The 72089-nt window shown below is 36.2% G+C and overlaps 6 protein-coding genes and 1 pseudogene across 7 annotated transcripts; 4 read left to right on the top strand and 3 right to left on the bottom strand.

Moving 5' to 3' along the window:
* Positions 1-1577: 1577 nt before the first annotated feature.
* On the top strand, positions 1578-2528 carry OR51F2 (olfactory receptor family 51 subfamily F member 2; the record flags this gene model as incomplete). The annotated part of the gene is made up of 1 exon (XM_081063478.1): positions 1578-2528. One exon carries the CDS (start codon positions 1578-1580, stop codon positions 2526-2528), a length of 951 nt encoding a protein of 316 aa, XP_080919604.1.
* A 4441-nt stretch (positions 2529-6969) lies between these two features.
* On the bottom strand, positions 6970-7941 carry OR51S1 (olfactory receptor family 51 subfamily S member 1; the record flags this gene model as incomplete). The annotated part of the gene is made up of 1 exon (XM_081063457.1): positions 6970-7941. One exon carries the CDS (start codon positions 7939-7941, stop codon positions 6970-6972), a length of 972 nt encoding a protein of 323 aa, XP_080919583.1.
* Positions 7942-30001: 22060 nt separating this feature from the next.
* Positions 30002-30958, top strand: LOC308503804 (olfactory receptor 51H1-like; the record flags this gene model as incomplete). Its single annotated transcript, XM_081063468.1, has 1 exon — positions 30002-30958. One exon carries the CDS (start codon positions 30002-30004, stop codon positions 30956-30958), a length of 957 nt encoding a protein of 318 aa, XP_080919594.1.
* Positions 30959-36218: 5260 nt separating this feature from the next.
* On the bottom strand, positions 36219-37169 carry LOC308503811 (olfactory receptor 51H1-like; the record flags this gene model as incomplete). Its single annotated transcript, XM_081063476.1, has 1 exon — positions 36219-37169. One exon carries the CDS (start codon positions 37167-37169, stop codon positions 36219-36221), a length of 951 nt encoding a protein of 316 aa, XP_080919602.1.
* Positions 37170-38930: 1761 nt separating this feature from the next.
* LOC308503421 (olfactory receptor 51H1-like) lies at positions 38931-42924 on the top strand (annotated as a pseudogene). Its single transcript has 2 exons — positions 38931-38959; positions 42029-42924. The product of its transcript is annotated as an olfactory receptor 51H1-like (transcript).
* An 8644-nt stretch (positions 42925-51568) lies between these two features.
* OR51T1 (olfactory receptor family 51 subfamily T member 1) lies at positions 51569-52564 on the top strand (the record flags this gene model as incomplete). Its single annotated transcript, XM_081063529.1, has 1 exon — positions 51569-52564. The coding sequence occupies exon 1, from the start codon at positions 51581-51583 to the stop codon at positions 52562-52564; it is 984 nt and encodes a 327-aa protein (XP_080919655.1). The 5' UTR covers positions 51569-51580.
* Positions 52565-59627: 7063 nt separating this feature from the next.
* Positions 59628-60563, bottom strand: LOC308503845 (olfactory receptor 51A7-like; the record flags this gene model as incomplete). Its single annotated transcript, XM_081063515.1, has 1 exon — positions 59628-60563. The coding sequence occupies one exon, from the start codon at positions 60561-60563 to the stop codon at positions 59628-59630; it is 936 nt and encodes a 311-aa protein (XP_080919641.1).
* Positions 60564-72089: the final 11526 nt, after the last annotated feature.

The raw sequence follows: 72089 nt of genomic DNA, 5'->3' as shown, positions 1-72089 counted from the left end.
GTTTCAACAGCGTAATCTAAACATTGGATAAATGAATCACTAAAATGAGTCAACCAAATCCAGCAGTTCTATTTTGATGTTGTTTTCATGTAGGTGGGTGTGACTTTGCCACCTGCTTCCCTGGGCCCTTTGTATATAGAGACTATCAATGAGATTCATTTTCCGAAAAGCCTAAAGTGCTTCATGTTTGCACAATTCTTATGGAATTAACGTAGGAACTTAGAACTCTACTCCAAAGATGCCACGTTGACCATAATGTGTCTCTGAAAACACACATCTGAAAAAGGTTTGTCAGGGACACTTGTCAGACTGGTGTAGAGATTCCTCCAATGCATTCCTCAGCCTTATTGAATGAAGGCATTGAGGTCATATATGAAGATTCCAACTCCTGCTCTTCTACTGCCTAACTGCATAATTTAGGGCAAGTTACTTAATCACTTTAAACATCAATTTTCCTGTATGTACATTAGGGATAACAATTTTTGTACTTCACTTGACAGTTACGATTATTGGATAAGATTATGGATATGAAAATGATTGCATCTGGCACATGGTATTTGTCCAAGAAAAGCTGGTTATTAAAGTTCTTTGTGTTTCAGCAGTAGCCTGTGCTATTATTTATCAAAATATAGTGCTTACTGCACTGTATTAAAATAATTGCAAGGTTTGCCTTTCTCCCTCCTTTCAATTTCTTCTCCCCCTCAGTTTCTCTCTCCCTTCCTTACTTCCTTCCTTCCTTCCTTCCTTCCTTCCTTCCTTCCTTCCTTCCTTCCTCCTTTCCTTCTTCCGTCTCCCATCTCTCTAAATTTTTCTTTTTTTTTCTTTCTCTTTCTTTCCTCCATCTTTGTTATATATGTGGTTTCTTTAAAAAACTAGGCAGTGCTTTATAACGATAACCTTGGGGGATTATTTAATTGTTGAGTAATAATTTCCTCATATGAAAAAGTGCATATACTACTACCTACCTCCTAGAGATGACATATGGATAAAATTATACAATGAATATAAATAACAATAATGCAGGGAACTCTCAAATATGGGAGTTATACTTACTTTTCTTAGGATGGTTCTTTGGGCCAGTCTGTTATCATATATATGTAAACATGTGTGTCTTGGGGATATCTTTGGCAGTCTTCTAGACATATCTCAAGAAAACCTAATAATATACACATTTCAAATGAGACTTGATTTTTTCTGGGATCAGGATCAATAATTTATTTTCAAAAAATACTGAATGCTAGATTTCTCATTATATTGTTTAGGTATTCTACTAGGAACTTTTATTGATAAGTTAATTGTAATGTTTATTGCCACCAAAGAGAATTACAGACTTAAGAAACTTGATGTGGAATAATTCAGGGAACCCTCTCTTCTCAAAAAATGAGAATTACTGAGAGGTCAGGAGAGAAGACTGTAGTTCTAGAAAATTCAGAAAATACTAAAGCTCTTGGAGAAATAGCAATAGTAATTCAGTGAATCTCAGAGTGCCAGAAAGATGTTCTAAGTGATAAGCTATATATATTCATTATGTGTCATATTCAATTATTCAAATATTCTTGTTGTCTCAGTCCCTCATTATGTTGGAGCTCAATAATACCAATGATCAGCTTCTGACATTCCTCCTGACGGGTATCCCAGGCCTGGAAGCAGCCCAGGTGTGGATCTCCATTCCTATTTGTCTCCTATATGTCACTGCCCTGTCTGGGAATAGCATGATCCTGTTTATGGTCATCCATGAGCAGAGCCTCCATGAGACCATGTATTATTTCCTTTCTATGCTGTCAGCCACAGACCTGAGCTTATCCCTGTGCACACTTGCCACTACTCTTGGTGTGTTCTGGTTTGAAGCCCGAGAGATCAACTTAAATGCTTGCATTACCCAGATGTTCTTTCTCCATGCACTTACTTTCATGGAGTCTGGGGTTCTGCTGGCCATGGCCTTTGATCGTTTTGTGGCCATCTGTGACCCACTGAGATACACCACCATCCTCACCGATGCCAGGATTGCCCAGATTGGGGTGAGCATATTGATAAGGAATGTTGCTGTCATGCTGCCGGTTGTGCTCTTTGTCAAGAGGCTGTCCTTCTGCAATTCTATGGTCCTTTCACATTCTTACTGCTACCATGTTGATCTCATTCAACTTTCATGCACAGACAACAGAATCAACAGCATCCTTGGTCTGTTTGCACTCTTCTTCACAACAGGATTTGACTGTCCTTGCATCTTGTTCTCCTATGTTCTGATCATCCAATCTGTCCTCAACATTGCTTCCTCAGAGGGACGGCAGAAAGCCTTCAATACTTGCATATCCCACATCAGTGCTGTTGCCATCTTCTACATCCCTCTCATCAGCTTGTCTCTTGTCCATCGCTATGGACATTCAGCACCTCCATTTGTCCACACCATCATGGCCAATGTCTTCCTGCTCATCCCTCCTGTGCTCAACCCTATCATCTACAGTGTGAAGACTAAACAGATTCGAAAGGTTATTGTCAAGATCTTAATTCAGAAGCAGCTCCAAATCTAATCATTAATTATCTCAGAGTAGAGATAAAGCCATTTATGAATGAGTGCTTTGATAGTATGGGGTAATTGTCCCCAGAGTGCCTCGATATGGCTCCAACAGTTGAAACTATGCAACTTGTCGGTTATATGATATTTGCTTAGTTAATTTCTTTCTCAGTAAGTCCATATTAATATCACATTAATTACGATTTTTTCAAAACAAAGTGAGATAATGTATCTAAACAACTACTGATATTTGCAAGCAGTATGAGACCCCAATAAATTATTCATACTCTACAAACAATTCTAAAAGTCCAGAATTAATGTAGGAAATTTATTAAAAAGCTGGTTATGCTTTTCTGAATAATATACAAAAAGCACCTCAATTAATTGGATTTTTTTCTTAAAACCCTCGATTCTCTGCATGCTTCAAATATAGCCATCCCATCTTAGAGTGAATCCTAAAATACACATCAGAGTAATGCTACACTGGATCTTATGTAGTAGAGTTATTTTGCCCTTTATCATGTGTAGGGGCATATTCAATGTAAATACAAAATGCCATATCAAGTGCTCAGAATCAGTTACTTCTACTGTTAGCTGAACATTAAAAATTAAGATAAACTTTGTCCAGAATTCCATTGATCATCTTACCTCAATAATCTCATACTTTAACCAAAATAGAGCATGATGGTATGTTTGGTTGCCCATTATCAGTGAGAGATTATATCCTATATCTTTTTTTTTTTAAGAATGTGAAAAGTCAAAGTTAACAGTTTATAGGTCTGTTTTCTTCAATGTTCTGCCTGACCTAATTTGTTGACTGCAGCCATCACCTCCAGCACATCCCATCTTGTCTTAATGTGAAGACAGAGTAACAAGTGTTGACTCACCAACATTGACTCATTTATTTGTTCTTATTTTGTTTCCGGCCTCAGATATTTCGCTAGATCTTATTTTGTATTCTCTACCTGAAAAACATATTCTCTCTGATAACACGCTGCCAGAATTATACCTTTTATTTATTTCCAATCTTTAAAGTTTAGGGATGAATATAAATTGATATTCTCTTCTGAACTTGAGGATTCAAGATACCAAGAATGCTTGTGACCCTGGGCTTTACCTTCTGCTCTGTGAGATGAATTGCCTTTAGTGACCAATAAATGTGAAATGACTGCATGTAGAACAATGAAGAAATGAGAAGTCAATGATACATTTGAGAACTTGTGACCTATCTAAATCCATTCACATTAAAAATAAAATTAGACTTTGTGATGACCAAACAGAACATATCTGCTAGCAGAACTCCATATAAAGTCTGTGATAGCCTTAGATAGTGTCTACTATGGCATATTTTTGGAGCCACAGCTGGATACAGGCTGACTTACTAATGTCTGAGATTGGCTCTCCCCAAAGCCTGCACATGATGTGGGAGCAGTATCACAAGCATTAAATCTATGACTGTGAATGAGAGCTGCTTTCTGCATTTCCTTAGGAGAGCCCTTACTGACAGACAGTGATGAACAAGTAGGGTCACTGTTCCCAGGGGCTAGGTGTCTATTAATTCTCAGGAGGATGTGCCTGTGCTAGAGAAAAGGATGAGAGTATAAATGAAGGTATGGATTTCCAACAGGGTGCTGGATCAGAGAAGCTGCAGAATCTGAATTATCCGAAACTTTTCTACTCTTGCTCTGAGATAAGAAAACCAGGAACCTGTTAGGTGTCCTAGAGACTCAAACTAAATTTCCCTTAGATAATTTTATGTTTCCCAATGAAAATCTGTCCTTTGTAGAGATCAACCCTGTGCCTTTCAGAAGGATGGAGGCAATATGGGTTGTACAGCCTAAGGGATCTAGCTATGTTTGAGACAACACTGATGGTTGAAAATATGAGTGTCTATTTATAGGATGGAGTACATGTATAGGATGGAGTACATCTTTGTATTGCATGAACACAGTTGGAAAAAAACAATGTTGTCAATAGTTGTCATTTCTTTAGTTATCTGAGTTAGGTTGGGAGCTTGTTAAGAAAGACCCCAGCCATGGAATTTTGGAAATGGGCCATTTTGTGGGGCCTCATTGAACAAGAATGGACATTATGTTATTACTTTTCTCCCTCTGTCTGAAACCCACTTCCCAGACAATAGAACACTGTCAGTAGAATGATTGAGGCTTTTCTGGTCTAGAGCTGTTAAAAAAGGAGAGTTACCCAAAATATCGGTGATACCAGCACCAAGAGTGTGAGAAGGATCAAGTCTAAATACCAGAGATAATCTGAATTGGTCACCAATCAAATGGATAGACACAGAGAAGCCAAGAGCAATTGGAAAGGAATCTATGAACAGGGAGAGAAGAGCAAGGGCTGTGGCCATTCTGAGTAGGATTAGTAGCAATTACATGAAAATGGTGTAAGTGCTTTAAGCACGACAAATGACAACTGTGGTGTGTGAAATCCATTGAGGAATAAAAATAGACTTGAAAAATATAAAGATCTTATATGAACATAATGAGAAGCATATTTAAATCTACTCCATATGTTTTATATAGAAAAGTTACACTATTTCTTGACACCTAAGGATGAACTATACTTAATTTAACCAACAACTGAAGTTATTTGTGTTAAGTAAATACAACTAAGAATTTCTGTTTGTTGTTGACATTATTATCTACCAGGGACATATAAACAAGAGACCTTTTTATGATGTTTCCTCTCAATACCTCAGAAGTTGACATTTCCACATTCCTGTTGATTGGGATCCCAGGGCTTGAGCACATGTACGTTTGGATCTCCATCCCTATCTGCCTCATGTATCTCCTGGCCATCCTGGGCTACTGCACCATTTTATTTGTCATCAGGACAGAGCTTTCCCTTCAGGAGCCTCTCCATGCTGGCCATCTCTCACCTGGGTCTGTCTTTCTCCTCTCTTCCCACCATGCTGAGGATCTCCTTGTTCAATGCCACGGGGATTTCTGCAGATGCCTGCTTTGCCCAGGAATGTTTTATCCACAGATTCACCGACATGGAGTCCTCAGTGCTCCTCATCATGTCATTTTTATTTATAATAGCAATAAAACCATACATTTAAGAACTACATGGAAATTAATTTAATTAAAGCTAATAATTTTATTGAAAGATACAAAACAGATATTACTAAGTGAAACATTTTTCATATATTATTGGATGTGAAAAATTATTATTATAATGTTGATTCTCTTACATTTAATCTGTAAAAACAATGTAACTCCTTTTAGAATTTCAAAGCCCTTATTTGTTTTGTGAGAGGGGGATCACTTTATATCACATATTAACAAACTCACAGTATGAGGCTACTCTAATGGATCAGTGGTATATGATTATATATATGACACATATATATCAAAATCCATAAAGTATCTATAAAGCAATGTACACCCACATATGTATATATGTGTATTTAAAGATGACACACATAGTATTTTATTTTGGTGAGAAAAAGAGGACATATTTAATAGATTTTACCACCAGTTCATATTCACCTTGATTAATATAAGCTTGGACTTATGAAACACAAATGTTTAAAATTAAAACTATTACAATTTTAGAATAAAAGCACGAGACTGTATGTAGAACATAGGAGTCAAAGATACTTTTTAAAAAGCAACATATGAAACACGAAAATGATAAAGGAAAATAAAGGTGGATATGATTACATAAAAGTATATTTGCTTGCTTGAATAAGGCCAAATATAAATACTGTATTGATAGAGGCATAAAACTTGGATCTTTTGCAAATTTATATTTAAAACATAAACAATACAATAAAACTAGATGAAGTTTATTTGAAGAGGCTATTCATAGAAGCGGTAACAAAATAATCAATACATGTGTGAAACACATTTGTTCTTACTATTAGGGAAATTCAACATATAGTTAAATATGGTAATTCTCACTAACAAAATTGATGAAAATTTAAGAACAGTGGTAACAGTGAGTTTTAAGGGATATGCAAGAAAAAGGCACACTCCTACATAAGTGAGAAATATGAATTGATGTGGCCTTTGGGGAAAGGCATCAACCAATAAATGCTGAAATTAAAAATGTAGAACCCTTTGCAATCAGCAGCTGATGGTCTGGAGATCAGTCTTATAGAAATAAAAGCATAAGTGGACATGAAGAGCTGCATAAAAATGTTTATTACAGCGTTGTTTAGAGTGGTGTAAAACACATACTTGGATGGCTGTAACAAGACCATGCCATTGATCTGTAGTATAACAGTGGGTAGACGACTGCCATTTTCTGAGGTTTGTAAGCTTTCATCAATATACTCAGACACATGCACACGTCTAGGAACAGGCATATGCATCCATGTGTACGTGCTTCTGTGCACCTGAATGACCATTTCATGTATGGTGAACTGAGTTCTCAGGCATAGAAAACTTTGTATCAGTTAGCCTTGAGCCAACAAATGTGGAGAGGCATCTTCCTCATTGAGCACAACCCACCTTTTTGGGCTGCAACCTCTTGAGTATTCTCTCTCTAATCTCCTTCATCTTGACACTATAGAGAATAGGGTTTATCAATGGAGGAAACAGGAAGTGGACATAGGAGAGAAGAGTATGGGCAGCCTGAGGGATTGGCGCCCTAAGATGGTCAATGAGTGCCAGGAGGATCATGGGCACATAGAAGAAGAGCACAGCAGAGAGGTGGGCAGCACAGGTTTGGCCAGCCTTCCAGCGATTCTCACTGGATCCCAAACCTCGCAATACCCTGCCAATTAGACCATAGGAGAAGAAAATAACCAAGGGGTCCAATACCATAGCTGACAGGACCACACAAAGGCTATAGATGGCACCCCAAGCTCCTGGACAGGCCAATCGGGTCATATCTGGATGCAAGCAATAAGAATGGGTCAGGACCTGTGGGTGGCAGTAGGGCATGTGGGCCAGTAGAAATGGCAGGGGCAGATGGAGACCCAGGCTTCGGAAAGCAATGGCCAGGCTGATCTTATTGATGACATCTTTGGTAAGGAGTGTTGGGTAGTGGAGAGGGCGGCAGATAGCCAGTGCCCGATCTAAGGCCATGGTGAGTAAGACAGAAGACTCCATGATGGAAAAGAAATGGACAAAGAACATCTGTAGGAGGCAGGCGGAGGCAGGGACAGCATGAGCATCAGCAAGGGCAAGACCCAGCAGAGTGGGCATCAGGGCTGTGGGCAGGCCAACATCAGACACACTAAGCATGGAGAGGAAGAAGTACATTGGGCGGTGCAGAGTGGGCTCCAGGACAATGATCCAGAGGATAGTACCATTGCCCAAAACAGAGAGAATGTAGACAGTGAGGAGGAGTATTGTCCACCAGGAGGGTACAGCTGACAGGCCTGGCAGACCCACCAACAGGAAGGTGGGGGCCATTGAAGTGCTGCTATTGGGGGATGCCTGGGTGAGGAATGTTGACATAGTTCAGAATCCCACTTAGAACTCTGGAACCTGAAAACTGATTAGAAAGATTTACTTAATCTTATGACATACTTGCATCATGTTTTCTAAAACAGCTTGCATTTTCCCTCCTCTGCTCTACCTTGCCCCCCACAGATGTACACATACACATACACATACACATTCTCTACCCCCATACACATACATTCTAATATTTATGCCACAGTCATATCTTACTTTGGAGTTTTTCTATAGCTGTCCCTAAAGCTCTGTTTTTCTCTTTAAATTGTTTTTCCGTATTCATTTAATCCTGCCTTTCCATGTAACTATTTCCTAATATCTCTCTCTTTCTTAATGTAAACACCTGGGAGAGGATTTATACTCCTATATGTACTTTTTCTTTCCCTTTTCTTTTTTTAAAAATTAAAGTTTATTGGGGTGACAATTGTTAGTAATGTTACATAGATTTCAGGTGTACAATTCTGTATTACATCGTCTATAAATCCCATTGTGTGTTCACAACCCAGAGTCTACTTTTTCTTCTCCCAATCCCAGGCCTTCTGAATTCTGTGCTGCTTTAACACACTCACATTTCAGTTCACTTTAAAGTTTCTCCTTAAGGTCACCAATTAGCCATTTATTACTAAATCAAGAAACACTCATTTTCTTAAATGGATTTAACTCTCAGAATTTAACTTCTTAGTTTGCCTTGCTGTGCCCCATCCAATTTATACATTGGTGTTTTTGAGGGATCTTTATTTGGCTCTCTTCTTTTTCCTTAGTAGTCTTATATACTCTCATGACTTCGATGAAACTCCATGAACTGATGAATCATTAATATATCCCCCGGATTATTCTATACTCATCTCCTCCTGGAAATCTCTACATGGATGTTCCATGTATTTTAAATTCAAATAATCCCAAACAGATCTTAACAGATGCATCTTAAAACCTTTTCCAGACTCCTCAGTTAAGAGAGAGTGGTGGGAAAATTACAAAAATGACCAAAAAAAAAAAAAAAAAAAAGGAGAGAAGCATATTTTGATTCCCTAAGTCAGTTGGTGGCATTACTACTCACCAATTTCCCAAAATAAAAGCCTCACAGTGAAAACTCTTCATAAAACAGAAATATAAAGGAACTTCCTCAACCTGATAAAGAGTACCTCTGAATAAACCTAACATCATATTTGACTGTCAGATTTAGAGTGAGAAAAAGTTATCTGCTTTTGCCACTTCTATTGAACATTGTATTAAAAATTCTAGCTAATCCGTTAAAGAAGACAAATTATAATGTCTGCTTTGAAAAGGAAGTCATAAAATGATCTTATTCACAGATGAAATGACCCTATTTGTAGAAAATTGTAAGAAAACCATCAAAAAACTACTGAAACTAATCAATGAGTTTAACAAGGTCACTGGATACAAAGTCAAGACACAACTATCAAGTGTATGTATATATAATAGCAATGAACAACCTGAAAACAAACCAGGAAAACTATTTTATTAAAAACTATTAGATTGGTGCAAAAGTAAGTGTGGTTTTTGCAATTATTCTTAACCTTTTAAACCACAATTACTTTTGCACCAACGTAATAGAATCAAAAATTTAAAAATAGGAATATTTTTAGCAAAAAATACACTATTTGTACATTGAAAACTACAAAAACAATGCTGAGAAAAATTAAAGAATCTGTAAGTAAATGGAGAGCTTTCCATATTTGTAGATTAAAGACTCAGTATAGTCAATATAGTGAAAATACTCATAAACATGAAATCTTTAAATATCTCCCTGTCATTCCCAAATTTATCTTTAGTTTCAACAATAACACCAACAAAAGGCCAAAGTCCTTTTTGTAGAAATTGTTTTTAAGCTTATCCTAAAATTTATATGGAAATGTTTTGGAACTAGAATACCCAAAATGATTTTGAAAACGAGAAAAAAAAGTTGGGAAAGTTATACTACCTAACTTCATAAACTTGCTATAAAACAACACTAGTCAAGATAGGGCATAAAAGCAAATATATAGACTAGGGGAACAGAACAGAAATCTTGCAATGAACTCCTGCATATGTGGGCAATTGATCTTCAACAAGAGTGCTGATGTACAGTGAGTAAAAGAAAGTCTCTTTACCAAATGGTGTTGGGAAAACTGGATATCTACATGCAAAATAATTAAATTGTAAACATTGCACAATACATAAAATCACCTCAACATGGACTAAATATTTAAACATAAGACCTGGAACTATAGAAGAAAACATAGGGGGAAGTTTCATGACATTAGAATTAGCAATGATTTCTTGTATATGACACCGAAAGCACAAGTAATAAAAGCAAAATTAGACAAATGGGACTACATCAAATTTAAAACTTCTGTACAGCAAAGGAAATAATCAACAGTGTGAAAGATAACCTACTGAATAGGAACAAAAATTTGCAAACTATATCTGATAGGGGATTAATATTCAAAGCATATAATGATCTTCTATAATTCAAAAGCAAACAAGCAAACAAACAAACAAAACTCACTCAATTTTAAAAAGGCAAAGAAACTGAATAGAAGAAGAAACTGAAAGAAGACTTACAAATATATTCAACATCATGAATTATCAGGGAAATACAAATGGAAACCATAATTAGATATCATCTCACACCTATTATGATGGATATTATCAAAAACATAAAAGGTAAGAATTAATGAGGATGTGGTTAAATTGGAACTCTTGTTCGTTCCCATTGTTGGTGGGAATGTAAAATGGTGCAGCCACTATGGAAAACAGTATAATGGTTGCTCAAAATATTAAAAATAGAATTATCCTATGATGCAGTAACCCCACTTCTGAGTCTATATCCAAAGGAATTGAAATCAGGATCTTGAAGGATATCTGCACTCCCATGTTCACTGCAGCATTAGTCACAATAGCCAAGATATATAAATAATTTAATCAATGGATAAATGGGTAAAATAAATATGTATATACATACAATGGAATGTTACTCAGCCTTAAAAATGAAGGCAATCCTGCCATATGCTACACCACGGATGTATCTGGAGGACAAACTGCTAAGTGAAATAAGGCTGTCACAGAAAGACAAATACTGCATGATTCCACTTACATGAGATATGTAAATAGTCAAAAGCATAGAACAAGAGAGGAGAATGATGGTTTCTAGGGTTTAGGAGGAGGGAGAAATGGGCAATTGCTGTTTAGTGAGTATGAAGTTTCAGTTATGTAAGATGAAAAAGTTCTAGAGCTCTTCTGTACAACACTGTGCTTATAGTTTACAACTTAAACATTTGTTAAGAGGTTAGAGCTCATGTTAAATGTTCTTACAATAAAAAAATTCACAGCAAAAATAAAATGTCATAGCAATGGCATCATATATAAAGTTAAAAGACAAGGAAAAGATGAGACAGTGTCTCAGAATGGGACAATCTTTGCAACTTACATTACTGAAAAAAGTTTAAATCTAGAATATTTAAAGAATTACAAATAAATAAGATATGGGCAATCTAATATTAAATCAGGCAAAATATGAACAGTGATTTATATAAGAATAAATCCAGATGCTAAACAAATAAATAAAAAATCCATCTCAGTAATTACTTTAAGAATACATATTTAAAAAAAATTGATAAAACGTTTCCTACCCATCATGTGGAATAAAAAATCACAAAATTTGATAAAATTATATGCTGGAAAAGATATTAAAGCATGATTTTTAATCAAGGCTATCAATATTATAAAATTATGTAGACCTTAGGGAAAGAATTTGGAACATCTCATTAAAATAAGAAATTTACTTGATTTGACAATTCTAGTTCTTGATATAGCTCTCACAGAGAAAGACTTCCACATGCATAAAAAGGCGTTAAATATTTTTGCAAGAGGAAAAAAGTAGAGTTCTTCATAATTCTCATATTAATTCTGGTAATTAATCAGAGAGATGGTCGTGATGCTTGAGTTTCAACAGCTAAGAATGAAGATATTTTGTTGAGCTGAAAAATAAAACGCATAGTATTCATGCATTGTGGTATCATGTGAGTATATGTTTTAAAAGGCTCCTCAAGTTTCTATCTCCCTGATAGCTATATTTGTACATAAGTATCTAGAATTAATCTGGAGGGATTTGCATGAAATTTATTTCATTGAAGTCATAATGACTGGGGGAGGGGACTAACATTGAATTGTGGATAGGACTCAACGGTGACTTTGACCTTAACTCTAATACTTTATTTTTTTCTTAAAAAGGTATATTTTCATATGAAATGAGTAACTATCAATTAATCAGTAAACTCCATTGTCTCATCTGAAATTTTTCTTCCGTTTCTAATTCTTTTCCTCGTCAATGGTGCTTTGGTTTTTGCTGAAGCTTTTGTTTGCATTATCCCAATTGGCTTCTCTGCTGCTAATTCAACCTCCATACAGATCCCACAGTTATTTCCAATTTGCAATCTGATAATGTGGCTGTGGCGTCTTCCCTTTTTTAAACCCATCTGATTTTCCTCTGTTAAAATAAGGGCCACACCTTTATTTGTCATAGAAACCCTTTCACCATCTGGCCTCAGACAATCTTTACTGCTTAACCCCTTTTTTATTTCTGCTTCCATCTTAGCCTTCCAGAACTACTGGGCTTCTTCAGCTATGTTATTGATTTTTACACTTTCAAAGAATACATTTTATAAGTGGAATTTCCTTTTCTCTCTCTGTGTCATCATACCTCAGCTAGGACATTGTTCCTCTTCCTGAACCACTGCTGACCACCTCTCCTCAAACAGGTCCTTTGTAGATTATTTACCCTCTCCTGTCACAGTATGGAACATTCTCTAACATAGTTCCTGTCGTTCTCAATTATTAATGTTTCTATGTCTTCCTCCTCAATAGATTGTGACTTCCTCAGGACATGGTTCTTCATTTTATTTATTGTTGTGAATCCAGTTTCTGGTTTATATGAAGCCTCAAATAAATGTGCTTCATAAATCTTTTACACTTCTATTTTGTGCTTTTGCAATTCTATTTCTCCAAATTTTCTTCTGGATATGGTCCCTCTTTTTGAAATGCTCACTTAATTTTATTATTCCATAACTATCACATTTCTCAAAACATTCCCATCCACCCCTCATGTAAATCCTCCAAAATGTTTCTTTCTTCAGGGGAGTCCTTTCTTTCCCAACATATGTTTTTGGTCTCCACTCTCGCCTCCTCTGACTCTTGAATTCTCTGCTTCTCTTCCTGAAATGTACCCTAGATTGAGCTCCTTCTGAGTGTCTAGGCTTGCAATATGGAGAACAGAGAAGTTCCTCATATATACTATGCATTTAAGGAACATTCCTGCTCATCAAAAATGGGTCAGGTAGTGGATATGCTTGATTATGGGTAAAACAGAAAGAGGTTTGGGATAGGTGCTTGTTGAGCAAAGCCTTTGAGGCTTTTGTGGGGATATTTAAGTTATCACATGGGAACTTTCATGATAGATTCACTCTTTCCCAGATTTTTGAAAGCCCTCTCCTACACAAGTAAATTATATAATCTGCCATTTACACTATTCTCACACACAAAATGATAGATTTTATAATCATTACCCATGTCCACACATAATATAGACATATGCATACACACGCGCGCGCGCGCACACACACACACACACACACACACACACTTGTCCACATTGGTACACAGAAACACACTCTGACACATTCGTAAGAAAGGTTTATATTCATGGACAGAAATGTTTTTGAGGCAGACGCATATCAAATTAATAGGTACTCAAACAAAAACTGTAATCCATACTCATGCATGCTTTCAAGGATACAGAAACGTACAAATGCTCATTTCCTAAGATAGAAGCACTTCTGTATATGAACTGATATATATGCATGTACTCACATGAAGAAGCATGTGAAAACAAAAGCACCTGCATGTGCACATATGTGTTATTTCAAACACACACACACACACACACAGACACACACACACACACACCTCCAAAATCGTGAATGGCAAATGTTCTTAACCAATCTTTTGCCACCTCACACAATCACAGGCAGGTAAAGTCAAAGATTCAATCATTTTTCTAAAACACACATCAGCAGGCAATGAGTAGTAACTTATTCCTTCATATACACAAATATTCATCAGATGTTCACAAACATCCCTTCAATAGTCAATACATACACATATATACATCAGAAGTGCAGGGAATCATGAACATGCACCTTACAATCACTTCTCACGTCACTCAGGCCCCCCTTCTTATTTTCCTTCAAATATCCAATAGGTTGCTACAAAGACAAATAAGCTTCCTTATTCTCAAACTGAAATGCTGCTTTCTACAGATTTAATTCTATAATTCAAAACGAAAAGTTGGGGACATTATCACCAAAAGACATTTATAAATACTGAATGATGTTTTCTAGGAGAGGACAAACGTTTCATTCATTACCACATTAGTGTCTTGCCATCTGCAAGACAAATGACTGTTCTAAAGGGATGGAACATAGAATATTTGGTTATAGGGGAGATTTGATGCTGGTGTAATGGAGAAATCTAGCAGTCGCATACAGATGGCAGAGTGTTGTGAACAAATTTGTTCACAACACTCTGCCATCTGTACCCAGAATTACTCCTTGTTGTTTGGACCCTCACCACAATCTTCCCTGCTACTTACCAGACCAGCATTGACGAGCGTGTGTCAGATAGTGTCTTTGGTTGCAGATGAATGCTGCAGTATTAGAATGGCTTCAAAATGTGGCCAGTGTGAGGGGATTTATAGCATCAAATCTCTAGAAGTTGTGTCATAGGGGATAAACCAGAGTAGGAAGAAATGGTTAAGAGAGTGGACTTATCAATCCCTCCATATAATGAGAGACCCTCATTTGTCTCCACATTAACCCTGACTATACTGTAAGAGATATCTTCAGTGCTGAGCACCAATAAATCTGCTGGAGAGAGGTGGTGTGACCCATGGGTAACCACCTAAAAAAGTACGAGATCAAATCAGGTACATTATGAAATATAGATATGGTAAGAAACCTACGTATACAGGGACCATAAACAAATCAGCCTAGTATGTGGGGTGAAAGAATAAAATATCCTAGGGAAGAGTAATGATTAGGTAAGTCATAGGGCCCACATTTAGAAAATAACCTCCCATATTCTTAGTTGCAAATCTTTATGGAGAGTTGGAATATAAGGCAATAATGAGTTCTGCTGCCCCCTTGGGAATGCCCTGAAGAACCTTGGGACAAGGAGCCCAGCGGATGGTCACTGAGGTAAGGTAGGTAGCAAGCCAGCCCTATGTAGGGGATAGAAGATACCACCACTGAATTTTCAAGGTTTCCCTAGTTCCACCATCCAGAGTTTCTGGCCACTAGTAAACTCAGAACTGCACTATACAATTTTAAGATATCTGTCAGTGATATGTTTGGTCAGCAAAGTCTGTTCCGTGTGGCTTCTTAGTTCTAAAGTATAATGTTGAATGTTGAGTCCCAATTTCACATAAGGCATGCTTTGTCATAATCCTTGCCTTTGTACCTGCAGTTATCTCTACTTTACCTCTGTTTTCCATCTCAGGAAACAATTTATCCTTACTAGAACTCAGCTGCTACCAGCACCCATAACCTTCTATTACCCCTTCCAAATGAATCACTTCCTAATTCCTACCTCTATGCATCACTTTAACATAAACTAGTGCATTATTGTACTTCTTCCCATGCCTTCCTACTACTCTGTGAGCTATTCAAAGACAAACACTATCTTTCACATTTTTCATTCATGTAATAACAGCATATTTCCATTACACATGAAAGAATTAAATGTTTTAAAGAATCTGCTTATACGGAAATCTCGCTCACTGTCGAGATTCTGAGCCCCATAGCTCCTTACCTTCCTCAAAGGGCACTGTGCTTTTCCGATCTTTCCATTTGTTCCATCTCAATTCTGTAGCCCTGATCGACATTCCGGCTCTTCAAAAACTGAAGTAACTTATTGAAAATGGTCAAAATCTTTGCGCTATCTCCTTTCTGTCCTTCCAAGCTCAGAAGCAGTGACTTCCACACCAATTTCTCCCTCTTCTTGCTTGTTTCATCTCCCCACTTGCTATCCTCTCCCCATTGATTTTTACCACTCTTATCTTGAGTCTTATTCTTCTTTCCCACCCCTGATTCTCCCTTTGTGCAGTTCACTCACCACACTCGCTTATCCCAGCGACACTCACACACTTTGGTGTTCTAGTGGACTGCCTCAGGTGTGTTCTTTATGGCTACCCTTGTTGTAGCCCATCTGCAGGAGTGAGTGGGGTGTGGGATACTGGAAAGGTGAGCACAGGTGTCCAGTCTCTTGTTGCCAAAGCCCCATGGGGAACCTCGATGAGAATGCTGTGGTTAAAGGCCTGCTGTTCTGCCCAGAGGAAGCACCATGATGACCTTTGAACTGCAGCAGGATGGAAGAATTCCTCCATGCCTAGCATCCAGTCCTGCTCTCATAACCCCAGAAACAGGTCCCCCTCCACCTCACACTAGTCCTGGGCTCATAGACCCAATGGGTCCTGATATCCTGTCTCGCCTTGGCCTGTATGCTTTTTGGCAATTACCACAGCCCTTCTCCAACCTTTTTCTCAGAGAGCAGATAATGAGCCCTAGACAGTGCCCCAGGCTCAGTCCACAGGGACACCTTCTGGTTTTGTTGCTTGTCTTAGTTTTGACTAATTGTCATTAGCTCAGTGGAGTACCACATGGTGCTAATGGCTTTAAGTTCACAGGTTCCATCTCTACAGGGATCACTTACTCACCTTGCTTTGTATCCCTTAGGCTAAGGCCTGAATCAATTCAAAGACTACCTGGGTTATAGAATGACCTCTTATCCTTGTTATGATTTGATCCCCATTCCTGGACATACACACTGCTGTAATAAAGCCAGATCTCTCCGAAATACAACAGCTAGCTTGATTGGACGCCCTCACTCCTCTGGCTCAGTTCTTTTCTCTGCCTGCACTGTACTCTGCACTTTCTCATTTTCCCTGCCATTTGTTGTTCATTATATATGCCCTGTTTTTTGATGGATCAAGTATCATCAGATATCCCCACTCCCCATGCCAGCTTGTGGCTTTTCTTTCACACCCTGGACTTAATCAGCCTGAAGACTCATTGTATGCTATGCCATCCACTGCTCCTCCCCTTCCTGAGATCTTTCAGAGGTGCTTTTGTTCCTTTAATCCCTGCAACAGACCTGGGTAACCGATCCCAACTCCTGAGTTTATCCTGGCTCATCCTTGTCACTTATACTCCCTTTCAGGAGACGGTACATTAATCTCCCTATGCCCAGGGTACAGCTAAACGTCTCCAGGACTCAGGGTACTGCATCCCTCCTCTTTCTTCCAGACAACTCTAGCAGGTGTGATCTATTGGGCCTTGAAGCTGCCCTCAAATCCTCCTGCCGGAGTTTAATGCCACGGTGAATGGAGGTGAGGACAGTAAGTCTCAGCTCCTCAGTGCACCCACAGCCCCAGAAGGTACTGTCTTAGGCTCCTTGTTCAGTTCAATACACTGCTCCCTATCCTTTCATCAACCTGGGATCCAGGGCTTTCTTTCCTTTGATCTCTAAACCGTGGAAAGGACCCCATATCTGTCTGCACTCTGCTCTGTTCAGGACAGCATTATTAATGTGATAAATGAATCTGCCCTAATAAGTTGGAGGGAGGGACAGAATTAAACCATGCCTGGGTCCTTCTTTTTCTCAGGTCAGTGTGTGTCATTTGATAGTGTTTCAGGAGCCCACAGTATAGTGCTGTGGCTTTCATACTTAAACTGTCTAGGTAAAAATTCTCATTTTGCCATTTTCTAGCTATAAGACTGTGGACAAGCTACTTCACATCTTTGAGCTTCAGTTTCCTCATCAGGGAAAAGAGTTTGGATGTAATGTTAGTGAAATGTCCAGGACAATACCTAACCCCTATTATTTACTGTATATGCACGTCAAACTCGGTTCTCTATATCCATTAAACAATAACTCCTTTTCCCCTCTTCCCACAGCCCCTGGTAACCATCATTCTATTTTCTGTTTTTATGAATTTCACTACTTTACATAATTCATAAAAGTGGAATCTTACAGTATTAAAACGACATCACTCATGTTTTTGACGGTAACAAACACTTTTTAGTGATGCTTATTTATTAACAATATATTAAAATGCTTCTTCCCCCGCCCTCAATTGAAAACTTACAAATTCTCTCTGGTGATACTTGATAATACCCAGATAATATTGAAATTGATATTTGAACTTCAGCCATCAATTCACGAAAAATCTCATGGCATATTTCATATAAAGACTCAAAGAGACAGTTTTCATCTTTAAAAAGATCAGTAGTTGCTCTTGATCATATTTTTTTCTCTACATACATATCTTTAAAAAGTCTTAATGAACAATTTGATGGATGAAGGACGTCATACCAAACAGTCACATAAACAGCTTTTGAAAACAAAGTCCAGCCCAAGGCTATTTTGTTTTACACAAATGAACAGCTTTAAAAAATATTGCCCCTATCTGTTAAATTAAAACAAAACAAACAAATAAATAAAAGAACATTTGATAGGAGTATAGTTGCCAAAGACTATCCTCTATTCTTATTTCACTGGTGCTTACCTCATGGAGTTAGTACTAAGGAAAGAAAAAAATCATAGTATAATATATTTATACATAGGATTATTATTGTTTTTTATTTTTATTTTTTTCCTTAACAAATGTGTTTATTTTTATTTTTAATTTGTTTAAATTTATTGGGGTGACAATTGTTAGTAAATTTACATAGATTTCAGGTGTACAATTCTGTATTACATCATCTATAAATCACATTGTGTGTTCACCATCCAGAGTCAGTTCTCCTTCCATCACCATATATTTGATCCCCCTTACCCTCGTCTCCCACCCCCCATCCCCTCTTACCCTCTGGCAATCACGAAACTATTGTCTGTGTCTATGAATTTTTGTTTCTCATTTGTTTGTCTTGTTCTTTTTTGTTGTTTTTGGTTTATATATCACATATCAGTGAAATCATATGGTTCTCTGCTTTTTCTGTCTGACTTATTTCACTTAGCATTATACTCTCAAGATCCATCTATGTTGTCACAAATGTTCCTATGTCATCTTTTCTTACTGCCGCATAGTATTTCATTGTGTATATATACCACAACTTCTTTATCCATTCATCTATCGAAGGACATTTTGGTTGTTTCCATGTCTTGGCCACCGTAAACAAAGCTGCAATAAACATTGGAGAACACGTGTCTTTATGGATAAATGTTTTCAGATTTTTTGGGTAGATACCCAGGAGAGGGATTGCTGGGTCATATGGTAATTCTATTCGTAATTTTTTGAGGAACCTCTACACTGCCTTCCATAACGGCTGCACCAGTCTGCATTCCCACCAACAGTGTATGAGGGTTCCTTTTTCTCCACAGCCTCTCCAACACTTGTTACTATTTGTCTTGTTGATGATAGCCATTCTGACTGGGGTGAGGTGATATCTCATTGTGGTTTTTATTTGCATTTCTCTGATGATTAGTGATGTAGAGCATTTTTTCAAATATCTATTTGCCATTTGTATATCCTCTTTGGAGAAATGTCTCTTCAGGTTCTCTGCCCATTTTTCAATTGGGTTGTTTTTTTTGTTGTTGAGTTGCATGAGTTCCTTGTATATTTTGGATATTAGCCCCTTATCAGAGACACTGTTTGCAAAAATCTTCTCCCATTCCATTGGTTGCTTCTTTATTTTGTCGATGGTTTCTTTTGCTGTGCAGAAGCTTTTCAGTTTCATATAATTCCATTCGTTTATTTTAGCTTTTACTTCCATTGCCTTTGGAGTCAAATTCATGAAATGCTCTTTGAACCCAAGGTACATAAGTTTAGTATCTATGTTTTCTTCTATGCAGTTTATTGTGTCAGGTCTTATGCTTAAGTCTTTGATCCATTTTGAATTAATTTTGATACATGGTGACAGATAGCAGTCCAGTTTCATTCTTTTGCACGTGGCTATCCAATTCTCCCAGCACCATTTATTGAAGAGGCTGTCTTTTGTCCATTGTATGTTTTTAGTTTCTTTGTCAAAAATTATCTGTCCATATTTATGTGGTTTTATTTCTGGGTTTTCAATTCTATTCCATTGGTCTATGTATCTGTTTTTCTGCCAATACCATGCTGTTTTGATTATTGTAGCCCTGTAGTACAAGCTAAAGTCAGGGAGTGTGCTACCTCCAGTATTGTTCTTTTTTCTTAAGATTGCTTTGGCTATTAGGGGTCTTTTGTGATTCCAAACAAATCTAATGATTTTTTTTTTGTTCTATTTCTTTAAAAAATGCCATTGGGATTTTGATGGGGATTGCATTAAATCTGTATATGGCTTTGGGTAATATGGCCATTTTAACTATGTTGATTCTTCCAATCCATGAGCACGGAATGTCTTTCCATTTCTTTGTGTCTTCTTCAATAGCTTTCAAAAATGTCTTATTGTTTTCAGCATATAGGTCTTTCACATCCTTGGTTAAGTTTATTCCTACGTATTTTATTCTTTTTATTGCAATTGCAAAAGGAATTCTTTTTTTATTTCTTTTTCATTTAGCTCTCTTTTTATCTTAGTGAGTCTAGCCCAGGGTTTGTCAATTTTATGAATCTTTTCAAAGAACCACCTCTTTGTTGCATTAATTTTTTTCTATTGTCGTTTTGTTCTCTATTTCATTTAGTTCTGCTCTGACTTTTATTATTTCCTTCCTTCTGTTGAGTTTGGGTTTCATTTGTTCTTCTTTTTCTAGTTCTTTAAAGTGTAACATGAAGTTATTTCTCTGGTATTTTTCTTCTTTCTTGAAATAGGCCTGTGATTGTATAAAATTACCTCTTAAAACTGTCCTTGTTGCATCTCAAAAATTTTGGTAATATGTATTTTCATTCTCATTTGTTTCTATGTATCTTTTGATCTCTCTTCTTATTTCTTCTTTGACCCAGTTGTTCTTTAAAAAGTTGTTCTTTAAAAGTATGTTGTTTAATCTCCACATGTTTCTAGTTTTTCCTACTTTCTTTTTGCAGTCGATATCCAATTTTCAAAGTCTTAGGATCAGAGAATATGTTTGGCATGATTACAATCTTCTTAAATCTGCTGAATCTAGTTTTATGTCCTAATATGTAGTCTATCCTTGAGAATGTTCCATGTACACTAGAAAAGAATGTATAGTCTGATGTTTTAGGATGAAGTGCTCTTTAAATGTCAATGATGTTTATTTCATGTAATGTGGCATTTAGGGCTGATATTTCTTTATTTATTTTCTATTTGGATCATCTATCCATAGCTGTTAATGATATATTTAGGTCCCCTACTGTAATTGTGTTTTGGTTAGTTTCTCCCATTAGTTCTGTTAGTAGTTGCTTTGCATATTTCGGTGCTCCTTGATTAGGGGCATAGATATTTATTACTGTTATGTCTTCTTGTTGTATATTCTTGTTTATTATTATGAAATGTCCATCTTTATCTCTTGTTACCTTTTTTATCATGAAGTCTATTTCATCTGGTTTGAATACACCTGATTTTCTCTGAATACACTTGCTTAGAGTAACAATTTCCACCCTTTCACTTTGAGTCTATATTTGTTCTTGCAACTGTGATGTGTCTCTTGGAGGCAGCATATGGTTGGGTTTAGTTTTTTGATCCAATCTGCTACTCTGTGCCTTTTTATTGGTGAGTTCAGTCCATTTACATTTAAGGTGATTATTGATATATGAGGATTTCATATCAGGGTCAAATATATGGTGATGGAAGGAGAACTGATTCTGGGTGGTGAGCCCAAAATGATAATGTATTACAGAATTGTACACTTGAAACATATGTAATTTTATTAACTATTGTCCAATAAATTTTAATTAAAAAACTATAAAGGATTGCTAAAAGAAATCAAAGATGACCTAAATAAATGTAGAGAATGAATTATGAGAGTCATTATTGTTTAAGATGTCAATTCTACCCAAAATATTCTAAAGATTTAATGCAATACCAATAAAATTCTTGGCAATGCTTTTTGTAGATATAGGCAAACTAATTCGAAAGTATATGAAAAGTCAAAGGATATAGACAAAACACTTTTGAAAAAGGACAGCAAAGTTTGAAGTTGACATCTAGGCTTTCTATAGAGCTACAGTTATCAAAAAGATTTGGGTTTGACCAAGGAATAAAACAGTATAGAGAATCTAGAAATAGACCTTCAGAAATATGGTCTATTGGTTTTTAAACAAAAAGTCAATAGCCTAAATGTAAATCATAATACTATACAACTTCTAGAAGAGAACACATGAGGAAATCTTTGAGAGTTTTTGTTATACAAATAATTCTTTAATTAGACACCTAAAGCACAACTTAAAACAACAACAAAAAAAGACTAATTATGTTTAATTCAAATTTTTACAAAAATGCTTAACGAAAGACACTGTTAAGAGAATAAAAAAAACAAGTCGTAGACAAGGGGAAAAATCTTTACAAATTACATAAACAATAAAGGCTTTTTATCTAGAATACATATTAAGATAAAAACTTTATAAATTCATCAACAATAAAATAAAAAAACAACAACACAACCCAACAAGAAACAATGGGCAAAAGATTTAGACACATCCAATGTAAATATACAGCAAATATACACATAAAAGAGGCTAACATTATTAGTCATTAGGAAATATAAAATAAAAACACCATGATGAGATGCCACTATTAGAATGACGAAAATAAGAGATAGTTTAAAGTGTTTGTTTAAAGCAGGTAGGACTCATCTCATACACTGTTAATGGGAATGCAAATGGATATCCATAAAATGGTACAACCATTTATAAAAACAATTTGGTATTTTCTTATAAAGCTAAACATATACTTAGCATATAACTGGGCAATGAGTTTTAGGCATTTATTTAATCAAGACAAATAAACACTTACATATAAAAACCTACACATGAATGCTTATAGCAGTTTTATTTATAATTAAAATTCTTTCAACAGCCAAATGAATAAATGGAATATCACCTATATTCATACAATGGATATCTATACAATGGAATACTGTTCAGCAATAACATGGATACATCTCAAATGCATATGTTAAGTGGAAGAATTCATGTTTGAAAAATTACATACTGTATAATGAACCAAAATGATAGAATTAGACAAAGATCAGTAGTTGCCAAAGGCTTGTGTTGGGTGGAGGGGTTGACTACAAAGGAGTAACATAAGGGAATGTTTTGAGTTGATGGAATGATTCTGTATCTGGATTAGGGTGATGATTACGTGACTCTATGCATTTGTCAAAACTCATAGAATTGTACTAAAAAAGTGAATTTTAGTGGATAAAATTTTTAAAACATTTAAAATATATAGTCTCATAGGAGCATTTGGCATTTTTAGTTCTTTAAAATTTACCTTTCCAGGCTCATCTATATTTTCTATGTCCTCCCTCTGTCTCTCCCATTTTCTCATTATTTATTCCTTGCTTGTTTCCGCTTCTTTCCTTTCTTCTTTTCTTCTCTCCTTCCATCTTGTCATTTGTTTTATACAGCAAAACTTTTTGGTTATCTTGATCATACAATGTACATTAGCCCTGGGGTATGGATTGAAGCATCTTTGTTCTAGTAATCCAGTTTTTTAAAAATACCTCAGAAATGTATTAAGAATGAGTCAATAAGAAAGAATATGTTTTGGGAAAAATATACAATTTTATTAATGCTAAAAATTATCCTGATATTATGGAAACTACTTAAGGATTTACAAATTATTTGCGACTTCATTTTCAACTTCTCATGATTATGCTTTTTTTATGAAGCTTTCATACAAAATCAAATTTATGTGGTAATGAAATCATTTTACTAGATGGATTAAGACATCTGTCTAACTCAAATTTGGTTAGAGCTAAATGTTACGAGAGTAATATTTTCTAAAGAAATTGACAAGAAATAAGAGAAACCTCATTAGTCATTCAGTTAAGGGAAACAAGGAACAGGAAAAATCAAGGATAAGCAAAGCAACTTAATTTTATGTGAATAAAAAGTTAAGATGTCATTGAAATAATCCATGTAAGAGAAGTAGAGGGTGTAGAATTGTATAACATTGTTGGATGTAGAAAGAAAATGACAATATTAGAAATATTTAAGAGGTGAAATTGTCAGGACTTATTTATTTGATGACATATGTATTTTCCTATTTTACGTGAATAGATGGATTGAATTATCAACTGAGATATAAAAGTTCAAAAAATAACCAGTTAAGGCATAGGAGGGAAAGCACAAAGTTCCGTTTTAAGTTATAGACTTGTCGATTTTGATAAATATGTGTGATACAGAGGTGAAAATGATGGCCACGAGGCAGACATATATAACTCTCTGAAACTCAACACAAGAATAAGTATCAAATATATAGATTTGGAAAGAATCTGCTTCTATGTAGAGTTGAATATATATATATATATATATATATATATATTATTCATATGAATAATATGGACAAACTCATGAACACACACACGCACACACACACACAGAAATACAAATTCAATTGCCAAGGAAGAAGGGGAAAAGCAAGTGGTCAAATAGGAGATGAAATGAAAGAAATTGGGAATGGAGTAGGGTTACTATTAAACTCCTGGAAAAGGCAATTTACTTAATTCTGGGAAGGTTAGAATAGGTGTGGATGTATTTCAAAAAGGAGTTAAGAGAGGTGGATATTGAGAAAGATTTAATGAAACTATCACAATTTTTTTGAATGAATAGGGGAAAGATTTTTCTATAGAATATTATACAAGCAAGATTGAGTGAGAGTGGGGGTCAGAAATATGATGAATATTTGAAATTGTTTTTGATAGGAATGGGATTAATATTCAACCAAGAAAAATTAAAATAGTTAACTGAAAACAGATTCTCTAAATTTACAGGACCATGCAATCTGACCTATTGCATAGTCAGTCTCTTCTATCCAACTTCAGTTTTGAAGATGTTAAAATGAAAAAAAGAGAGATGTTAACACTTGTTTAGTTTTATATTTGTACTGGCAGTATGACAGAAAGTTAAAAGAAATCAGACTCCACGTGAGATACAAATGATCATCCTATATAAGTAAAAAAGAAGAACAAAAACAACAAACATTGTTGGCTGAGAAATTGTAATAAAGATATAGTGATTCAGTTACTCCAAAACCTTATTTTTCAATATAGAAGAAAAATATGAATAAGAGCATGACTTAAGTATCATAAGATGACATATTTATAATGAACAGTGGAATATGGAGTTTAAAATATTGCAAATAGAGCAATTCCACATTTTAATTACTTGAAACAGTATTAAAAATGGTTATATGATGTAGAACGAATATTATTTGAGTTAAGGACTCAACACTTTGAGAGTGTATGGTATTGAAAGCGTAATCTACATTAATATTAAATTATTCTAAGACTATCATATAGATAAATGGTAAGTGAATAAGAGAGCTTAGTGTATGAGCCTCATTCTATATGAGCATTGTTTTCTTACCTAGACTTGGGTGACCTTCAAGATCCAGGAAGTCCAGGATACACCTGGGGTATCATAAGTATAATTCTACAGCCAAAGTCTTACAATTACATCAAGAATCTGGGCCAGTTCCCAGTGTGATCCTTTTTTCCTTTCAGGTCAATGAGAATAATACTTAGCTTATCCACTCTACAGGAGCATTAAAGTCATGAGGATTTATGAGGATTTTGATGACGAAAGTATAAAGCAAATGTAATAAATTACATAATTGATAAATCTCAGAATTAACATTAGATATTATTGCTATTATTAATGTTCCTGCTGTTATTGTTATTCTTATTCAGAGGGCAGGTTAGGACAATAATGTTATTTGAAGGTAATAATTGGATATTACAGGATATGAACTGCCTCTTGATTGATGGGTGCATCAATTAATTACTCCCTGAAGGGCCTCTTGCTTTCCTTTCTCACTGAATATGATAAGACTTATTAGGTTAATACTGAGAGCTGAAAAATGCAGGTGAACCAGCACAAAAAATTCATTCATTAGGGAGTCATTTCAACTTTAGAATTCATGCAAGAAATGGAATGGGAAAATTATGGAGTCACTTTTACTTGGGATGTTTATGTTAGTTTTGCTGTGTTTTGAGAAAAATAAAGCCAACTATTATTCGTTTCTAAAGGCAAATAAAGGCAAACTAAAGGCAAATAAAGGCAACTATTATTTGTTTCAGGGCATGGGAAGAACAAGGTGGCTAAGATGGCCCTGAGAGACTATGATTCAGCATTCATCAGCGTTTGGAACTCCCCAACCAGCCAACACACACACACACACACACACACACACACACACACACACACACACACACATTTTCCAAATAGCCTCTTCAGTACTATCTCATTTCCCAGACATGAGAGTCTAGGACATGATTTTACAGCCCTAGAGAGACTCTTTAATCTTGGAGGCCTGGGGAATAACCCTGTTCATAGATCTGTGAAACTCTCCATGGTATGGTACAGGGAGGGGTTTGGAGCAGCTCAGAAAATAAAAGTCCTCACATGGGTAGTGGCAATGGTTTTGCCAAGCAAGCCTCAGACTGCTTAAGAATCAATCCTCTGCCAGCTGGGGAGTATTCTTGGCAACCAGGTAAGTTTTAAGGCAAAATCATAGGATAAAGTTGATATAAGATAAATATCAACAGAATATTGTAAGATATCGTCACTGAGGTTTTTTTAAAAATTAAAGTTTATTGGGGTGACAGTGGTTAGTAAAGTTACATAAGTTTCAAGTGTACAATTCTGTAACATGTCATCTGTATGTCACATTGTGTGTTCACCACCCAGAGTCAGTTCTCCTTCCATCACCATATATTTGATCCCCTTTATCCTCTTCTACTATCACCCCTCTTCCCCTACCCTCTGGTAACCACTGAACTATTATCTGTGTCTATGAGTTTTTTTTTCTTTATTTGTTTGTCTTGTTCCTGTGTTGTTTTCAGTTTTATATCCCACACATCAGTGAAGTCATATGGTTCTCAACTTTTTCTGTCTGATTTATTTGGCTTAGCATAATAATCTCAAGATCCATCCATGTTGTTGCAAATGGCACTATTTCATCTTTTCTTATGGCAGAGTAGTATTCCATTTTCCATCCACATCTTCTGTATCCAATCTCTGATGTTCGTTGCAGCTTTATTTACAGTGGCCAAGACATGGAAACAACCAATGTGTCCTTTGATAGACATTGAACTTTTAAAATTCCTTTCATCTAGAATCTTATAATAATTGGAGTTTGAGAATTTTCCCCTTGAGAAGGGAATCTGTGGTTCTACCATCAGGTGAGGGGTAGTTAGAATTAATCTCTAGATCAGGAAGTCTTTTCTTCCTGTTTCCTCAGGTCCTCCCTGTCTATCATACGATCCAGGTATAAAGAGCACTAATTAGCAAACTTCTCCTTTTAAGGCCAGTTCATTATTCTATCATCCGCAAGCACTCTAGAATTCCTGGAAACCTGGAAGTCTCTCTAGTACCACGGCAAATGGAACTGTGTTTGTTTGCTGCTACTCACATACTAGAAAAATTTGCAATTTTATTTATTGTTTACCTGCTCTTTAAATCTAGGATCTATAATGAGGTTATGCAGCTTGTAGTAGCCTAAGGAAGCAGATATAAAACACTTACACAGTCTATTTTTCCATAAATGTGTCAGTATGGCTAGTAGAGGGTTAGGGCTGGATGAAACTTCCAAAGGAAGAACTTGAGATCTAAGTACGTAATCTTCAGGGCTTGAACTCTACCTGTTTTCTAGATCTTGAGCAATATAGATAGAGAACAAAATCTAAGGCCCTACATCAGGGAGCAAGCATCTTTGCTAAGAGGTGCAGTTTTAGCTTGGTTTTCTCTAACTGAGCCATCAAGTCACCATTGCACTTAGTTGAATTTTTCTCAATAAGGCTCTGCCTCACGCACTCCTCCTCTTCTCCTCTGTTTTACTACTAACAAGGTTTTTGACTCAGCAAGTTATTTTCTTTATCTTGGCTTCAATGTCTTTATTAGTAAAATGTGAAATAGACCAACTTTTGCTTCTATCCGTTGGATCTCTGTTTTTCTCTTTTTATTCTTTTTCTCTTCTCTTTTTCCATTCCCTCACCTAATCCCCCCCATTTGTTTACCTCTTAAACTTTTCTCTCATTTCATCTTTTTATTACAATTATTTTAAAAACAAACATTTTCTTTCACAAAATCCACCAAATCACAAAAACTGAAATAACAGTTTACTGGAAGGACAGAAAATATATGCTGGCAATCTGATAGTCCAGATATTTGCACCAACAGCTAGCTCTCTTTCATAAAAGCAATGGAAAGAATTGGATATTTTATAGACAAAAGGAAAATATGCTGGCTAAGTTTGGGGAAATGTGAACCAGAAATCTTTCTAAGAGGATATTTTGGGAGATTTCAAATACAATTATAATATGTTTTTGATGCATCATGAGCATGGATCAGCCAGAAGTGTATACATAGTCTAGGGTTGAGGCACTCAATATATGTAGAGCAGAGGGTAAATTATTTAAAAGTTACAAAAGATACAAAATTAAATATGATTTTTTTGCTGATGGAAAAGAATCTGTCAGTTTTCACTTCCACCAACTGCAAAGAACTCTGGTTGAAAAGTCCAAAACAGACAAACAAACAAAATAGAAAACATGAAAGAAACAAATGAAAAATCCAATGTAAACATTGAGAACATATGAAGAGAATAACTTTTTAATCATAATAAAAAGTACACATTTTGTTTTCTGAAACCTTTGCATTTAAATCCTCTCATGGCCCCTGTGGTTTAGGATTATTGTTGTCCACATGTTACATGTATAGAGCTATATTGAGGGGCAAGGTAACTGGAATCTGATTACAGCCCTGGAGAGAACATTACAAGATGTGTGGCTCTATATTCCAGGTTCTTAACACTACATTGGCTCTTAGTCAGCTTGATTCCAGTCAATTGATGAAGGCAACTGATGAATGCCTGAAGATTGAGAGCTTTACAAAGACAGTCTTCTCTACCTCTGACTGGCATTCATGTCTAAAGTTGAATGACCTCATCAGGGGGCCTTTGGAATAAATACAGTTACTGATTCTGGCAACATGAGTATGTCTTCCAGATCTCTACTAAGGCCTCTGTACTGACTCAACCAGAGTGTAACATGCCTTTATGAATGATCACTGTACTTTAGCAATAGGATTGCCAGATGATCCTGATCCTAAAAAAGGATTCAGGTAAGCCTTGGACAGGGTGGGGTGGGGGGGTTTCACTTCCTCTTGGATAAACTGATTTACTCTAAAAGAAAATTGCTATTGTTTCTTTCATAAGTATAATTTTCTCCCCCTTCCACTAAAATTTCACTGGATTGAAGATGAAAAATACATTTCATTTTCTATGCTTAGAAGTGGCTGTCTGAGGTTCCTGGGTTGAGAATTATTCTGAGGCCACATCCAGGTTCAGGGAAAATGAAGGAAGGTCATGTCCAAATAGTTGCATAAGCATGTGTGCTGGCATTTCCATCCCTACCCTACATACAAGATTCACTGCATTCATGAGAGTTCTGGACATAGGAGTGTGATGGGTGGGAATGGCATCCTTTGGGGGGAACAAATAATTCATATTTGTATTGATTCTTAGTTATTATGTCCTCAACCTCTGATACAACAGCTTATGAACTATTGATCAGAAAAAGAGAGGAACGTTCAGGAAAGGCAGAATGTTTTACCTAATGCATTGGTACTTCGGTAAGTGCTTTAACTGAATATGATTTATTTGTACTTGGGTGAGTCTTTTCCCTTGGGCCAGTAGATGCTTTCTCAGCAGGATACACATTGTATTAGTAATTTCAGCTGTTCAGTCCTCTCTTATACTCTCCCCAACCCGTGTGGAAATAAAACCATTCAACTCCCAGGGAAGTCAGATTCTAATATCGTGTTAATCCCTGTTACTGTATTTTTAGGAAGCCCCCAATCAGGATCTCACAAGCCGCCTCCTCATGCATGTGTCTCATTGGCTCCATGGCAGATAATAACCACTCCCACTTCCAACACCTTTACTTTGTCTTAACTGGAATTCCAGGGCTTGAACAAAAGTACTACTGGATGGCATTCCCTCTGGGAGCTACATATGTCATTGCCCTCTTTGGCAATGGTGTCATCATTTCTACCATCAAGTCTGAATTGTCTCTGCATATCCCCATGTACTACTTTCTGTGTATGCTGGCATTGGCAGACATGGGACTTGCCCTTTGTACTTTGCCCTCTATGCTAGGCATATTCTGGTTTAACTACAAGTCCATCACCTTTGATGCCTGCCTTGTTCAGATGTATTTCATCCACACCTTCTCAGCCATTGAGTCTGGTGTTCTGGTGGCCATGGCCTTTGATCGGGTTGTAGCAATCTGGAGCCCCCTCAGATATAGCACCATCCTAACTAATGGTGTGGTCTGCAGAACAGGGGCAGTCATCTTGACAAGAGCAGTATGTGTGGTTTTCCCTGTGCCTTTTCTCATCAAGCGGCTCCCCTTCTATGGCTCCAACATCCTCTCCCACTCCTTCTGCCTCCACCAAGATGTCATGCGCCTCGCCTGTGCCAGCACCCGTGTCAACAGTCTCTATGGCCTCATTGCTGTCATCTTCACCAAGGGCTCTGACTCCCTCTCCATCCTCCTTTCCTATGTGTTCATACTCCGAACAGTAATGTCCATTACCTCAGGGGAAGGCCGGCTGAAGGCACTCAACACTTGTGTTTCACACATCTGTGCTGTACTCATCTTCTACGTGCCACTCATCGGGGTGTCTGTCATTCATCGTTTTGGAAAACACCTTTCACCACTGACTCATGCCCTCATGGCTAATGCCTACCTTATTGTACCCCCTGTGCTAAACCCCATAGTCTATACTGTGAAGACCAAGGAGATACGAAGGAAGCTCATCCAGATATTTGTTCGAACCAAGATCACTGCAGGGGGTTAGGGTCTGCCCGTTTAAGAGAGAAAGAATCTATTCTGTAAAAGCTCAATTATGACTATGAAAAATAAAAGCTTATATATATTTTTTCACATTTCTGTATGATTTGAATTGGGCAAAGGTAGCTTTGCCTGTTCTCAGAGTGTAATTTCCTTTTCCTGTGCCAAACAGTCTTTTGCCCAGTACAGAAAGAGTGACATCGATGGGAACCGTTCAAAGTACTGTCCTGTATTCCTGCATTTATGAGTTGGCATATAACAACTGAAGGAAGGGAATATTACTAATTCCATTGTGTAATAATGGTTTTGGACAGAAATAGTCCATTTTATGCTTTTTAAATTAAAGCTCATTAAATTAATTTAATTTAACATTCTATCTCGAGAGTTAGGAATGACCTCCACTGGCTTAATAGGGAAAAAATGAACTATATTTATTAAATAATAAGAGAACACCTGGGGATAATACATTATTAAATAAGATATGAGTCAGAAAAACTGATCACATTTCAGGATTAAGAATATAAATGTATACAATTGAGTGGGGGCCAACTGTGTTGCATAATTTGGGATCAAAAATTAAGGTCTTCCATATGTGACTCTTACCTTCTCATAACTGCAATTTTTAATTTTAAAAATGGAAATGATATCACTTGGCATCTGGTATTGTTACAAAATTAAATTTAATCATATAAATATGATTATTTGTAAACTTTGAAATGCTGTGAACCTATAAGAAGTGTTCAAAAATATCAAATGTAAGAGAATAAAAGAACTTACATTTATAGACTGGCCATTAAGTAAAAGAAACAGTGCCAGAGCCTTCTACATGTTATCTTATTTGATAATTATAGCATCCCTGTGAAGGAGGTTGTTATGTACTGTTTTCATATGAAGATACAAGTCACAGAGCCGCTCATTTGTTGGCCAAGGCTCAGGAAGGCTGATTTCCTGGAGATTGTTGGACACCATCTATGTTACGGGAGTTAGATAAATGGGTTAGGCCAAGTGGGGACAACACTCATATTAAGGCTTAAAGAATCATTATGGATTTTGTTTGAAGGCAAACTAAGTATAGGAAATGGGACAAAGACACATGTATACACTGAACTATTTGTATCCGTTTACATGGTCTGAATGACATTTTCTAATTTATTGTTTGATTGTTAAAAATCTATGACAAAAGATTCTTTGTGACTTGAGTGGTGAGTGTTACTATCCATTACTCAAATGAATATCAAGTTCAGAAATTTAACAGCACAGACCGTAGGTTGGTTAAGATTAATTCAGTAATAGTATGCATGCAAGAAATGAATATTTCCATTTTAATATTGCTTTCAGGTTCAAGAGGCCTTACTGAATTAATCTTGGATAGTTTCATAAAAAATAAGCTTTATTTTTTAATTCTATAAGAAACAAAAGCGTATTGCAGACATTTAACAATATCATAAAGTATAAAATTGCATGTAAATGTTCTGGATTATGCAGGGAGAGTTGAGCTCTATCACTCCTGGAGGCACTTGTTAAGAGTTAGCCAACACAATCAGTCCTGAATCTGGAGCAGGGCGTGCAACCCAGAGCTATTCCTGTGGTTAAGAGACGAGGACTCAAGCTGTTCTTTTGACTTGAGGGAAAGGTCCTCAGATGCAGGTTAAAGTGACCAGTATCCTCAGGGGATGAACAAGTCTCTGATGACTTTCAGTTCTTGCGTGTTTTCTCCCATATGTGATGCTTGACGTTTAATCTATGCCAAAAGTTTCTAAATCATACTATACGGTTTAGAGACAAATAGAAATGCTCTTCATAGTCATTATCTTTATCTTTGGTGCCTTAAGTACATAAAGGCAGAATCAAGTGTTCTGGTGAAGGAGTTTGTGGGTTTCCCTATGTCCCTTTCTGTCACCTGCACTTTTCTCCTTTAAAGATGAAGGTGGTGATGGCCATAGCAACAGCAGTGTTGGCAGTGGTAGTGATAGCTGCAGTACTGTAAGGATGATGGTATACTTTTAGGGATTTAGCAATCTAGTTTGCTTTACTGAATTATAGTTTGTATATTTACTGAATTATAGAAAGTATATATTTACTTTCTTTTGTGGCTTTTTCCTCCCCTCTTCTTTGTTTTTCTCCCTCACTGCCTGATTTAATTGCTCTGCTTTCCTAAGTCTATATGCATAACTCGTTAATCAGCAGAACAATAACTTGCAAGAAACTGAGTCAGCCTTCAGCCATCTGGACACCAACAATCAGGCTGCAATTCTGGACTGTGATTTTCTGTCAGATGACTTATGAATCACCCCTAAGATCGGGTTAGAGATAACCATGGCAGAACAAACTGGACCCTAGGAGAGTAATATGACTAACTCCCCCTTTCCTGTGTTCTGCTTCTTCTTGTTGAGTGCCTCAACTCAAACACAGGTGTTGAATGCCTGCTTCGTCTTCCTAGAACCCTCTGACTGTTCTAGGAAGGGGGAAAGTGGTCTCTGAGACAACAGTCCGCTATCTTCCTTGAATGCTGGCATTTTGAATAAACCTACTTTTCTTTCCACCAACTCTTGTTTCTTGATTGTTGGCTCATGAGCCAAGCAACTTAACCTGAGTTTGGTAACAATACCATCTACTAAATAATAACCAAAATAACTGGTATTTTAGACATGGAGTCGTTACTTCTAGAATTAACTCTATGAGTGAATATATTAAGAGCAAGGGCTTCAGTGTCATTCACTCCTGGGTTTAAATTCTGGCTGTGTGACATATTACCTATGTGATCTGGGCAAGATACGTAATTTATTTAATGCTAATTGTCCTAATCTACAAAATCTGGGTAGGATTGCTCATTCTGTAAAGTTACAGAGATTAAAAGAGTTAATACATGTAAGACTTAGCCCAGGGCCTTGAAATAATAAGCATTTAATAAATATCAGCTGGTATTATTATCGTTATCATTATTATTATTGTTATTAATTATTGTTCTCATTTGAAAAAACACATTGAGGCACAGAGGGTTTATGTTACTTGATCAAGTTCACATACAAGTTAAGTGGGCACAGCCACAATTTGGAATCATGTCATTACTCTAAGCTCTGAGATTAACAAGCAAAAAACTCTAAATATTTGTAATTTTTCTAAATAAATCAAGCTGAAGGAGATTTGAGGGGAAATATTTGATTCGTTAATTAGAAGTAGATAATTAACGAGCCATGGAAAACATAGCTTTCATACAGCAAGGGAGACAAATATGCTAGAGAAAGGATTGTGAAGTGAGGATATGGAGTATGTATGTAGATTGCTGGTAAAGAATTTAGATTTAGATTTTGTCACCTCATGGTCCCATCAGAGAATGAAAACATAACGGCAGTTAAAGGGTACTTCCAGCTAATTGCTTCTGCTATCACAGTTTTTGAATACTGTAAATATATTCTGTGGTGGCTGGCTTTTATTTATAGTCTATTGTAGTTTTCAAATTTTTGGTTATGCATCTGTATAAGGAAAAAAAAGCAGACTCTAATATATTTATATTTTATTCTTATTCATTCAAAAATTGTATACAGAAATTACAATGCTACTGTCTTATGAATATAACAACACATTAAGGAAAATAGACATTTTTGAAGGATGAGATAAACTTAAATACAAATAAAAGTTCTGCTATTTTCTCCTTGCAGGCTAACTGATTATAACATGTCCTGCTTCAGAGTCATGTTTTCCATTTAGATAACATCAATATTGAGGCCTTGGCTAATATTTTCATTCTGCACAAATCAACAATATTCAAGCAATTTCCATTGAAAATGTAAATTTTGTGTCAATCTTGAAGATTTAGTCTTAATCTGCCTCTCTGTCTAGTTTTATTCTGGCAACCTGAACCTCTTACTTAGGGATTTCACAATATTGATTACCAACTTCTCACTCATGCTTCTCTATCTGAGAATCACTGGTTCCTTCCTCTCCCTGGAATTTACTTATAAGTCTAGAAAACCCTAGGTAGAGACATGAGAAGAGTCTCAATTCACAGGTTTTATAATTTCAACAGATCTAAATTTGAATTTAGTTCTGCCACTTAGAAACTGTATGGCTTTGAGGAATTTACTGAACTGCTCTAAATCTAATTTTGCCATGTGTAAAATGTTGATAATACCCGTTCTCAAAGATTGTTGGGAGAATTCATTGAGATAATATATAAAGGCAACTAGCATTATTAGTTAGTATTACCAAATTAAATATAACGTTGTCATGTGATACCTACCCAACTTATAATTTGTATGTCTTTCCTTACAGAGAAATATGCGAGGGATTGAGCAGAAAACTGGTGCATTTTTCTCTGTATCTCCAGGGTCCAGCATCATGACTGGCATTTCATTAGTGTTAAACGTATGTTTATTGAATAAGTAAATAACCCTCCTAGCAACTTGATTGTTTAAGGATTAACAAAAAATACTTAAAGCAAGTATTAGCATCAACGCAAAGGCACTTTGCTTTTGATATATTCATCCCCACACATGTGAACATTGCTTTCTTGAGGTTCTTCCTAGTGCTGAACGTTTTCATTTGTTCTCATACAAAGCCGTAATTTTACTTGGTAAAGTTTCTTGCTGGATTCTCTAGTACACAGCAAAATAGACTTTACGCTGGGTCAAAAGAGTAAAGGCAGAACACCTATTATTCTATTAAGTATGCGGCAGAAAACTAGAACTGTTATAAATCCATAAAGAAGTGATATTCCTTAAAAGAAAAGGTATAAATTAAGTAACCACAGATATGTCTGTTTTAATTTTATCATAAGTGCTCTTTACCCAATAAACACAGAAAGAAAAATAAATGCTATTTGATTCTGTAGCAGTTTACTTTGCTCTATTAAAAAAAAAAACACTGTTATCTCAGAAACCAAGCAGTGCTATAGAGCTTCAACAATTCTTATTGTAATTATTATTTAATTGATAGTTAAAGAAAAAGCATTACTTAACAGTATATGAAAAAACACTCATAAGTGTTATCTGGATTAACAGGTGATAATTTATATCATCACTGAAGCTCATCTCCAGTTTTAAAGAAGAACAATTATGATATCAATTAAATTAGGTTTTGTATGTGACACTAGACATCAAATTATATATATCCCCAAATGGAGTATATGTGGACCAAGAATGACCTGTGTTATATCTTTACTCACAAACCTTACCCACCCTTGCATTTTACCAGGTGTGCATAATTTGACTGCATTGTAACTGCTGAAAACACAACTTATTCTACATCTTACATTTAATTCCATTTCCCTAGGTTCTGTTCTTTCTCCTCTGGAACACGCCGATGATCCGCCTTCGTATCTGCTTGGTCTTCACACTATAGACAAGGGGGTTTAGAACAGGGGGGAGTAACAGATATATATTGGCCATGAGCATGTGCACTACTGGTGATAAATGCTTCCCAAATCTGTGGATCATAGTGACGCCAATGAGAGGAACATAGAAGAGGAGCACAGCACAGATGTGAGAGAGACAGGTGTTGAAGGCTTTGAGCCTTTCAGCTCTGGAAGCAATGCCCAGTACAGTCTTCAGGATGAACACGTAAGAAAAGAGAATGACGAGGGCATCCAGCCCCAATGTGAAGATGACTATGATGAGGCCGTAGAGGCTGTTGATGTGGGTGCTGGCACAGGCTAGCCGCATTGCATCTTGGTGGAGACAGTATGAATGAGACAAGATGTTGGATCCGCAAAAGGGCAGCCGCTTTATAAGGAAGGGCACAGGGAAGACGACACAGACTGCCCGGGTGAGGACAGCTATTCCGATCTTGCCAATGATAGTGTGGGTGAGGATGGAAGCATAGCGTAGTGGGTCTCGGATGGCCACAAATCTGTCAAAGGCCATAGACACTAATACTCCTGATTCTACCACTCCAAATCCATGGATGAAGAACATCTGTGTGATGCATGCATTGAAGGGAATCTCAGGGGCATTAAACCAGAAGATGCTGAGCATGGAGGGCAAGGTAGACATGGAGAGACTAACATCAGTCAGAGCCAAGATAGAGAGGAAGTAGTACATAGGCTCATGGAGACTATCATCTACCTTGATGACAGCTAGGATGGTACCATTTCCTAGAAGAGTTAGGGTGTAGAGAAATCCTAGGGGAAAGGCCATCCAAGGATTTTTATCTGGCATCCCTGGGATACCTGTCAAAATGAAACTATGGTGGTTGGCATGCGATGCGTTAGAATTCATCATGGTGTTCTCACTATCAGGTGAGGCTGGACTCTCCCATCTAGCTCATAGCTCCTAAATTGAAAACATATTTTCATATAAGACAGGTAAATGGCTTTTAAAATTATAAATGGAACAGCAGAGGCAAGAATGGTGTTAAAAACCTTCCTTCCTTTGAATTTAATTTGTTCGCCTGAAAAATGGATATAAGATTAAACCCCTAGTGTTTAGACAGTAAAACATTTGAAAATCTTTTAACAGTTCTCAAGGTCTGGCAGAAAAGAAGCAGAAACACCCCCGGACTTAATAGCATAGGACATTTTGCTAAATAATAAAAAACGCTAAACTCACATTACCATACACACTCATCTACACACGTTCCACTGTCTTCACAAACCCACACGTGTATAAATATGTACATTCTCATACACACACACACACACATATATACGTGTGTATGTATATTCTTCCTCATGTCTAGATAATCTATTTCACTGTATTTATAATAGCCTACATTTGTAAATAGACACATTAGTGGATAAAACTGTTCAAATTAATATTTAATCTTCACAAATTTAAAAAAATTATAATTTTCCATAACCTCATTTAAAAATAGCAAGGAACTGAGAATAAAAGTTATTGCCTCAGAAACAACCACACATAAGAATAGCCACTCACCAGATTTTTATTTTGAGAGTTTCCTAACTCACCAGAAACTTGCAGCACTTCTTGAAACCTCTTCTGTCATCAAACCAACATTTGACCCCTTTCAAACTTGCCTCCAAAACATATGAAATAATTATTTTCTTTCTTCCTTTTGTATAGCCAATCAACAGTACAGCCCATTCCTCTCAGTCTCCCTAACTAATGGTCCTCTATCCACCGGTGCCCCCTTTCCAGTAATTCTTCATTCTGTAGTTAAAATAAACTTTTAATAATTGAAATATGATTTATTCATCACATGCAAAAGCTCCTTTAAGGGCTTCTGTTGTACTTAGAACAGAGTCCCAAGTGCTTATCTTAGCCAGCAGGGTAAGGCATGATTCAGCCCATATCACCAACGCACACCATTTCTCTCCCCTTTGGTCTCTTCAATCCAGCCAAATCTGCAGTACTTAAGTTCTTGCATCTCACTAAGATTCTTCCTGATGTAGGGTTTCCACATATGTTCTTACCTGTTCTTTATGCCTTTCTCCACCTCCTGTATAGTTCCTCTTTGCCTGATCAAAGCCTATCTGTCCTTCCCAAGTAAGCCTTTTCCAGCTGCTCATCATCCTTTAAGATTCCTCAGTAAGCTGTTTTTACATTCTGGGCTTTTTCTTCTTATATGTAAATACAGTTAAACACCGCATAGAGTAGTTGTTTCATATCTGTCTCTCCTACTAGAAGTTTAACTGCCTAAAAAGAAAGGAATATTTATCCGTTCATCACCTAATAGACCATCTGTTAAGTGTATATTAGCTTTTCCGTATGTGTTGAATGAAGGAATGAAACAATGAATGAATGAATATGGATGATCAAATGTCATTCTTTTTTCCAGAAGTATTGCAAGCCCTCAAACTCCTCTGTGATCTTTTGCATGTGGGTTGAAAATCATTAACCAAGAGAAAAATCTGTTTTTCTAATAGGGCCCCAACAAAAAAAAGAAAAACAAAAACTTAAGTGAGGCGTCTTTGAGAGGTAGCATGGTGTCTTTTTTTGTCCTCATCTAGGCACCATCTTTGGAGAAAGGAGGAAGAAAAATCTCTAAAGACGTTTTGGGAACTTTGAGTCCAGGTGGGGAGGATGGGGGTGTGGTCGGTGCACAAGACCAGGTGGGCTTCCCTGCTTGTTCGCCTCCTTTTTCTCTGCTGTGTGATAGAATTTTCTGTTTGGGAGGCAACACTGCGAATAAGTTATTTTGCAGATTCTGATCTCTTAGACAACAGGAATCTATGAAAGATAGCGTAGTCCACTTACAAAGGTCATGTTGTGTGTAGCAAACAGAATTCAGGCCTCTCTCCCAGCAAATGACAATGCTTAGATCTAAACAAAGCATGCTGTTGTGGCTGTCTAACCCTTTGACTCACTTTGAGAAAGGAGCTTTTTTTATACTTTACATGCCAAGTGGGAGCCCTTGACTGCCAATCCCTCATCTCAAGCAATTCAGATGGCTTTCACTTGGGAAGAATCAATTGGCTCATCCTCACTACATGTTTTTCTTGGAAAGACTTGAAAAATCTTTGATATTCTCTGAATGAGTCCCCAGGGCCTGCTGAAGCACTGTTTTTCTATGGAAATCGTTGATTTTTCTTTTCTCCTTCTTTCTCATTGCTTTTCATTCTATACATGCAAATGGCTTTACCCCATCTTCTCCTTTTTTTCTCATTCCTTTGTCTATTCTCCATCTTTCTTCTCTTTGCCACTCTCCCTAGATTTTCAGCCCCCTCTTTTCTCTAGTTCCACTTTAATTCACATTTACTATTCCATCCAATCTTAATTTCATTCTTCTCTATGCACCAGATCCCCACCCCCCATGGTATATCTTCTTTTATTCCAAATAGCAATGTCTACATTTTACTTTTTTTCCATCTTTTCTTTGCTTCCTCCCACCCCGTGACACTATAGACTCTTCTCATCTGTCCTTATCATTTCTCTCACTAGAACTTCTATGAAGATTTAATGAAATAGTGTTCATACATAATCCAGCACAGGGCTTGCTACGTGGAGAGCATGTACAAAGATTTTAAGATTAATGTATACCTGTATTAAACTCTGTGTTCCAGTTCAGAATTCATTTGGCTTCTTTCTTTCCCTAAAACTAGCAAACAGAGCACTTAAGAAGACTTCTGAAACCTCCGGTGGCATCTGGAGCCATCATGATTTTACAATAATTTTGTAACTGCACTCGAAAAATCCCTTGAGGCATGTTATGTAATGCCTCAAGGGATTGCCTGGTAGAGTACCAGGAGTACTCTACCCTGATTTCCCTAAGAACGCCAAACTCTTTCTTCATCTGTTAACTGCCCTTTCTTCTGCCAACACATTTAAAATTTTTCATTTTGAATTTTCTTTTTTTAAAATTAAATTTATTAAGATGACATTGGTTAATAGTATTATATAGATTTCAAGTGTGCAATTCTACAATACTTTATCTGTATGTTGCATTGTGTTCAACATCCAATCTCAAGTCTCCTTCCATCACTATATATTTGACCCTCTTTACCCTCCTTTACCCAGCCCGACCATCCTACTTTCCCTTTGGCATCTCGTCAACTAAGTTTGAAGAAGACAGAAAGATCTACTTTAGTCTCATCTCAATGATGACATAGTGTTGTGATTTATCCTGAAACGGAGTTGGGGTCTAATGTTCTTTTTGGATTGCCTAGATGCTCTATCAGTAAAACAGAAGACAAAGTTCTTTAAATTTGTTGGACGTGTTTGGTTTCCTGGGTTGTTATTTCAATCTATCGAATATAATTACTTTCATTTGTTTCAATATATTTTTCTGTAATATTTTTTCATCAATGAAGTAATACTTAAAATTACAGAAACAGTTGGCACCTCAGTATGAGCCTTTGTGTGGTTAGTCCTTAAATTGCCCACAGACCCTCTTATCACCTCTTCATGCCCCTTTTGGTCTCATTTATTTTCCTTCATAGACATAGTTACATTATAACAGCAGAGAACAAAAGCCAGATATAAACAATTCTTATGATGATACTTTCTTTTTCAGGCATGATAGAGAATTATGACAGAAGATTATCTATTTATTTTCAATTTCTAAACTCATTTTTTCCACAGTGTGTATTACAACCTATAAAGAGACCACCTGTACCATAAACATTAAAAACTGGTGCTTTATAATAAATGTTTCTGCATATTTTTAATAAGACTTTTTCACTATGTCTAGACTATACCATGTGTTATCAAGAATGTGGGGCAATTGGTGATGTGAGTGTAAAGTGGTTCAGCTATATTGGTAAATAGATTGACGTATTCCCTAAAATTAGATACACACCTATTATACTGCCCAGTAATTCCTCTCCCAGATACCTGCTCAAACATGTTCACACACAGATTATATACTAACGTTTGTGGCAGCATTATTCATAATAGTTAAATACTGTAAACAATCCAAGTGTATATCAACTAGTGCATGGATAGATAAATATGTTTTATCCATATAATGACATACTACTCCGCAAGGAAAAGGAATAAACATGAATATATCCGGCAATATGAACAAAACTCAAAACATTATATTAAGAAGCCAGGCACAAAGCCAGACACAAAGGCAATTTATTGTATGATTCCATTTGTATGAAATTTCTAGTAAATGCAAACTATAAAAATAGAAATCATATTCATGGTTTCCTGGGGTCAGAGACAGGCCCAGGGCTGACCTCAAACTACCATCAGGAAATCATTTAAGGTGATGGGAGTTTTAAAACCCATTTGGGGTAATCGTTTCACAATGATAAACATTTACTAAACCTCTTCAAATTGTGTGCTTAAAATGGATAAATTCTATGATTTTTAAATTATACCACAATACAATAAGATAGATAAGTAAATAAAATAGCAATAGAAAAATCAGTAGTGAGGAAGGAACTATTTTATACTTTACTTGTGAAATGAGAGCCCTAGACCATTGCTGTAGTCTAAATAAGAGGTCATGGTAACTTTGCAAACATGGTAGGCATGAAGATGAAAGGAATTTGAAGTATGTGGAACATATTTTGGTTTGGACTCAATAGGCCTTGGTAATGGATTATATATAAGGAAGAGGAAAAGAAAGATCTGGAATTTTGGGCAACTGGGTAGATTGTGGTATGGTTAGTGTGATTTATTGAAGTTAACCATAATCAGAGAGACAGAAAAAGGTTGTGTTTGTTTTACAGAATCCATCGTGCTACTGATAACCACCAGACCTTTCTCTGACTGAGACTTCAGGAATGCCAGAGAAGGACTTCTGGGAGCCTTGCGTCTCTGTGTCCTTTACAGTACCACAGTCCTGGGTAATGTAATCATTTTTCTGTTATCAAAGTTGAGCAAAGTCTCTATGAGCCCATGTATTATCTTCTGGCTATACTAGCTGCCTCTGACCTCAGCACTAACTTCCATGCCCACCATGATCAGTGCACACTGGTTCAACTGGTGCTCAGTAACCCTTGATGCCTGTATCACACAGATTCCTTTTATCCACACCTTTGGGAGAACGAAGTCAGGTGTTTTGACGGCCATGGCCTTTGATTGCTTTGTGGCTATTCACTTCCTTTTCACTACGCTACTGTTCTCACTCATGGCGTCATCAGCAACCCTGGAGCAACAATTCTGTTGAGGAGTGTGGTGGCTGTGACTTTCCTCATCAAAAGGTTACCTTTCTGCCACTCCAGCCTCCTCTCCCGTGCATACTGCCTCGATCAACATGTCAGGAGTCTTGCCTGTGCTGACACCTGTGTCAATAGCATCTGTGGCCTGCTGGCTGTCATCTTCATTACTGTACTAGATGGCTGATCCTTTTGGTGTCTCATCCTGCCTAATCCTCCAGGCAGTATTGGGCATTGTTTCTTGGGAAGAGAGACTCAAAGCTCTCAACACCTGCTTCTTTCATATCTGTGCAGTGCTGCTCTTCTGCGTGCCTCTTATAGGCATGACCCTGATTCATCACGTTGGGAGGTATTTGTCACCAGTATTACACACAGTTGAGGTCAATATCTGCCTGTTGTTCCCTCCTATGCTCAGTCCTGTTGTATGCAGTGTTAGGACCAAGCAGATTTGGCAGCAGATTGTCTGAATGTTCTGTGGGGGCAGGATTGGCCCTTAATGGTGTCTACTACTTCTGTGCAAATGCAATCAAATCAGAGAAGAGTATCAAATGCAGCACTGTCCATAGAAATTCCTGCAGTGATAGAAATGTCCTGAAACTCTGTTGTTTAATATAGTAACCACTAGCCACACATGCCTATTGAGCACTTGAAACTTTGCTAGTGTAACTGAGGAACTGAATTTAAAAATTTTAACTAATTGAAATGTAAATAGTCACATGTAGCTCATAGCTACTCTATTGAACAGAAAATCTAATAGGTTATGACATGCCATTGCATAATAGTTTTGATGAAAGCAAGAATCTATCTTGGATAGCTTAATAAAGTAAGAACTTAGCTTCCTCAAAATGGTATATAAAAACTTTTTCAACACTTAGGTACAATAAAATTTACTATTTTTGGTATATAGTTCTATAAGTTTTGACAAACACATAGAGTCATGTAACCACTGCTGACACCAAGATACAGAAGTACTATATTATTCCCCCAAATTCCCTCATGGTGCCCCTTTGTAGTCAATCTCTCTCCGTACCCAATCCCTGGAAAATACTGATTTGTTATCTATGACTATAATTCTTCTTTTTCCAGGGTGTCATGGAACCCTAGAGTATATAGTCTTCTACATCTGGTTTCTTAGCATAAGGCATTTCAGATTCACCCATCTTGTGTGTATTAGTAGTTTATTCCTTTTTATTGCTGAGTAGTATTTAATTATATGCTCTGCTATTGTTTAAAATTTTTTCAAGAAAAATTCTCAGATTTTTTTTGCTCTATTATAATCAAAATAGCATAAATGCTGGCATTTGCTAGTATTCAATGGCAAACATAGCACATTTATTTATTTTTGCCTTTTGTGTTTATTTATATGTGCTTTGAATATTTTTTAAAAATAAAAATGAGATGTGTATATTCCACAGTTGGAATCAGGAGGGATTAATATTAAAAAGAAAATATCATGTGAAGAGTATGAAATCATGGTGCATTCAGTGAAATAGAAGCCTAAGCAACTCTACATATAGTTCAGATTTCAGTTTCAACCTCACTTTAGTTCAAAAGGCTTTATATACTTCACAACAACAGGGACACTTTCATTTTATTTCAGTCCATCACAAATTCTCAATGTAGTGCTGAATATATGGGGGCACTCAATATGCATTTTTTGAATTAATGAACGAGTGAAAAACTACACTAAGTGGTTTTGACAATTAAGTTCATGAACTCATCGTAGTAAAAGTACTACATACTTCATTGCTGACTATCACTAAACTCACTTTCAAAGTACTCCCCTTGGGAAGCTATGCACCCATCCCAGTGTCTAGTCATGCATTCAAAGCAATTTTGGAACTCTTTTTCTGGAATGACCATCATAACTGTTGTCGTATTACCCTTGATGTCTTGAATGTCATCAAAATGTCTTCCTTTCAAAATCTCCTTTACCTTGGGGTAACAAAAGAAGTCACTGGAGGCCAGACCGGGTGAGTAGTTATGGTGTTCCCATACAGTTATTTGTTTACTAGCTAAAAACTCCCTCACTGACAGTGCCATGTGAGCTGTTGCATTGTCGTGATGCAAGAGCCATGAATTGTTGGTGAAAAGTTCAGGTCATTTTCATCTTTTACACACAGCCTTTTCAGTACTTCAAAATAGTAAACTTGGTTAACTGTCCAGTTGGTACAAATTCACAATGAATACCCCCTCTGATATCAAAAAGTTTAGCCACATCGTTTTGACTCTTGATTTGGACTGACGGAATATTTTTTGTCGTGGATAATTGGCTGACTTCCATTTTGCACTTTGATGCTTTGTTTGAAGGTTGTGTTGGTATATCCATGTTTCATCACCGTGATAACATGGCCCAAAGCATCATCTTGCCTCTCCAAAAGGTCTTTGCAAACTTCGACTCTCCTTTGCTTTTGTTCATCAGTGAGCTCCTTCGGGACCATATTTGCACACACCTTTCTCATGCCAAGATTTTTCAGTTAAGATTTTTCCTAACTGTTTCTCTATCGATGTTTACTTGGTTTGCATGCTTCTCACAGTCAGTCGATGATTTTTGATGCACAATTCGATGAATTTTTGCAATGTTTTCATCAGTTCTGCTTGTTTCTGTCCGCCCTGACCTCTCTTCATCAGTGACGCGTTCTCTCCCTTGAGAAAAACGTTTAATACATTTGTACACTGCTATTTTCTCATGGCGTTATCCCCATAAACTTGGATTAACATGTCCCTGATTTCTTGCCAAGTTTAACAAAAAATTCAAGCTCAGACATTCTCCTGATGGCACACAAAAATATGCAACAAGAATAATAAACACCACTCAGAAAGATACCACTACACATTGACACAAGCACAGCAGTGAGACACTGATATACCTAGATTATGAAACCTTACCGAGCTGTTTGTACGGTGCTGCCAAAGTAAGCTCACAGTGTCAAGTTCGCGAACTTGTCATCTCTAAGCTTTATCAAGATCGATTTCATGCTTCTTAACCTCTTTCTATCATTTAACATTAATAAGTCTCACTCAAAATTTCCAGTCACTCATCTTTCTTGATGGGAACCAGTGGGAAGGGGCGGTGTTTATAAATGAATCTGAACATTACTTGTGTAACTTTATGGAGTTACTTAATCTCTCCAGATACTGATTGGGATAGGCAGCTTTGTGCAGTGTGCCTGATACAGATACAGTGAGAATATGGATAGAAAACATGTTTCAAGGAGTAATAAAAAGTCAGTGATTATTAGATATGGTCAGAATTATTTATTTCTTGCCTACTATGAAGAGGTAAATTCTGGTCAAATGAGGCTGAGACCAAATGTGGGTATGCAATTGGGAATCAAGCAATCTGTAAGATGGATAGATTGAGGACTATGATTTATAACCATATTTCCTGAGTATATGAGTGGAAGCAGTTGACCATAGAAGGTAGCATAGCATTATTGGTTAAGATCAAGGAAGAGCTTTTGGAGTGAGCCTTGGGCTTCAATATCAGCTCTGTAACTTGCTAACTTTAGATGGGGAAAGTTATTCAAAACTTCTCTGAGTTCCAATTTCCTCATTTGCAAAATAATGGAGAATAATAGTTAACCCATAAGCATGATAATAAATCTGACAATGTGTTTAAAGGGTATAGTGCTATTTTTGGCATATATTCTGAATTTATCAGATGCTAGTTTAATTATGCTTAGAAGGGGAATTGGGTTGCAGATGTGACTCTGTTAAGAGGATGACTTCTTAGGAGAAACACCTGGGTTAGAGGAGAGACATGGGAATGGCCAAGGGAACATTGAGAACTTTTAGGAAGAATACATATTGGAGCAGAGAAACAGAGGGTTGACTCTTTCTGCGCTCTCCTTATCCATGGCTGAGAATCTGTAGCCTAAGGCAGGTGAAGAGGAATGGTTGTAGTCATCTGACCCAGGCAGGCAGTTTTTGAAGATACCCATTAGTGTCAGCCCCCAGGGCCAGGGCTCTGCTCACAGCCTCTGATGTATGGGGTTTGCTTGGGCCCAGGAGCAGGATTTGAAGCTGCATCAGGGACATGTGTCTGAGCTGCTATAGAGGAACATATTCATATAGGTCTCATAACTCTTGCTCCAATCAGTACACTCCGTAATGAAAAAAGCTCTCTGTTGCTTGCTGACTTCATTAGGCTGCCTATAAATCCCCCACCCTTGGGAGATGGTTTAATTCCTGCTCTGTGATGGGATTGAAGAGAAGTTGATCGTGTTTCCCACTGATGAGAGCAGGTAAGATGAGTACATAAGGGAAGGGATGGAAGAAGAGGAATTAAAGAGTGAGGAATGCTAGAAGGTGGGAAGGGAGAAGAGAGATGAAATGACGGGAGCAGCAAGTAAGGTAGAATAAAGAAATGGAGAGTTGTATGGAGCCTGGAAGAAATTGAGATAGGGAGATGGGGGACATGAGGAAATGGAGGAAGAAAGAGAAAAGGAAATAGGATTCAGTACTCTCTTTATATGGCAAAGATTGTTCAAGAATCACTCAACATTATTAATTGAAGCTCTATTATTCCAGATCTTACTTTAGTAGCTCACACTGAGAGAAGAAAAATAGGCATGACGATACTGTTAAGAGACTCACACTTCAGGCAGATAAAGAAGATGATGCTTGTATATATAAATTATCAATATCAAATGTGCCTCATTATTAAGAGTCAAATGAAAGGTACACTCATGAAGTGGTGCAGAGATTTAGAAGCAGAGGGTAAGTTACAGATTAACGTGCCCTGAACCTGTCAGGGAAGTTTCCAGATTGTGATCAAAATAGATTTAAGTGTTGAGAAATAAACAGAAGGTAGGGATTGGTAAATGAAGAGGATGGGTCTATGCCATCATTGATGCCAGAATGCAAGGATGTTGGCCTTTGGGTTACTAAGTTATTGAGTTGGGATGAATTTAGCCTTCTGTATATGATTTGGAGGATGTTACCTTCTGCCTGGGAAGTCATATGGAGAACTGAAGACATAAAGCGTAGCTTCTTCTGGTTAGTGGACAGTGAAGAGAAAACCTTGATGAACTGAGGCACTGAACTTTTTTCTACAACTCGTTCCAGAGTGTATGAGCTCATTAGATAAGGAGAGAAGGCCTTCTGCTCCTTCTCCCGTCAACATGTCTTCATTCCATAGGAAACAAGTTCTCCACTAGTAAAATAAGCCATTATCTCCTGTCCTTCTAACCCTCACATCATGCAGTGTCATCTTTTTGTTCTTTATGAGACACGATCCAAAGAACAGAACATAATGATTGTCTGCTTTATGGTCATCTTATCTCTTAATTACTCTTCCATTCCAAAACTCCTTTCTACATACACTAACACATAGAGATACACACAATGCAAACATATGTGGATATTCACGTATTTTAACTTTAATTTTTTTATTAAAAAAAATTTTTAATTAGTATTTTTAAAACACACATGGACTGACTTCACAAAAATTCTTCTTTAAATAAGCCATGAGGACATTGTTCTCCTTTCACTTATTTCTCATCTTTATTCCTGCTCCAAGTCATATAGATGTACAATAGAATATAAACAATTATTATATTTTAGAAGAAGGAAATCATACTTTCCCACTGTTAACTTCTCTCATAAGCCTGATTTCTCTAATGGTCTATGGCTTAATGAAGAATAATGGACTAGGGAGCTGGTAAATCTAGTTTTGAATTTTGAATCTGTATCTATTTTATCTTTAATATACTATTTTACCTTGCCAGGTAAAATAGTAATTTCCTTTCTTTTAAATAGGACAAACATCTATATCAAATTTTCCTGGGATTATATAAAATTATCCATAAATGGCTAGCAAATGTTGACATATGCAGATTTTAAGTCTTTTCCTTTTTTCTTAACCCTCCTTCTTCTCCCAGTCAATGAGAGGATGATTACACTGCTTTTGTTCCCTGGTGTCTGGGGAAATTATTTCCCTCTGGCTCATCCTTCTCTCAAAACTTCCAGGGTCACCTAGTCTTTATTTATTCCTGTGTTATCTATCATCTATCCATCCATCAATATATCTAATGTAAATAAATTATTAGAGCTTTTATTATGTACCAATAACTGTGCTTGTGGTCACACAGCAGCCTAGCCATTTGTCCCGCCTAACCTTTCCCTAAGGAAAGAAGAATTTGTGAGACTGTGCCTCTCCGGGATTGAGTTTATAATATCCTGAGTCTCTCCATCTGGTCTTCAGGAGAAGGGTCTGCAGTCAATGATGAGTAAGATGCCTCAAGGGAGGGCCAACTCAAGCCAGAAGGGACCACCGTTGAGACCCCAATGAGCTGTTATAAGAAATAATAGGAGGGAGCCTTGCCCCTCCTTCCTCTTGTTCTTGTGGGAAGCTGCTGCTTGCCTCTGCTGTTCCCTCTCACCTTATTGTGAGAGAGGCCCATTAGAGCGTTAAAATCAAGCTCTTTCTGCTCAGCTCATGAGACAGTTTCACCGCAAGAGACTCTCTCCCCCAGGGTGGTGCATTCCGCACCTTAATCATTTTGGGACGATACGCTTCGGCTGCTTTGGGACAAATAATTGGGTATTGAAATTTTTTTTTTGAAATGGTGTAAGAGTTTCACAGACCCTGCCTCTAATCATGTGATGTTCATTGTTTGTAATCAATAAATACTGTCAGTGACCCGATTCGGGGCTCCAGTCTCTTGAGACTGCGAGTCCCTTGGCCCTCTGTGATTTAACTGTATATGAGTCTCTGTCTCTTTATTATAGTTCAACCCTCGCCGCCTCCTTCGCCTTCCTAGGGCTTGTGTTGTGCAGGTCGCAACATGTGCTTATCTCTGGAGTAAATGCAAAGATGAATACATATGTTTTATATTCCCAGAGAGCCAGCATCCTAGAAGGAGAAATAAATGTGATCAAGCAATAAGATTTTAGCACTATAAAAAGTATATATAAAATACCAGTGGAAGACAGTCAATAGAATGAGTGATTTTGCATTGCAGAGAGATTCCTTGATAGTTAATACAAAGAAGGAGATTCACTCTTAATATCTGTGTTTATCAGGTTGAGAGGAACAATGAAATAGAAACCTTAATAGCCTGTTTTCCTGTCTGGCTAGTCTCCTGTTTCCCCATGTAGTAATTGCCTTCCATTCATATGTTGCTTTGGCTTTTCACATTATTCTTTCTACTAGGTTGAGAGAATTTTGAACTCAGAAACTGCTTTTTACTTATTTCTGTCTTTCTGGCCATCTTGTACAGTAACTGGCATTAAAAAAGTCATTTAGAGTCTGAATGATTGATTTAATTCAGCATGTCTAATCCATATCTCATTTGGCACTAGTTTTCCTGATGTTCAGTGTTATATCTCAACCATATATAATATAATAATACTAAATATTAGCAGAAAAAGCATCAGTCTTTCCCCCCACCCCAGAGTAACAAATGATTATCACCATATTCAGTAGACTGAAGGAGGGAGAGAAAATTGGTAACAATCCCTCATATTTCTCCTTATATAACAACTGGCAGTGTCTGGTACTAGCAAATTCATTATATCTATTCAGATACAAATTTCTTGTATTTATGCAGACACAAAGGTAGAAAGCCTTAGGCTACTGAAAAATAAGAATACTTATGGCTGGCCATATCTGCACAACTGGGCTAGGTTATATCATTCTTTATTACCTCTGTGTTGATAACTAAATGTCCTAAGTAAAAATTTAAAAATCAGCAGCGATGACACCAGCACTCCATAGAAAAGTCTGGAAAGAAATGCAATGGTTATCTTAAATATAGATTACAGATTTTGCCTTCTCTTTGAAACCATCTGTTTTCTTTGCTGTTATCATTCTGTGGACTTTCTCACCTAGTGAATTACTTGATATTCCAATTTGTAATGTTTCCTCAGCCTGCCAGTCCCTGAGTAATTCTGTTTCATTTATTAGTCGCAACCCCATTTATGCTTTTTGCAAAGTCATTCATCACATGTTGCTAAGTGCCTCCCTGCCTTTTGTATGGGTGTTTTATTTAGGCTTACCTACTACCCTGTTTTCCTGAAAATAAGACTTAGCAGGACAATCAGCTCTAATGCGTCTTTTGGAGCAAAAATTAATATAAGACCCGGTATTATATTATATTAACCGGGTATTATATTATACTATATAAAACACACTCATATTATATTAAAATAAGAGTGGGTCTTATATTAATTTTTGCCCCAAAAGACGCATTAGAGCTGATTGTCCTGCTAGGTCTTATTTTCAGGGAAACACGGTATACCTAGTTTAGGATGCCTCAAGGCATGTATTCCAAAATGCTGTTTGGAATTTTTTTTACAGGTTTCATTAGGGCAGTCAACTCACAGTAGGTTGGTTCAAAGTCACATGGTTGATATCCATGGGAAGTAGAAACAAATACTCCAAGGTGTAACATGGAGAAAAGAAGAGCAAGTGCCATTATTTCAGTAGACCTAGAAAAGTGCAGAGAGAAACATAATTAGAGCACAAGATAAATCTAAATCCCATACATATGTAAGTGAAGAAGGGAGGAATTATAGGAACTATTCCACTATAGGAAAAGGAATAATGAAGCCCTGATACAAAAGAAGACTTCCAATAGAGTCTACTAGAAGAGGATGGCCGATGATACCTCTGGATTCAATATCTCAGACCAGCTTCCAGCAAGGACATCATGGAGCTTGCTATTACATGTGTCCAGTGGTCTTACATGCTTCTCCATTATTTCTGGTTCAAGTTATTTGGCTTGGAGACTTAATACAAAGACACATTGGTTGTCATTGTGGTAGCTGTGTTGTTTTGTTGGTGTGTGTGCATGTGTGCAACATAATACTATAAGCATTTCATATTTCAGGTCAGGGCCCTGGGCAGTAGGGTCAGGATGAGTTTAGAGAGATTGATGGTTATAATTAGGACAGGGTAGATGGAAAAAAATGAGGCCAGGTTCTGACAAGAAAAATTCAAGATACTGTGGAATTATGTGATAAGTGCCATAATTAGTTTGGGGGTTTTGAATAAAGTGGAACAATTGTGTAATTTGGGAAGTGTTTATAAAAGTGTCAGGGTTTGAAAAAAGCCTGACCAACATGACCAACATTCTCATTTTTGTCTCTCTTTTCAAGGTGTGTCCTCAACCCACCATGGTAATTTTCAATAACACCACCACCTCCTCCTTGAACTTCTTCCTCACTGCATTCCCTGGCCTGGAACTCGTTCATGTCTGGATCTCTATCCCTGTCTGCTGTCTCTATACTATTGCTCTCTTGGGAAACAGCATGATCCTGTTTGTCATCATTGTTGAGCAGAGTCTCCACAAGCCCATGTACTATTTCCTCTCCATGTTGTCAGTTGTTGATTTATGTCTGACCATCTCAACCCTCCCCACTGTGCTTGGGGTTCTCTGGTTTCATGCCCGGGAGATCAGCTTTAAAGCCTGCTTCATTCAAATGGCTTTTGTACATGTCTTCTCCTTCCTGGAGTCCTCGGTGCTGGTAGCCATGGCCTTTGACCGCTTCATGGCCATCTGTAACCCACTGAAGTATGCCACTGTGCTCACAGACACGATGATCATGGTCATTGGACTGGTCATCTGTATACGGCAAGTTATTTTCATTTTTTCCATGTTTCTAGCTTTGAAGAGTACATCTTTCCACGGGGGCCAGGAACTTTCCCACCCATTTTGCTACCACCCAGATGTGATCAAATACTCATATTCCAACCCCTGGATCAGCAGCTTTTTGGGCATGTTTCTTCAGCTCTACCTGACTGGCACTGACTTATTGTTCATTCTTTTCTCCTATGTCCTCATTCTCCGTACTGTCCTGAGCACTGTGGCCCCTAAGAAGCAGCAAAAAGCTTTCAGCACTTGCGTCTGTCACCTCTGTGCTGTTACTATTTTCTATGTTCCAATGATCAGCTTGTCCATTACACACCGCCTCCTGAACTCCACCTCCAGGGTAGTCTGCAGCATTCTGGCCAATGTTTATTTGCTCTTACCACCTGTACTGAACCCTATCATTTACAGCTTGAAGACCAAGACCATCCGCCAGGCTATGCTCCAGCTGCTCCAGTCTAAAAGTTTACAGGGTCCCAATGTGAGGAGACTTAGAGGAGGGTGGGACTAACGGGGGGAAATTGCTAGTACATAAATTATATTTAAGTAGGAAAGGGGTTTGGGACCATCTCATCCTCAGACATTTTTGTTACTGGGGCAGTTTCAATTGTATCATAGGTGCAGAAAGAAGAAAATGATTTTCCACTAATCTTATCAAAAGTTAAAAAAGAAAACACTGCACTTCAAAGCCAAATTAATTTTGTATATGTTCTTCAAACATTTAAAACAATTACATGGACTCCTGTGCACATTAAAAGCACAATAATATCATTTTATTCCAGTTAAACAATTTGATTATCTGCTTAAAAATGGTAATTCTTAGACAGACAAAAAATAAATGGCAAGAATTTTATTTTTACGTTCAGCTGAACAAAATCGCTTATTTCTGTGGTTAAATGTCCTAGGAGGCAATAGAGGTTTTTCTTTGAGCTGGTAAATGGAAAAGGTACAGATATGCAGAAAGGCATGCAGGTAGAAATTTGTAACTTAAAATTCTAGGAAACTCTTGCACACTGATTTCAGTTCTTAGAGTCACTTCTAGAGAGCCCTATGTCCTTACAAATGCACTCCCTGAACATCTATCTTTTCTTTAATCCCCCTTTTCCTTCATAAAGTGAAACTTTCACAGTAATAATTGCTATTTGTTATATTCCAGTGAGTCCAATATATAAAAATGACACATTGCCTTGTTATTTTTTCTGTTGCCGACACAGTCTAGCACAGTTCTGATTCTGATTTCTCAATCCCTCTTCAGCGTTTACTCTGCCTCAGGACTGCACCTGTTTTTCTATTTGCCCTTGTTTCTTGAATTGTTCATTTTCTCCCTTGCTGTTAGGTTCCTTGACCTTTTGGTATATTTGTCACTATAGAATTGCACAGCAACCTTGATGCTTTCATAGAAAATCTTTGGATGAACTTTATCAATGATATTTGTTTTGTGGAGAAGTAGCCTCAGTAAAGGATTGATAGGATGTAGGGAGAATGCTCCTAACTTGTCTTTCACACACGGAGCTATGAAACTTTTGTTCCATTCAGGATAATTCTGAGCACAGTGGACCAAACCGATAAGCTGATCTGAGCCACCTGTCTCCGCCCCCCTACATCAACTTCCTACTCCTGGCAGATGGGGACTACCACTCCCAAACTCTGGTTTGCTTGTTTCAGTTTTCTGTTCAACTCAAGCACTGACAACTTTGTGACTCTGTTTTGCCCAAATCCCAAGCCCCTTTTTTTCTAATCATTAACAACAATATCCATGTTTTTGCTAAAGTTATTTGTATGATTTCCCTTTTATACAGCATATTCAGGTACCTTTGATATCTCCTTGGTTGTGTCCCACACACAAGAATGTGTGGCAGAAGCCAGCATTTTAAGTGGAGAATAAACAGTGTGGGATCATCCAGAAAATAATGCAGTTTGGAAACAAAATTCAGTTTTTCAGACTCTAAGGCCAGCATTGCAGCCAGAATATCTCTTGGCCTTATGCACTTTGTGGTAAGTCTTTGTATTCCATTATACCACAGTTCAGCATTTCAAATTTCAATTTTCCATTCTCATGTTATGGCCAAATAAATATGTCTTTAGTTCTATCTCCTTCAACAGGATAACATACAATTACTATGCAAAAGTTTGAGTCCCAAGATGCATCTAGTTTCTAGATATCTTGTTCCAGAACAAGGATTAAGGATAGAAGCCTTCTTGTTAGTCAGTCAGTCTGTTAGTAAGCCCAGAATAAAACAACCAGAAGAGATTTAAGAGACTTTATGAATTCAGATAAGGATTTTAGATATGTGATTTAGCTAAGATTAGAGGTATGGGGATGGGCAAAGAGAACTATCACAGAACTGACTGAGCATATTAGAAATGCTAAATGAGGTGACACGAAACTCTCTGAGGATTTTAGGGGATGATGTAAAATGCCAAACAATAGTTCTCAGTATTCATGTTTTTGAGCCCAGACATTGCTGTGCCTAGAGGGAGAGGAAGGATTATACAGCAGCTAAGAAAGGCCAGTGGAGATGAACTACGAAACTGGAAAGAAGAGACAATTTCCTGTAGAAAGCATCACACTACATCAGAAACTCTGAACCTGAAATCAATCTGTGGCAGAGCAGACATCTCACACCACACGTAATCTAACCAGCCAAACTTTTCCTCATCAGTTCTTAGTAATATCAATGGCTCTTTAATTGTTTCTTTGGAAGACTTTTCTAAATGTTTTCTTCCTTTTCTTTTCTTTTTTAGATCAACAACTCTATTCACAATTAATAAATTGAAAACCATGTGGAAAACAACTTAAATTTTTTTTTTCATAAGTTTGGTGCCAAAACTTATTGGCAGCAAAAGCTACACGAACTGATGTGACTATATTTATGGTCATTGTTTATTCCACATTGAGTGAATACTCACACGTTTCACTTCAGAAATATAGCTGTGCTTGAATACAGGGTAATGCCTCAGGGTTGTAGGGTCTTGTAAAAGTATGAAAAATTTTGAATTCAAAGAGTTATAAACAATTATAGGTATGTGTAATCATTCTTCCAGTTTTATGATGGACATTATATAAGGCAGTCTGCCATGTGTATGTTCATCTTTTATTACTCCAAATATACTTTTCATATCTGGCTCAAAATGCAACTCAACTGTTCAATACAAAAACATTTTCATCAGTGTACTTCATCCCTATAATAACTATTAATAGGACAAGAATTTGTGCTTTTTTGTTAGTTCAAGGAATGTATGGATTTAATATATTTGGAGGTTGTTCTGATTATAAATGACACACATATACACCTGTATAGTTACACACACATACACTGTATATTATTAAAATCTTGTGATTGTAGAGAAATTTAGAAAAGTATTAAAAAGATAAAAATCATTCATAATCCTATTAATAAGAGATTATATGATATATGATGTAATCTTTTTTTAGTAAGCCAATATATGTGAACACACACATACATATTTATAAACTAGGATAATAGTGTGTAGTCAAATGTACATCTTATTTATATTGATATTATTCATTGTTTTTATTAAATTATATTTTATATTAGACTTTACTTCCTCCAGGAAGCTTTCCTTTCATTCTCCACTACAATATGCGAGTTGCTATTCATTTATTTGTGTTTTCTTATATGTGCTCTTAAACTTACCATACTTTACTCAGCAAATTTAATTATTTATTTACTTCTTTTCCCCACCGCCAACTGTAAGCTCCTTGGTAGTAGGTCTATGTTGTATGTTTCATTTAATCCTTAACATCTAATGCAGTGCTTAGTAAGTACCACTCAGTGGTTGATGCTGTGTTGCGTAAGTAAATAATATTTGATATTATTTGTATATCATGGTTAATGTTACCATTTCCTATTATTTAACATTTCAGTAGTTTACAGTATTTTTATCATAGAAAATAAAACTTGATATATGTTCTTATAACTACATATTTGATCACACCTATGATTATGTTCTTAGATCCCTAGAATGTAAATTATTAAATTTCGAAGGAGACAAAAAAATGACAGTCTAGTGTAGGGGATGAGGTTGTAGGCTCTAGATTTAAACTCAAGCTCCTAACACTATATTTCTGTGTCCTTAGAAATGTTGTTTAACTTCTCAAAGCTTTCACTTCTTAATTTACAAAATAGAGGGAAGTAGTAAAATCTACTTTCCTACATACTTGCAAAAGTTAGTGGAGTTAATACAGGCAAATTTATAGCCCAATGAACATATTCTATGTTATTATCTTCTAAATTACAACTATTTAAATGTTATTTGTATACCTAATTGCTTTTCAATAAAAACACATAACACTTTTCCATTTTTGTTATTTCCTTAGAAAATTGTTCCCATCCAGAGATAATTTTTTTAGTTATTTTTAAGTGAATTTTAAAATTATGTTTGTACTTAATTCTTAATTTATTTTTGTTTTTGTGTGTGATAGATCACACAAATATGGTTTTATAAATAGATTGTAATTTTTTTCTAACACTATTATTTAAATAATCAATTTTAATTGATGTTCTGATATTCCTTAATTATATATAATTTTCACATTATGTATGGTACTTTGCTGTGTGTTTATTCTATTTCTTTGTTCTTCCCATTGATTTCTTGAGCAAACTACACACAACTTTATAACTGTTTAATAAACGTCATTATCACATGAAATGTTATTACAATTCCTGTTTATTTTTATCTTACGTTCTCCAGTTTACTCTTATAAATCTATTTTTAGAGTTACTTTGGTAAATTCTCAATGAAACGTTACTGGAAGCTTGATTGGAAATACATTAAACCTGTATTATAATTGAGTAAAACATACAAATTTTAGTCTATTTACTCTTCTGATCCAGAAACAACATTTATTCACATCTTATGACTTGAGACATTTTTGTCTTGTAAAGATTTGAATTTGTGAGTTGAGGGCAAATACTAAAAGGAGGATAAGTATTCTTCTATGTCTCTTTTGGACAACCTGTTTCCTTTTTCTTGTGCTTAAACAGGACATGACCTGTTTTTCAGGTCAACTTCTTTGACTTAAAATTTACAGTTATTCCTTACTGAATTTGGCAATAGGTTTTCTATGATTCCAGACATTCCATGTACTTGTAATTTATCATCATAGTCTGAGTTTTTAAAGGCTTTTTTGTTGCTGTTGTGACTTTTTCAAAAACAAGTTAAGAAATGTGTCAGACTACTATCCAGTTATAATTTATATATACTGCGCAAGTACTGGAGATTGCCAACAAATTTGATGTGTCCAGTTCTTTTGAGAAAACAAAATTCAAGTAGGAGAGACAGACATGTGAACTAATAATTATAGCATGAAAGATTGTCCCTCCCTTCCTTGATTAGGCTATGGATTCTAGACAGGGTCAGCTATTGAACAATAAGAACTCAGTTAAACTCACCTGAGGGCACAAAATATATAAGAATATTTGTTTATCAGAGAACAACTTCTTCAAAATGGTTTTTTGAAACAAATAATATTAATTACTTGTGAGTTCACTTCAGGCAATAAAACACTGAAATGTGTTACCGGTAGTTTTCTCCCAATTCACAGAATAAAGGTTTTAAGCGTTGGTTGACTTATTCTAAATTTTATGTTTCATATGTTTGTCTGCTATGAAGTACTCACAAACAACAGATGAACAAGAAACAAATGCATTTTACAGAAAATACGAGGTGTGATAAAAAACTGCAGTGAATGTTTTTCATAAAGGAATCCTACTCAGCAATAAAAAGGAATAAACTATTGAACAATGGGAAACTTGGATGAATTGCAAAGGCGTTATACTGAACTAAAGAAGTCAGACTCAAAATATTCCTACTTGGAATATTATTCAGCTATAAGGAAGGAACAAACTATGATACACCTAACAATCTGGATGAACATCCAATAAATTATGCTGAGTGAAAAAAAGCCAGTCCCGAAATGTCACACACTGTGTGATTCCACCTGTAGAACCATCTTGAAATGACAAAATTAGAAATGAAGAATTAGTAGTTGCCAGGGGATCAGAAGGGGCTTGGCAGGGAGGGAAGTAGGCATGGCTATAGAAAAGCAAGTGAGGGATCTTTGTGGTGATGGAAATGTTCTGTACCCTGATGACATCAATGTCAATGTCCTGGCTGGGATATTTCACTATAGCTTTATAAGGCATTACCATTGGGGGAAACTGGGTGAAGGGCACACGGGACCCCTCTACATTACTTCTTACAACTGCATGGGAATCTACAATTATCCCAAAATAAAAAAGTTTAATTTACACACAAAAAAAAAATCCCCCCAAAAAACCACCAAAAAACAACTACGGTGAATGTTTAAATTAAAAAAAATTGTTACAGTAAAAGACGCATTGCCATTAACCCCCCTCAAAATAATCCCCCTTGTTCAAGCACACTTATCCCATTGTTCTTGCCACTTTCTGAAGCAGTTCTGGAAGTCCTCTTTTGTGAGTGTCTTTACTTCATCCTCTATTATGACACCTCTCCATGTTACACATTGCTTCTGGTATGGCAATTTCCATCAAATAAAAACATTACAGTGTGTCCTCACCCATTTTATTCACGGGATCTTGCATCATAGGACTTCTGGCTCTTCCCCAAAGTCAAAATGATCATGAAAGGAAAACATTTTGAATCGATTCCAGACATCGAGGCCTCCACAACAGAGCTACTAAAGACACTCATGAAAGAGGATTTCCAGAACTGTTTCAGGAAGTGGCAAGAGCGATGAGATAAGTGTGTTCAAAGCAAAGGGAAGTATTTTGAAGGGGATTAATGGCAATGTGTCTTTTACTGTAACACAGCTTTTTTGTTTAAACATTCACCATGTTTTGATTACACCTCATAATTTGAGATAGCCAATCATCTTTAGTTTGCTATTTATGTTTTTCAAATGGAACATATATACATATATATTATTTTATATTGCTTAATATATGGTTCTATTTTCTGCTAGTTTAAAAATATTTCTAGTTTGTTTAATGCAATTGACTATATCATAGTTCAAAATACCAAGTACCTACACAAACATGAAAGCCATTATTTTAGAACATATATTTTAGAGTAGTTAAGAACATCAATGCTTTAAAAATCACTGTACTATTAGCTTTTCCATTTCTTTCCAATAACACAATATCTGTTCTCCTTTTAGTAACTATAAGTTCTTGGAATCCTGTTGTAATATAGATAAAAAAATATGGTCTGCCTTAAAGAATTTTATAAGAGAGTTTATTATCATAATTCAAGGCTAGGGGAACGCTTAAGAGAATCACTGGTTGTCCTTATTTGATTATTAAAAAAAGAGCAAACAATAGACTCCTTTCACTTAAATGGGAAATCAAGAATTTACATGAAATTGACTGAAGACCTTTCAACAAATACTGTATTTCTGAAGGCTGCCTGAAAGAAAATCAGGAACTGGATAGGGGTAATATCCTTTAGCTTCCAGGTCCTTTAATATTCAGTCTCTATAAGGGGGCACAATCTTTACTTCCCTGTGTTGTAAACAGTATAACTATTCTCTAATCATGGCTGACTCTGCCTCACTTATTCCCATACCTTTATTTTAGACCAAATTTCCCCAGAAGCTTCTTACGAATTTGCCGTGTCTTCACACAGTATACAATGGGGTTCATCAGAGGTGGCACTAGCAAGAAAATGTCAGCAATGAGGATCGTGGTACTTGAGGATTTGTGATTGCTGAAGCGGTGCATAAAGGCCAAAGCAATGATGGGCATGTAGAAGATGAGCACAGCACAGATGTGGGAGACGCAGGTGTTGAGGGCCTTGAGACGCTCCTTATGGGATCCAATTCCCATCACAGTCTTCAGGATGAATACGTAGGACAGTGCAATGAACACACTGTCCGACATCATACAAAGGGCAACAAAGAAACCATAGTAAAAGTCAACTGTGTTGTCAGAGCAAGCTAGGTTCATGACATCCTGATGGAGACAATAGGAGTGAGAAAGTTGGCTTTTCTTACAATATGTCAAACTTTTGAGAGTGAAAGGAAATGGGAGCATTAAGACCATGCTTTTAATGAAAAACACCAGGCACATCTTGGTAACTCTGGCATTGGTGAGGATAGAGTTGTATCTCAGAGGGTTCCGTATGGCCAAAAAGCGGTCAAAGGACATGACCAGGAGCACTGAGGACTCCATATCTGTGAATCCATGGATAAAGAATTCTTGAGCAAAGCAGGCATTTGGAGAAATTCCTGTAGCATTGAACACAAAGGTCCTCAGCACAGTGGGGAGGGATGAGAGGGACAGGCCCAGGTCAGAGATAGCCAACATGGAAAGGAAATAGTACATAGGTGCATGGAGTGAGGGTTCTGTCCTGATCACAAAGAGGATGGTGCAATTGCCGAGGATGGCCACCAGGTACATGAGGCAGATGGGAATTGAGATCCATTCATGAACATGCTCCAGTCCTGGGATTCCAATCAGAACGAAAGTGGTGATCTCAATTTTAGAGGAATTGGCAGTGTGCATGACGAATCAGTTGGAAAGTATTCATTCCCAGACGCTTTTAACATAGATCTATTATGCTCATCTCTCTCCTTTCAGCACTTTTGTCTGAGACATAAAGAAAATACAATTTTGAGAGATTTCTCATATTAAAGAATACAAGTATTTCTTGCCTAACCACTGTGCTGTATACCTGAAACTAATATAAAATAATGAATGTCAACTATAATTAAAATTATACATATGTACTTACTTATATATATATATGTGTGTGTGTATATATACACACACACATATATTCCCATATATACATATATACGTGTATATACACACACATATATATACATATATACATATATATATAAACATATATATATATATATGTATATTCACGGGATATAAATAAGGAATATAGTCAATGGTATTGTAATAGCTATGTATGATGTTAGACAGAAGGGTAGTAGACTTGTTGAGATTATCCCTTTGTGAGTTGAGTAAATGTCTAATCATTATGTTGTTTTGTATACCTGAAACTAATAATAAAAAAAATTTTAAAAGAATAAGGTATTTCTTCTAAACAGACAATTGCTAATAGACTCAGATAATGTTAATTGACAAAGAAAGCCAGAAATGTAGATTTTATCTTGATAAATCACAGTTCTCTATAAAGTTCACAGAAAAAATACCCACATAAAGAGCAGTGACTTGCAAATAAATTCCTCCTTTACTACTAAGCTTTGCCCCTCCCTAACCCGAAGCCAATGAAAAGTTTTAAACAGTCAGGTTGAACTACAGGATAACTCTTTTTCTTTGGTCCCTTTGAGCCTAGAATCTAAAAAAAAAAAAAAAGAAAGAAAGAAAGAAAGAAAAAAAAAAAAGAAGGAAACTGCAAGAATTAGATTTTAAGAGAGTTGATGATAAGTGGTTCCTCCAATTGCTAGAATGCTTTGCTCCAAGAAATTTTCAGACCAAGACTGGAGCTTCTAAAAGTGATTTTACTCACAAGATCTCCATAGCATTACAAAGGAAGGTCAGAAAACAGGTCACGTGTGCTTGACTGTTAACCCTCTCTTATAGTACAGTGAAAAATCCCATGTGTTTATATGGAAGACAGAATGTCCTTAAAAATGACTAATCCACAGCAGTATTCGCCATCCTCGAGCATGGTAGGAAAGAAATGATTCTTGGACTTTCTCTATAGTCCAGCCTAGATTATCATAGACATAGAGTGGCTTAGTCAACCAAACAGTAGGCCAGCCATGGTGCGTGGTGATGTTAGAGACATAGTATGTTGGTGATGAGGGAGATTGGCATTATCTGAATCTATTATTTTTTTCTGACACCATAAGATAAATAGTTGTTCTGTAACTGAGTTAACTATGTACCTTTGAGAGTTTTCTCTTTATGGAAATACGTTCAGGAACAGTGAGGTTCCAAGATATACAGAGCATATCAGTTTCTACCCCTTTTGCCTGGAAACAGTGAGGGTTTAAATGAGAGGCTCAGGCTTTGTCAGAGGACTCTTGACAACAGTACTAGAAATCAAAAATACAAGCTTTTCAACTAGCTGATCCTCCAGAATGAGACACTAATGAGTTGTCATTAAGGACCAGTCCTCTTCTTGGAAACTGAGCTGCCTTCCCCAAAGGATAAAGCAGTGGTTATGTCATGATCTGGGTAATGGCCACTATTTCACCTCTAAAATCCCTAGCATGAAAGTACACAGAGCTCCTTTAAGATTGTTATTAGCTCTTTGGCAATTCTCCTTCTTCTCCTTCTCCTCTTCCTCCTCCTCCTCCTCCTCCTCCTCTTTCTTTTCTTCTCCTCCTCCTTCTTTCCTTCTCCTTCTCCTTCTCCTCCTCCTTCTTTCCTTCTCCTTCTCCTTCTCCTTCTCCTTCTCCTCCTCCTCCTTCTTCTTCTTTATAAAAGCTCTTTGGTAATTCTAATTAAGTCAACTCAGCAGCAGCTTGCTCCTTGAAGTCTCCCATCCTGAGCACTCCAAGCAGAGTCTATGCACCTCCACCATAACTTGCCTTCTAACTCTTACAGTACTGCAGTGATCCTGTGATTTGCTATTTACTTGTCTGCACTACCCTGTACTCCTCCTTGTAGTACTTCCTTTCCAATTGCATATTTGGCATAACTAGGTTGTTGCCTGGTTTCTATTCCAAACTTCTTCTTTTTACAACTTGAGATCATAATGTCATATCATCTGCCCATTCTTCCAAGACTAAACTCCTCCTCTGTGATTCTAGTTTAGAGGCTAAGACTGTTATCCAAGGCCTGACTTGGAAAGTTTGCGTTCTGATTCTTTGGCTAGACGGATAAAAATTAGCCTTACATGAGGCTAGTTTTCCTACTTCTCAATCTCTACCTTACACAGATTCCCTATCTAGCATTTTGTCTAACTGTATGAATAACTGGATGTTTTCTAACATGAATCATGGATAGGTGAAGTAAATAGTCATAATGGGTGGCTAAAAGGAGATTTAATGCATTCTCAATTTTCGTAGCTTCTTCCCCAAATTTAAGTTGAATTCTCCACTTGTTAAACCTTTTTTAATACCTTTTTTTTAAAGCCCCTCCTATATGAAAATTCTGGAACTTTCATACGGTCAGCCTTATTTATAGTCCTCTCTAAGTCCCAGTTCTTAGAGTACTCATGTCTCAGACATACTTCAGGAGACAAAGACATATTATAAAATAATGTTATGTTAAGGCCCTATTGCACTTACCATTTCACCCCAGTGGGAAACAGAAATGAATTTAGGCTACAGGCTTCTCAGCTTCCGTGTACCACGTCTGTTGCGCTGGACCTTTAGTTATAGATCTCAGACTCCTTGAGCGGTGTTCTGAGTTTTGCACTCATGGGACACCAATGCATCCAGCTCTGGTACCCTCTGTAAACAAAGAATTTCCCTGAGCAATTTCCTAGAAATTCCCAGAAGAGGGCCTTGTTCAGGACCACAGTTATAACTCTTTGGTTGCCACACGGCCATACAAAGGTCATACTGGGATGTTCCATAAATTTTGGAGACCTGAACACACCAAGGAGAGCCTGCCCCAGAAATTAGGGAAAGAAGTTGAGGCTACCAAGAAATCATTTAATTCCAAATTATCTGACATATTAGTATAGGTTCGCCATTTCTTTGTTTCTCCTGTTTTCCTTATAGTCAATAAAGATGTTTTTACTTTTATTATTGAAATATACTTTACATATATATACTTTACATATAGTAAGATGCAGAAATCTGAAATGACCAGTTCAATTGATTTTTATCTACATATGTGACCAAGTAACGTTCAACCAGAGAAGTGCTAGAATCTCCAAATCTGATTATAAATTTGTCTTTTTTTTTTTAGTTCTGTTACATTTTCTTTGTGTATTTTGAAACTTTTCTACTACATGTATAAGCATTACAGTTGTTATGAGTTCTTTTATATTTGCAAAATGTCTCCTTTTTTATTGGTAATATGGCCTGCTTTAAATTCCATGTGCTCTGATAATGATATGACCACATTCGCCATATATGTTGGTATGTATGACATCTTTTTCCCTACACTTTTATTTTCAGCCTTTCTGTGTGTTTACATTTCATGTGCAACTTTTGTAATCAGCATGCTTTTTAATTCAGTGTGACTAGTGCTGTTTTAGAATTGGGGTCTTTAGCCCATTGTATTTAATGTAATTATTAATATATTTGTTTTATATCTATCATTGTTTTGTTTCCTCATTGTCCCATCTGTTTTCTCTTCTCTGTTCTATTAATAGCTGTACTTAATTCTTTTGAATCTTTACATCAAATCAATTCAAGAATGTTTCAGTATTCTATTTTATTTCCACAATTGGCTTTTGGGCTTAATTTTTGTTTTTTGTTTGTAATTGCTCCTTGGATTATGGTATGAATTAATATTATATTTCCCCATAGGTAATGTGAGAAACTTTCAACAGTATAACTCCATTTATCTCATTTTAACCTGTATGCAATTATTTTCTAATATATATTTTTACCTGTTATGAATCTCTCAATGCATTGTAATTCTTTTACTTCAAAAAATAAATGATCTTTCCCATAAATTAAGAAAAGATAAAAAAATATTTTATGCTTAATCACATAGTCACCACTTTTAGCATTCTTCATTCTTTTTGTTTGTTTATCTGAATTTCCACCTTGTATTATTTTACTTTAGCCTGGAAAACTTCCTTTAGCATTTATTGTGTGCAGGTCTCATGGCTATGAATTTTCTAAGGTTTTATTTATCTGTAAATGTACATATTTTGCCTTCTTTTTGAAAGACAATTTTGACAAATATTAAATTCCAGGTTGACAAGTTTTTCTTTCAGTACTTTCAAAATATACCTTCTATCTGCTTTTAATATGTCTCTCTTTTTCTTCAAGACTTGACTATTATGTGTCTGGATTTGGTTTTCTTGTATCTACTCTGCTGTGGATTTGTTGCTGTGACTCTCATGGAAGTTGGTCAGGAAGGTCTTGCCCTGAACATCCTCATAATTAACTTGAATTTTCTAAATGCAATGCCATTGTTCTATAGATCAGCGTGGCTCATTTAAAAAATATGAACTTTGGGGCCATTAGAGTCAATTCTGGTTGCTTGAATCCTTGTGATATCTTTTCCCCCAATATTTCTTATTTTGAACATGCTTTCATATCATACTGATATTTCTTAGAAAATGAATCAACTACTTTTTTCTTGGCTCATTTTTCATGCCTTTTGTTAAGGCACTTATTCTTGCCCATTTCCACGGTACTGCCCAGAGAACCTATCAAATTTTTAAAAATTTACCTATATTTACCTAGAGGCCTTGGGTTTTTGGCTGTTATTCAAGATTTGCTATGAATGTTCATATAGAAGTAATTGTATACACAGTTATTGTGTTCATTTCTTTGGGTAAATACCTAGGAGTATAAATGCTACGTAGTGACATGATAATTTGGTATTTAACTTGCTTAATCTATTTTAAGGCTGTAGATTTAAGTTTACATAATATAATGGAAATAAATTATTTTTCTATTATTTGTCAGTTGTGTACCTTGTATTAAATTATCTTTGTATGATATTAGGATGCTTTTTTCTTTACTTTTATATTTGCCTAGTAATAATTTTTCTTCCCTTTTTTACACTCTTTCCATATGCTTTTATTTTAATGTAACTTTTGGAAACAGCATATTATTATATATATATATGTGTGTGTGTGTGTGTGTGTGTGTGTATATATATATTTTTTGTTGTTGTTGTTGTTTGTTTGTTTGTTTTGTTTTTAGTTCAGTGCCTACCTCTCCGCCTTTTAATTAAGGTGTTTAATCCATTCAAGTTTACTGTGGTTATTTCTTTATTTAGAATTCTTTCTGTTATTTTATTTCATATCTTCTATTTTATTTATTGTACTTTCTTTTATTTCCCCCTGTTTTCTGGCTTTCATTTGAGTAGATCAAATCATACTCAATTGTGTATTATTTTTTATTTTTATGGACACTTAAATTCAGATCCAAATTCAAGTTTATTTTCACTCCTTGATTTGTTGTTATTATTTCTGTAACAAGTTCTGTAAAATGCTAATCCAAGTTAGGTCTTACCATTTTGGTTCAAAGTTACTTCTTGGTGTTGTTCAATTTATTGATTGTCACAAATATAGACAATAGCCACCTTGTGGTTTGGTTCAAGTGCAGGAAAAGAATCTGTTTATTTCATTAACAACTTAAAACTGGTGGCTTCTATAAACAATATTGATCACTCACTTTTCAGCCTTCTTTATGAACTGGTTGCATATAATTTTGAATCCTCTGAAAGCCAAAACTGTGAAAAGAATTTGAGAGCACGTTGATTTTGTTAAATAGCTGATCCCAAGAAATTAAGGCATGGAATAGTTATATAGTGAAAGAAAAGTAGCCAATAAATGTTTTGTTCTCATGCAAGTGTGTAATTTTTGGAGCCTGCTTAGAACATGTGCCTCAAAGTTATCCCTCCTAAGGAGTAAAGAAACTGGGGTATTTATAAATTTATGTCTGTGTTAGAGGCTTAAAGCTATTTTAGACTTTCTGTTTAGGATTTCTGTTCTCAAGAACTTTGGAATGCTGTGCATAGACATAGCCTAGCCACAAAGATCCGAAGGTAGCTGGCAGTCAGGCAGCCTTGTAATAAAATGTTTAGTCCCAAGAGGATGGGATGCATACCAAAAATATCCTCCAGAATGGCCCATTCTAATTTTTCAGAAGACTAATTTTTCATCTCACATGGAGAGTGTTTAATCTCATTTATTAGATGATAGTTGATTGTATTCTCTAAACATGGAATCAAACAATGAATAGGTTTACACCGGTCTCACAATTAAATTCATGAACTCATCCTAGAAAAAGTGCTACATACCGCATTGCTGAATATCACTATGGTCACCTTTGAAGTATGCCCCTTGGGAAGCTATGCACCAATGTCAGTGCCTAGTCCACCCTTCAAAGCAATTTTGGAACTCTTTTTCTGGAATGGCCATCAGAGCTGTTGTCGTATTACTCTTTATGTCCTGAATGTCATCAAAATATCTTCCTTTCAGTATTTCCTTTATCTTTAGGTAAAAAAAGAAGTCATTGGGGGCCAGATCAGGTGAGTAGGGAGGGTGTTTCCATACAGTTATTTGTTTACTGGCTAAAAACTCCCTCAAAGACAGTGTGCCTTGTGAGCTGGTGCGTTGTCATGATGCAAGAGCCATGAATTGTTGGCGAAAAGTTCAGGTCGTCTAACTTTTTCATGCAGCCTTTTTAGCACTTCCAAATAGTAAACTTGGTTAACTTTTTGTCCAGTTGGTACAAATTCATAGTGAATAATCCCTCTGATGTCAAAAAATATTAGCAACATCGTTGCAACAAATTGCAAACTTAATTGTCAGATCTTGTATTCCTGCTTATTGTTTTGAGTTTCTGTTCCTCTTCTTATTCACAAAGATGTGTATCTTGTATTTAAGCCTGGTTATGTGTTTTTTGTTATACTTTTGAATTATATCAATTATCATTCTGTTTATTATTAATGTATTATCTGACTGCATTATTTGGACCAAATTTTCTTGTTTTAAGTAAGGAATATATATATTTTTAATACCTAAAACAAATGTATTCTTTTTACTTAAATTATCATTAAATTTTTATAGTTCTTCATAAACTTCAGTAACTATTATTTAATTTAGGAATTAAATGACTATAGGACTTGTACAAAATTATAAAGATTCAAGGTATAATAAAAAATATGGTGAATGTTTAAATTAAAAAAATTTATTACAGTAAAAGACACATTGCCATTAATCTCTCTCAAAATACTTCCACTCACTTTGAACACATCTTTCCCATTGTTTTTGCCACTTTTGAAGCAGTTCTGGACATGCTTCATGAGCATCTTTAGTTGTGCTGTAGTGGCTACCTCGATGTTCTGAATCCATACAAAATGTTTACCTTTTATGGTCATTTTGACTTTGGGGAAGAGCCAGAAGTCGCACAGTGCCGGATCTGATGAATAAGGTGAATGAGGATGCACTGTATTGTTTTTATTTGACAGAAATTGCCATACCAGAAGAGATGTGTGACACAGAGCGTTGTCATGATGGAGGATGAAACTATTTGCCCATTTCATGTTATTGCGTTATTCATGATCCATGATTTATGGTACACTTTTTTTTAAAAAACATTTTTTTATTAGTTTCAGGTGTACTATTGTACACTTTAAAACACACCTCTTAACCATAGTTCACTCTCAACTGACTGCACCGAACAAGCTGAAACTTGTCACACACTGTTACTAAGGTTCAATGTGCCACTTCCTATATTGAAGATCCCTGACTTTCTGTTGGATGGCACTTGGCAGCAGCATTCATGGTATTTTTTTTTTAATTAAATTTGTTTTGGGTGACAATTGTTAATAAAGTTATATAGGTTTCCAGTGTACAATTCTGAATACATCATCTATATATCACATTGTGTGTTCACTACCCAGAGTCAATTCTCCTTCCATCACCACGTATTTGATACCATTTAACCCTCATCTACCATCAACCTCCCCCTTTACCCTCTGGTAATCACTAAACTATTGTCTGTGTCTATGAGTTTTTGTTTCTTTGTTTGTCTTGTTCCTTTGTTGCTTTCACTTATCAGTGAAATTATGTGGTTCTTGACTTTTTCCGTCTGATTTATTTATTTAGCATAATAATCTCAAGATCCATCCATGTTGTCGCAAATGGCATTATTTCATCTTTTCTTATGGCAGAATATGGAATGCCATTCACTGTATTTTAATCACAACTTGTATGACTGAAACCCAAAAGATAGCCTTTTAAATAGCTTCTAGTGAATGCAATATATAATGTAGAAGGCACATGATTTGGGGATATCTGGTGGGAAATCTAACAGCAAGTAGCAGGACATGTCTATTCAATGCTTATCTAATGACATGTGCCAAAAATGAGTCTAAATAAATAAATGAATAAATAAATAAATAAATAGAATAACTATTAGTAAAACATTTTATAGTTTGTAAAGTGCTTTCATAAATATTTGATACTTGTGTATATTATCTCCATTTTGTGGATAGTTAAGCTGAGGTGAAGAAAAGTAAAGTGGCATGGCCTCAAATTGAAGCTAATATATATATATATATATATATATATATATATATATATATATATATACATTTTATATATATATACATATATATTTATTATTATTTATTTATTTATTATTATTATTTATATTATTTATTATATTTATTATTGAGGAATATTGGGGAACAGTGTGTTTTTCCAGGGTCCATCAGCTCCAAGTCACTGTCCTTCAATCTAGTGTGGAGGACACAGCTCAGCTCCAAGTCCAGTTGTCATTTTCAATCTTTAGTTGTAGGGGGCACAGACCACCATCCCAGGCAGGAATTGAACCTGCAACTTTGTCTCTAATCAACTGAGCCATCTAGCCACTCTGAAGCTAAAATATTTTGATTACAAATAACCTGCTCTTTTAACTGTATTGCTTAATCTCTGTCAGTGCCATATATCCAGCTTCCTCTACCAATGTGATTTCTAGCATCACCTCTTACTTGAGTAGTTTTGTAATTGTTTTGCTTTGTAATTTGTCTCTAGCTTCGGTGGGAGTTCCTAGGTACCAAAGAGTTAATGTTCTAGGCCCAAGTTTTTCTGTGTAAGTCCACTGAGAGATCACAGAGAGCAAGCTGTTTTTCTATTCCTCCCAAGAGTCTACAACCCTGAGGAAAATAGGAGTAGATGTATCTAGATAAAGTGGAGGTCAAAATTAAGAGTTCTTGCTCTTATCTTTTAGGGCCATATTTAGCATCCAGTTTTGGTAAGTGCAAGTAGTTAAAAATCTCTTTGGAAACCTAAATCTAAGGCTTTGTTAAACAGTTTACACCTGAAGTAATGACTATGGGGAGGAAGAGGAAGTGGCTCCTTTGTGTGTGTGTGTGTGTGTGTGTGTGTGTGTGTAAATGTGTGTGTAAAGGGGGATGGGATTGCATGGTCTGAAGGTTAAAAGTGATTTATTGACTCTGATATTAGTAGGGTTCCATTTATAGTATAACAAATATTGATAGTGTGACAAATGAAAGTAAGTCTTATTGTCAATTAAAAATAAATAAATTAATTAATTAAAAATAAAATCTCTTCGGCCAACCTAGGACTTGAAGTGTGAAAAGAATGGTTAGGAAATTTTTGTCAAAATAATTATTAGCAGCTGGTACTTACAGATCTTCATTATGTTAAAGACTATATCATACTCTCTAAAATAGCTATTTTAGATCAATATTGTTGTTTACAACATTTAATAGAAAAGCAAGCATCTGCTTAGAAGCCTAAACAGCTTGCCCAAATTCACACAGATGGTAAGTTGCCTTGCTGAGATTTATACCCAGATGTTTTTGCATGAGACTTCAGAGCTGATTTCTTTCTTTTTTTAATTAAATTTTATTGGGGTGACAATGGTTAGTAAAATTACATAGGTTTCAAGTGTACAATTTTGTAATACCCCATCTATATATCACATTGTGTATTCACCACCCAGAGTCAGTTCTCCTTCTATCACCATATATTTGACCCTTGTCTACTGATCCTCGTCTACTACTGTTTACCCTCGTCTACTACCCCCCACCTCCTGTACCCTCTGATAACTACTAAACTATTGTCTGTGTCTGTGAGTTTTTGTTTCTTTATTTGTTTGTCTTGTTCCATTGTTGCTTTCAGTTTTATGTCCCACATATCAGTGAAGTAATATGGTTGTCAACTTTTTCTGTCTGACTTATTGCACTTAGCATAATAATCTCAAGACCCATCCATGTTGTCGAAAATGGCACGATTTCATCTTTTCTTACGGCTGAGTAGTATTCCATTGTGTATATATACTACATTTTCTTTACCCATTTATCTATCGAAGAACATTTTGTTTGTTTCCATGTTTTGGCCATTGTGATAAAGCTGCAATAAACATCAGAGCACATATATATCTTTACAGATAAATATTTTCAGATTTTTTTTTTTTGGTACATACCCAGGAGAGAGATTGCTGGATCATATGGTAATTCTATTCTTAATTTTTTGAGGAATCTCCACACAGACTTCCACAGAAAACCCAGAAATAAACCCACATAAATAGGGCTGATTTCTTACTAAAAGAATGGGAATTCTAAGAGGTCTGGGCAATGTTTGATCCAATAGATATCCTTCTTTAAACAGTCTCTTTCTTAGGTACTCACTACATCCCACTCTCCCAGATCTCTGGATATTCTTGTGCAAGATGTTCTCAAAAATCTTGCTGCTCCTCAAGGTTCTAGCTGAAATCTAAATTTTGTACTTTTTTACATGTTTCCTGGGTGATCTATTCTCATGACTTCAAATACTAACTATCATATCAATATTTCTGAATTGACAGCTCTGTTGAGCTATTTTTCCATGTCCAAAAGCATACTCTGTGTAAGATCAAGTTCACCATGGAAAGTGTTGATGAGCAGAGAAAGCATAAGTAACCAAATATTCCTTAGTTACTATCACAGAACAAAGGGAGAAGGCACTAAGAAATTATCTGTTTTACATTTTTCAACTCACATTCACTCTTTGCACATTTGCTGAGAGCCTTTCATGTTTCAGAAACTGTGTTGATGGCACATATATGAAGATAAATAAAATTCCATCTATACCTTTCAGTATTTAGCAGTTGGTATATATGGTGGTGGTAAGGTTATATTGGGTAGGAATGCATAAAAACAGTACACTATAAAACAGTGTAGAAACTATCATAATAAAAGATGCATGCACAACAGAAATATTCTCTGCAAAACTTAAGTCAATATCCATTTGCCAAAGAGGAAAAAAAAAAGGAACGGGTTAAGTATTTTTGAAAATGAGAACTTTTCTTATGACTCCTGGAGAGGAGGCACCAGAATAAAATCTGCTAAATAGGCAGTCTGACAGATTATGTGCAAAATGATTTTCATGGCATTTGAAAATCTACTATCTCCAAAATATACTTTCTCTGAGCTTGACATTAGGTTTGC

Source organism: Rhinolophus hipposideros, assembly GCF_964194185.1.
Source record: "Rhinolophus hipposideros genome assembly, chromosome: 10".
Classification (NCBI taxonomy): Eukaryota; Metazoa; Chordata; class Mammalia; order Chiroptera; family Rhinolophidae; genus Rhinolophus; species Rhinolophus hipposideros.
Note: the sequence above shows the minus strand (reverse complement) of the source record. Positions and strands in the feature narration are given on the sequence as shown.